Consider the following 60,468-nt stretch of genomic DNA (forward strand, 5'->3'; position numbering starts at 1 on the left):
GTATGAAAACCCTTGCATAAATGTCTGGATATCACCAGTTGTAGTGTAAAGTAGTGTATCATTGTAGTATTTGTATGAAAACCTTGTATGAATGCCTGGGCACCCACAGCTGTAGTGTAGAGTAGTCTATCATAGAGTATTGTAATTTTATTAAATAAAATAAAATCACTAAAGTAGTGTTAATACCATAAACATATGTGTTAATTATATTGTTGTGAGTTTCATATAACCATGCTTGATATGGCCCAGTGACCTCTACGACGTTCTTCAGGCGTCTGAAAGTTATGACATTTGTGACCCCAGGCAGCCAGCCTAGCTGTTGCAAGCAGCTCAGCTGCGGGATTGTCAGTCCCATATAGATCTATACACAAATCTCACACTCTCCCTCCATGAGACTTTGGTTATACAATATAGGATTTAGTTATGTATCTTGGTGGATACTAGTGAAGTAGTGCTTTACAACCACGTGTTAACTATTTTACGTGCAATATAGTGTAGTAATGTTTTCTTGTATTTGAACATGTATGAATATCCTTATAGTAATATACTTGTAATGAAAAATAATTATATATTAAATAATTATTTAGTAGTGTATACTTGTATTAATATAGTGGAGTAGTACAACCCAAACTAGAACTACTATGGTTTGAATAATCGTTCTTGTTTCGTGTATTGTATATAGCAAAATAGTGTAGTGAATTCCCAAACTATATCAATTATACTTTAATTGTAATGTTCTGTTGTGTACTGAAAACGTTTGCAATTTAATAGTATGAAAGTATAACGTCCTTATGCTCGACATGTTACAAAAGGGTTCAGATATATAAATAAATTTATAAAGTGTAGTGAAATTTCTGTTTGAAGCAATTGTAAAGGTTTTGAAGCTGTTTGAAATTGTTTGTATAAAAACATAATCCTTGTTTTTTACTTGTATCCTGTAACAGCCCGGAATTTCAGGTATTGCTTTAAAACTATTTTTGGGGGCATTTTAGGAAGGGACTCGGCGAGTTGGAGCCAGACTCGCCGAGTAGGACCGCAGACTTGGTCGCGGGTTCGCGACTGGACTCGACGAGTCCAGATATGGACTCGGCGAGTCGACGCTGTTCAGCAGAAACCCTATCCGTTTGGTTTTGGATCGTATATAACGCCTCTTAGGCCGTCATTGTCCGTCTTTTGGCCGATTGAGAAGAACCCTAATCGTTGTGGACGTCTAGAGCAGGAGAGAAAGCTATTGGAACTTGGAGGAGCTTGTTAGGCAAGAAGAAGAAGAGTTTGGCCAAAGGAATATCAAGGAGGATCGAGTCCTGAGGTTTGGGGACACAGAGAGTGCGTTTTCAGGTAATAGTCGGACCATTTGTGTTATTTTGATGTGTATACGAATCTAGGGTTTATGAAACCCATTTAGTGATTAGATGGGTTATTATGTTATTACCCAGACGTTTATACCCCAGTAATAAGATGTTTAGAAGTCCAGAAAGTCCCATGATTGTATATCTCGGGACCACACGTATTTCAGGAAGCAGTTGCTCGTCTGCATGGCATGGACTCGCCGAGTTGTTCTTCAGACTCGGCGAGTAGCTTGAAGATTTACTGGGACTCGCCGAGTTGTTCTTCAGACTCGACGAGTAGCTTGAAGATTCACTGGGACTCGCCGAGTTGTTCTTCAGACTCGGCGAGTGGAGTCGGGGTGGCCCCGCGATTCTTCCACGAGGATCTCGTCGAGTCAAGGGGGATACTCGACGAGTAGATAGGGAATCCCAGAGAGTTGGAGGACGTCTAGACTCGCCGAGTCGCCATGGTACTCGCCGAGTCCGGTCGAGCTGACCGTTGACCGTTGACCAGAGTTGACCTAAGTCTGACTTCTTAGGGATAGTCACACTTAGAAGATATATGTGTTAATGAGATATGTGATGTTATAGGAAGGTTGTAGCTCGTCGGATTGTGCACGAGTGATTTCAGGAATTGCTAGCTTTCAGCATTCACGAGGTGAGTCTTCTCACTATACTGTACCCGGAAGGGTTTGACTGTGTGACCGGAAGGTCAGATACGATATGTGATATGTATGCTATATGTGGTAAGATATTTGTTATATGTGCTATGTATGTTATGTGGGCCGGAAGGCAATATGTTATGGGCCGGAAGGCGAATATGTTATGGGCCGGAAGGCGTGGTGTTGATGACCGGAAGGTCAGGGCCTGGAAAGGCGTATGTGCGTAAGTTGTATATTGGGGAACTCACTAAGCATTTATGCTTACAGTTGTTATGTATGTGTTTCAGGTACTAGCGAGGACCGTGGGAAGGCGCCGGCGTGATCGATACACACTGAAGAATGCTTTTATGATCTTGGGATTTTGAATATTTGTGTTTGACAGAATACTTAAACTATTTATGCCTTGTTTTGAATGGAAATAATTATATTTTAAAAATGAAAATTTTGTTTGAAAATTTGCGTTGTAACAATTGGTATCAGAGCCTTGGTTTGAGGGATTCGGGTGCACCTTCGGGGGTAACTGAACTCAAACCGAGGATTTGAGGAAACTTTTTAAATAAAGGCATAAACTTTTGTAAATGATTTTGTGGTAAGCAAGAAAGAAGCAGTGTGTACGATCAGTCAGCGCCCGAACGGTAAAGATCCCCAAAATACCTTACAATATTATATGATATGAATTGTTATGCATGCTAGAAGACTAGGTATTCATGATAGGACTAGAGTGGCCTGATTTGTGATGCCTTAGTCTATGGAAGTTTGCCGATATGAGATGCTTTGTTAGTGTGCGAGTAGATAGTGCATAACAGAAGTAGAGTACTCACTATCCGGGGTTTGGGGAGGAAGATTTGGGATGACTGCTGATGCGGTGTGGTCGGTAGTATTGGGCCCGTACTACCGAAGACACCGGGTCAGTGGGAGGCCCAAGTAAGAATCCCTGGATATCGGAGACTGAGTAGGGTTGCGTTATCGAGTACGATTATACTCGATGGAGTCTCTGATAGATTTATGTTGTATTTCAGAGACATCATGGTTAGACCACGCCATGGAGCGAGTTCGAACGGTGTGAGTGACGAGGAGATTCGTCAGATGATTCACGAGGAGGTAGCGGCGGCGATCCGGGCTGAGATCCCGGAGATGTTTGGGTCTATTAAGACCACCCTGATGGAGACGTTCGATGAGCGGTACGCCGCATTGACTGAGGCTGCAACCGCTGCAGCTACCGCAACTGTGGCCGCTGCTAGGCCACAGGGGGGTGACTCGTTGCTGCTCCGAGAGTTCAGCAACACGATGCCACCAGAGTTCGATGGGACGCAGGATCTGATTGCTGCGATGAGGTGGATCGCAGATATAGAAGGGTGCTTCTACACTTGTTCATGCCCGGAGCACCTGAGGGTACGGTTCGCTTTGAACCAGCTCCGTCTGGGAGCGAAGGACTGGTGGAAGTTCGTGACGGCGAACTTCACTTTGGCAGAAACTACGGCAGTGACATGGGAGGGGTTCACTACCATGTTCAGGGATGAGTACGTTCCCCCGGTGGAGCGGGAACGACTGGTTCAGGAGTTCTTAACCCTCAAGCAGGGTACTGACTCGGTGGCGGCGATCACGCGGAAGTTTCATGAGAGGGCGATGTTTTGCCCCGAGCTGGTGGCCACAGAGCAGGCTCGGATGAGCCGGTATTTGGGTGTTCTGAGGAGGGAGATCCGGGAGTTTGTGTCAAACTCCACTTACCATACTTTTACTGAGCTTCAGGCGAATGCCAGGAAGCGTGAGATCGAGTTAGAGACTCAGGCCAGGGAGGAGGCCGAGTCTCAGCAGACAGACCGGCGGCCGGCTCAGTCTCAGTCGGCAGCCAAGCGGATCAAGTCCGCCGATTCGAGGACGGGAGGTTCGAAGAGCCGCACTTGCGGAAAGTGCGGCAAGGGTCACGATGGGGCGTGTCGAGCCGGTGCTTGTTACAAGTGCGGCAAGGAGGGGCACATTGCTAGGGAGTGCCCCAAGGGGTTTATGGTTTGCTTTCATTGCAACCAGACCGGCCATCGGAAGGCCGAGTGCCCTCAGCTTCGTCAGGGATCTGCATCTACTGCCAGGACTACTGAGACTCGACCGGTGAAGGTCGAGGCCCCGAGGGCTCGTGGGAGAGCCTTTCAGCTGACTGCGGAGGAGGTCCGCGCTGCGCCCGATGTTGTGGCAGGTATGTTGTAATTCATGTATTTATTTTTGATGTCGAGATGTTATGCTTATGTTATTATATGCGTAGGTACTTTTCTTGTGAACTCTATGCCTGCTCTAGTGTTATTTGATTCGGGTGCGAGTAGATCCTTTGTATCTTTAGCTTTTAGTCAGCATATCAGCATTAGTCGTGAGCCGTTAAGTCGGCCTCTGAGCGTTTCTATAGCGGCCGAGAGGGTGGTTTGTGCCACGGAGGTTCTTCGGGGATGCGTACTAGAGATTTTCGGGGTTGCGTTTCCGATTGACCTAATTCCTATTGCGATGGGGGATGTCTGTGTCATCGTGGGTATGGACTGGTTGAGCCGATTCAGCGCTGTCATCGACTGTGAGCGCCAGCTGGTGACTATACGAGACCCTAGTGGGGGAGTTCTTACGGTATACGGCGAGGGTACCCGTTCAGGATCAGCTTTTTGTTCGGCCGCTAGGGCGAGGCAATGCCTACAGCAGGGATGTAAAGGTTTTGTGGCGTATGTGATGGATACGCGGGAGGCTTCCGAGAGACCGAGGACAGTGGAGGAGGTTCCAGTGGTGCGTGAGTTTCCAGATGTTTTTCCCAAGGAATTGCCGGGAGTACCTCCTGCGAGGCAAGTGGAGTTTGGTATCGATCTGATTCCGGGGGCTACGCCTATTGCAAAGGTGCCTTATCGTCTTGCACCTCCAGAGATGCAAGAGTTGTCCTCGCAGCTCCAGGAATTGCTGGGGAAGGGATTCATTCGGCCGAGCAGCTCGCCGTGGGGAGCACCTATTCTGTTCGTCAAGAAGAAGGATGGTTCACACCGGATGTGTATTGATTACCGGGAGTTGAACAAGTTGACGGTCAAGAACCGTTACCCGTTACCGAGGATCGATGATTTATTCGATCAGTTGCAGGGAGCGTCTTGGTTTTCCAAGATCGATCTGAGGTCAGGGTACCATCAGGTGAGAGTGCGGGACGAGGATGTCCAGAAGACAGCGTTTAGGACGCGATATGGGCATTATGAGTTTGTGGTGATGCCTTTCGGGCTCACCAATGCCCCGGCTGTGTTTATGGATCTCATGAATAGGGTATGCAGACCGATGTTGGATCGGTCAGTGATTGTATTTATCGACGACATTCTGGTGTATTCTAGATCTAGAGAGCAGCATGAGGAGCATTTGAGGGAGGTCCTCGAGGTACTGAGGTCGGAGAAGCTTTATGCAAAGTTCTCCAAATGTGACTTCTGGCTGCGGGAGGTCCAATTTCTAGGACATGTTGTTAATCAGAAAGGGATATTGGTCGATCCGTCCAAGGTTGAGGCGGTGATGAGTTGGGAGGTGCCGAAGTCACCTTCTGAGATCAGGAGCTTCCTTGGGTTGGCAGGGTATTATCGTAGGTTCATTAAGGATTTCTCCAAGATTGCAGTGCCGCTCACCAGGTTGACCCGGAAGGGTGTTGCATTCTCATGGGGGCCCGAGCAGCAGACCTCCTTTGAGACACTTCGCCAAAGGTTGTGCGAAGCCCCGGTATTAGCTCTCCCGGAAGGGATGGAAGATTTTGTAGTATATTGCGACGCATCGATTTCGGGACTGGGTACAGTGTTGATGCAGAGGGGCCATGTGATAGCATATGCGTCGAGGCAGCTGAAGCCTCATGAGGCGAGATATCCCACGCATGATTTAGAGTTGGGGGCAGTAGTGTTCGCTTTTAAGATTTGGCGTCACTACTTGTATGGGGTTCGATGTACGATATACACGGACCATAAGAGTTTGAAGTATTTGATGGATCAGCCCAACCTAAATATGCGTCAGAGGAGGTGGTTGGATGTGGTCAAGGATTATGATTGTGAGATACTGTACCACCCAGGCAAGGCTAATGTGGTAGCCGATGCATTGAGCCATAGGGCGGAGAGCACTCCATTGCGAGATGTATGTTTGAGACTGACTGTGATGACTCCAGTATTGGATTCTATTCGTGGGGCACAGTCCGAGGCTGTGCTACCAGAGATGCAGAAGAAAGAGCGGGTTGTGGGGCTAATTTCAGAGTTCGTTAAGGATGGACGAGGGCTTATGACGTTTCAGGGTCGGATTTGGGTACCGTTCGTGGGCGGTACGCGTATTACTTTGATGGAAGAGGCTCATAGATCGAAATTCTCGATCCATCCCGGTGCTACGAAGATGTATTTGGATTTGAGGAAGGAGTATTGGTGGCCCTGTATGAAGAGGGACGTCGCATGGTTCGTTGAGAGGTGCTTGACCTGTCGTAGGGTTAAGGCCGAGCACCAGAGACCGCATGGCAAGTTACAGCCATTGGAGATTCCCGAGTGGAAGTGGGAACAAATCACCATACATTTCATCACCAAATTGCCAAGGACTGCCAGGGGAGTTGATGCAATTTGGGTGATTGTGGATAGGTTGACGAAGAGTGCACACTTCCTTGCCATCAGTGAGAGTTCTTCAGCGGAGAAGTTGGCAGAGATATATGTGAGAGAGGTGGTATCTCGGCATGGGGTACCGGTCTCGATTGTTTCAGACCGTGATGTGCGTTTCACTTCCAGGTTCTGGAAGAAATTTCATGAGGAGCTGGGTACCAAATTGCATTTTAGTACCGCATACCATCCCCAGACAGACGGTCAGAGCGAGCGGACGATTCAGACACTGGAGGACATGCTTCGAGCGTGTGTGTTAGACTTCGGGGGTAGCTGGGATGCATATTTACCCTTAGCAGAGTTTTCCTACAACAACAGCCATCATTTGAGCATTGGTATGCCACCTTTTGAGTTGTTGTATGGTAGGAGGTGTCGGACTCCCATTTGCTGGGGAGAGGTGGGACAGAGAGTGATGGGCAGTACAGAGATCGTACTCCAAACGACAGAGCAGATTCAGCAGGTTAGGCAGAGGTTATTGACCGCCCATAGCCGACAGAAGAGTTATGCGGACAGACGCCGGTCCGAGCTTGAATTCCAGGTTGGCGACTTCGTTCTCCTGAAGGTTTCTCCTTGGAAAGGAGTGATCCGGTTCATAAAGAGGGGCAAGTTGGGACCCCGGTTCATAGGTCCATTTCGGGTAATTACAAGAGTAGGTCGGGTAGCTTATCGGCTAGAGTTGCCAGCAGAGTTGGGACAGATTCACAATACCTTTCACGTATCACAGTTGAGGAAGTGTATAGCCGATGAATCGGCAGTGATTCCGTTAGAGGATATTCAGGTGGATGCGAGTCTGAATTACGCCGAGAGACCAGTAGCTATCAGGGATCGGAAGATCAAGGTTCTGCGAAACAAGGAGGTACCTCTGGTGTTGGTTTAGTAGCAACACCGGAAGGGATCGGAGATGACTTGGGAGCCGGAACGTGAGATGCGGGAGCAACATCCGGAGTTATTCGCAGAGTAAGACTTCGAGGGCGAAGTCTAGTTCTAGTGGGGGAGAGTTGTAACAGCCCGAAATTTCAGGTATTGCTTTAAAACTATTTTTGGGGGCATTTTAGGAAGGGACTCGGCGAGTTGGAGCCAGACTCGCCGAGTAGGACCGCAGACTTGGTCGCGGGTTCGCGACTGGACTCGACGAGTCCAGATATGGACTCGGCGAGTCGACGCTGTTCAGCAGAAACCCTATCCGTTTGGTTTTGGATCGTATATAACGCCTCTTAGGCCGTCATTGTCCGTCTTTTGGCCGATTGAGAAGAACCCTAATCGTTGTGGACGTCTAGAGCAGGAGAGAAAGCTATTGGAACTTGGAGGAGCTTGTTAGGCAAGAAGAAGAAGAGTTTGGCCAAAGGAATATCAAGGAGGATCGAGTCCTGAGGTTTGGGGACACAGAGAGTGCGTTTTCAGGTAATAGTCGGACCATTTGTGTTATTTTGATGTGTATACGAATCTAGGGTTTATGAAACCCATTTAGTGATTAGATGGGTTATTATGTTATTACCCAGACGTTTATACCCCAGTAATAAGATGTTTAGAAGTCCAGAAAGTCCCATGATTGTATATCTCGGGACCACACGTATTTCAGGAAGCAGTTGCTCGTCTGCATGGCATGGACTCGCCGAGTTGTTCTTCAGACTCGGCGAGTAGCTTGAAGATTTACTGGGACTCGCCGAGTTGTTCTTCAGACTCGACGAGTAGCTTGAAGATTCACTGGGACTCGCCGAGTTGTTCTTCAGACTCGGCGAGTGGAGTCGGGGTGGCCCCGCGATTCTTCCACGAGGATCTCGTCGAGTCAAGGGGGATACTCGACGAGTAGATAGGGAATCCCAGAGAGTTGGAGGACGTCTAGACTCGCCGAGTCGCCATGGTACTCGCCGAGTCCGGTCGAGCTGACCGTTGACCGTTGACCAGAGTTGACCTAAGTCTGACTTCTTAGGGATAGTCACACTTAGAAGATATATGTGTTAATGAGATATGTGATGTTATAGGAAGGTTGTAGCTCGTCGGATTGTGCACGAGTGATTTCAGGAATTGCTAGCTTTCAGCATTCACGAGGTGAGTCTTCTCACTATACTGTACCCGGAAGGGTTTGACTGTGTGACCGGAAGGTTAGATACGATATGTGATATGTATGCTATATGTGGTAAGATATTTGTTATATGTGCTATGTATGTTATGTGGGCCGGAAGGCAATATGTTATGGGCCGGAAGGCGTGGTGTTGATGACCGGAAGGTCAGGGCCTGGAAAGGCGTATGTGCGTAAGTTGTATATTGGGGAACTCACTAAGCATTTATGCTTACAGTTGTTATGTATGTGTTTCAGGTACTAGCGAGGACCGTGGGAAGGCGCCGGCGTGATCGACACACACTGAAGAATGCTTTTATGATCTTGGGATTTTGAATATTTGTGTTTGACAGAATACTTAAACTATTTATGCCTTGTTTTGAATGGAAATAATTATATTTTAAAAATGAAAATTTTGTTTGAAAATTTGCGTTGTAACATATCCCCCCCCCCCTTAAAACAATAAAAACGTTGAAAATATAGGGGTATGAACTCACAATTAGTGTGTACTTACGGTTGGATAGCGGACTGAAAAGATGACTCTCGAGCTGACGTACGTTGAATTAATGGTATCCTAATAATATTTAAACACATAATTGTATCTAAATTAGTAAAAACCATTAATTGAAGTGTTAGAAACACTTCTTTTTTCTGTTAGGATATGCTACCACAAATTGCACAAGTGTTGAAGGGTTTTCGGTTCCAAGGAGTTTTCGGCCGAAAAAGGTTCTTGGCCATAAACGGTTTGCGGTTTTGAGCTATTTTCAGTCACTTGAAGATATGAACGTTGTTCTTGGTGGAAAATATGAAGATTCAAAGGATTGTTCTTGAAGATATGAGTGTCCTTGGATGATACTTGAGAGAGAATTGAGAGTGATTTCGAGTGTAAAAGGTGAGAAATGACTAAGTTTTCAGATGAAACATACATATCCAGTTGTGTTTGTGGTCGGAAGGAGAGTTTTCGGCAGCAAACAGTTTGTTGTTGCGAGGTTTGCGGTTTCGAGGGTAAATCTTGGTTTTTCGAGTGTTTTTGAATCTGAAAACTTATATAAACTTTATCTATATAATTTAAATTATTTTCTAATCTTTATGAACTTAACGAAATAAATAAAAATTCGAATTTTATTTATCGTATTTGACTTTTGTTGACTCGAAAGTATAGGGTTGCCACAAGGGTTTAGTCTGGATTTGACTTCTGGAACATGCATCAATTATCATCACATCCGTATGCTTACTAGAATACTTCAAAAGAGATTTCCCTTACCAATGTACTGTTCTCAAATTAAGCAACATATAAGTTGAAGAATAAAAAAGTAATGAAATTCAATGTAAACCTAGTTTGATGCTAAAATACAAACAATTTAGTGAGACCTCGATTGTTTGGTTTTGTAAATTGTCCATTTCAAAAAACTCTAATGTACAACTACTTATTTTGAAACCTTTTTTTTATAAAGGCAGTTTATTTTTTCTAATTGAAAAAATGATACATTCATATAAAATATATGTTTCACTGACTTGTCTGATAACTGCAAGGGTGTTGTATCTTATTGTGGATAAATTAATTTTTTTTGTAAAGTATGATTGTCGCAACACAATCTCATTGGCCAATATCAAAACCTCTTTTATTTAATTGCTTCTAGAATTGCTTATATTCCACCTTCTCCATGACACAATCTTCTTCAATCAAAGGTGCATGATGCAGTTCCGAAAGGGGCTGCTAGGTATCATCGCCAATGGCGAGCCCTCCCGAACCCTTTATATATATAATAAATAAAAATCTTTTGGGACAATTGTTATTTTTCTAGAATAGTACTTTAAATTCTTACATTAATTCTTATGCTGACATGTGGCATCTGAAAGGTGTTATGTGGTGAACAAATTAAATCATGTTTAATCAATGATAAATTAAATTGTCTCCTACTATTTCTTCCTACAAACATTCCTACCTAATTAAACTAGGCGTAACCTCGCGCGTTGCACAAGAATACATTTAAGTGGTTAAAATATTTATGGGAAAAGTATAATATGTTGAAATTTACGTTTTTGGTTATGTTTTGGGCATTAACCGAATTATCAAAAAACATAAAAATCCATCAACATATATTTTGATACTATCTAATAGTTCATACCTTATAAACATTACTTTTACATTTATAATATCCAATATATTGTAAATTTTTGTATAACATTACTTTTCTTATGTCCGATAATATTTTTTTTGGATAAAATACGAAATAAGTTGTTTTGAATGAGCTATTAATAAACAATGTTAAACTAATAAACTTTGTATTACACTATTTATATTACACCAAAACATCCATGGTTTCATATATGAACTTTCAAATATTAAACATTGAAATTAAGAATGAAGTCATACAAAATATATTATTATACATAAATGTCATCAAAAGTTTTAAAATAAGTCTATTAGTAAATATGATATTTAATTTTAATTACATATTTCGCAAGCCGTACATTTGACATTATGTTGATGCGATGAGAATCCTCTTCCTTAATTTGTACCTAAAAAATTAAGGTGATTAGGAATATAAAATAGATATCAGTAAGCATTAATATAAATAATTAAAAAGGATATGTAGATCTCCTACCACCGGTTAAAGACAACATAATTTTCCAGTGGTATCGATTCCTATGTGAAATTGAAGTAGTCATTCTATGTACACATTGTTTTCTAATTACACAAACAAATATGAGTAACCAAACATAAAAATGTTATCTTTATGTAGGAAAAATATTTTAGTTAACTAACAAATTAAATAATATAAGTTTAAGATCTAGGAGTTTCAAAACATTAATATTTTTATTAATCAATCAATTAAGTAACACATGTTAAATTTTTTACAATCATTATTAAAAAGCATTTGAAATATTAGATTTTAAATGAATTTTGGTTGAATTTTTTGACCTCTATTATAATATATATATATATATATATATATATATATATATATATATATATATATAGAGAGAGAGAGAGAGAGAGAGAATAACATATGTATGCGTTTTAATAAATTATATTTTTGAAACGGTACAATTACAAAAAAAAACATATTTAAAATATTTAATTAAATATTTCCGACATCACCCTATATAACGTATGATCAATATATTAACGATTAAACCATAATTTACAACGACTGTATTACAATAATCCAAAAACGAAGAAAATATAAAAACAAATTAGTATAACAAACATACAAATTAAAAGCTCTAATATAATAGCATATCTCCAAAAGTGGTCATAAGACCTTAACCCAACACAAAAACCTTTAAGTTTGTTTTCTTTGTGAAATTTGTATATGATTTGTATGCATGTCTTCCCAAAAGATTGGTCTTTTTATAATAAGTTTTTCACTAAATGCTAATTAAACATAATATAAGTTATAAAACTTTTGAGTGTTAAATCATAATTAAGAAAACTTTTAAGTTGCATTAGTTAAAAAAGGGGGTTTCAAATGAATGTGGTTTGAGGAAATTAAAAAAGGGGGTTTCAAATGCATGAGATTCAAGAAAAAATGTTAGCTTTATAAGTATGTATGATATGATTTGATTATGACACTTGTCATCTGTATATCATTCCATCTAATTTTCTTTTATATCCCTAAAATACCCTTAAGTAATTGAAAAAAAAAAACAAAAAGAAAAAAAACCTCACATAATTGCTACTTTAATCGAAATTAGGGGTGTGCTCGGCACATAACGTTTGGAAGCGTTTGACAAAACGTTCAGTTTTAAACCGAAAGCCTTGTTTGACATTAAAAGCTTCCAGCGTTTAGTTTAAACAAAATGCTCCAAATCCAAATGTTACTTCATGTTGCGTTTAACAAAATGCTACAAGCTACAAACTCAATAAAAAGATGATAAAGAGATCTACTAAGTAAGTTTGAGAATTGTTTACCAGAAAATGATGAGGAAGAAACGAAGTTGTTGGATCTAGTATCTCCTTTTTGAATCCTTAAGCTTCCCCTTTCTTCACAAGCTTCAAAACACACAAGGTTTCCCTAAAAAATGGCTCACAAGTTCACAATGGTTTTAAGGTTTCTGAGTCTAGGGTTTGGGAATTGGAGGCTGGAAATGAGGCCACCAAGTGGGGATTACGATGTTTAAATAGGGTGAAAAACCCAAAAATTAGGGTTTCATCATGGCAGCCCTACTCGTCGAGTCGTGGCTCTCAACTCGTCGAGTAGGTGAATAAAACCTTGCGTCAAATCTGGTTTCTACTCGACGAGTTTGGGACTACCAAATCGTCGAGTCGCTCGAAAAAAGTTAATAATTTATAATTAAATGCGTATCAGGAATCAGGCATTACACACGACTTGAATTTGCTTGATCTTGTTGTATGTTCTCCTTTCTTTCATGTACTTAAACAAATTTAGTTATTATAAACTGTATTAAACAAATAAAAATAAAAGAAAAGATCTAAATAGAAAACATATTACATTGTTCTTTCTTTTCTTCTTCATAACATGTTCTACTCTAGATTCCCTTCTTTTGGATGGTGGACGACCTTTACTATGTACTTGCATGGGTGGTAACAACTTTGTAGTCGAGTCTAAAACACGAAAATCTTCAATTATCAAAATTTTGTTACTGCTAGAACCCCTTGAATCATCATTTAACTTTTATTTTGCCATATTTATACAACTTAGCAAGTATTTATACTTTTTGCGAGAATTAGCAATATGTGCAATCTCGTAAAAATTGGAACACAAGTGGTCATATTGCTTAGCGATTTCACTACTCATCAAATCGTCATAACAATTTATCACTAAGTAGTGTCTATGCTTCACATCTTTCCTCCACCGAGACAAAATATATCATGGATGAATTTTTTAACATCCTTCTCAATCAATATCTTCACCACATGCCTAGAAATAATTCCTCGAAACTCAAAAAAATGACAAGAACATTGTATATCACATGCAGTCTCATCATAACTAACATTATAAACAACTCGTTTTTTAAAATCTCCATGTTTCCCTTCCACAATATATGTGACATGAAATACACATCGTGCACCATCCACTTTAACCAATGAAGAACTGCAATACAACATACCTCATAACCCATCTCAAACCAATTTAAAAATTGCATTTGTGTACGCCTCGTGAAACTATCTCACAAAATAAAACCCAATTACTAATTTATATGAAGAATTAAGAGACTCAAAATCATCCTTAGTTTCTTTCTCATATTGCTCAACAAATTGTTGTAATGGGGTTTCAGAATTAACATAAACATCATAAAAGGCATTCATGCTTTCACTTCTTTATGTAGTTGACATTCCTGCCTAAAAGTTTGCTTTTACATATATCGGCACCCAACACCTTCGATCGTTAAATAAAGAACATAACCACTCATTTTTTTCAAGTCCGTATTTTTCAACCATCTTGCACCACCCATCTTCTAACTCTTGAGTGTCTATAAACTAATACACAAAGGTCTTTAGAGTGTTTTTTTATTACTTTATATTGAATCAACCTACTTAATTTTTCAGGAATCTTTTTCATAATATTCCAAAGACAAAGGCGATGATAAGATTCGAGGAATACATGTGTCACAGCTCCTTGCATTGATCGACATTGATATGCTATTATTGCTTTTAGTGCCCGTCCATTCATGCATTCTAACCATGACTTGAATAACCATACATATGTTTTTGTATCCTCTCGTGAAATCAAAACACATCCAAATAATAAAGATTGTTCATGGTGAATTACTCCAACAAAATGTGCAAATGACATATTATATTTGTTTGTCAAAGATGTGCTATCAAATGAAATAACATCTCCGAATGACTCGTAAGCTGCCCTAGACCTTTGCATCTACCCAAAATACATTTTGCATACGACCTTCATCATCCATGTCAATCACGTAGAAGAATTTGAGAACTCCTTTTTTTCATACGGAGAAAATAATTATGAAGTGCCTCAGCATCCCTAACCCCAAGCTTTAGTAGTATAAGAGTTGAGTCGAGTGATGATTAGGACTAACTAAAAGTTGAATAGCGTATGGGTGATGACATGAAGTAAAGTTAAATGAAAGAGTTGAATGATCATTAATTGATTCAATAGAAGACATAAAGTGGCGATTAGGATTGAATAAGAGTTTTAATGGGTTGTGGATGTTGTTGCATAGGTGTTTAATGGATGATGTGGCAATCCATAGAAATCTATAGAGTTCAATGGATTGTGGATGCCTTGACTACCAAAAGTAGATTTAAATCAAACCCCAAAGCACTATATTTACTCTCTTTCTTCTCCCTGTTCAAATACATCTCCACATCCAACCTTAAACTACCCTAACTCCCCAAGACCAATGCCGAACCATTTCTCTATCTTTTTTTGTCTGCCATCCTTAGCCATTTGTGCTGGATGAATCAACCCATATAGTCGCTGGTCGAAACCAGTCACTCGCACTAATCTAATTTGCATCTCTCAGTGAAACAAGAGCAACATCCACCACGTCCCTTTTGGATCGGTGGAGCCGAAGGTGGGTGGTGATTTCAGATTAAGGTGGTCCTCTATGAATGGTAGTTGTGGTTTCCGGTTGTGAGGTGGTTGGATGATTGTGGTATGTTGTGTGACGCTGGTGGTTAGGTTATCTAGATAATGATGATGTAGCCATCGGTGTTTGAAGATATTTAGCATGTGTGTATGAAAGCATGAAATCAACACATTCCCAACATCATCATTTCATTCACTATGAAACAAATGGTTTTACATCAACAAAATATGCCAGAAATCTCACTACATATCACACTCACACTCAGATTACACATGAACAAGAAATTTGTACATAAAACAAAGAATATGAACAAACCCTAACTGTGAAACCCTAATCTACAGGTGAGAGAGACGAGAGAGTTTTTTGTGAATACAAAAGCAAGGAATGAACTGAATAGCCAAAAACTGCAGCAATAACCACTTAAATACTTCGGGTAAAGATGATCCATGGTTTAACCTAAAGTCCGCGTGTAAACCCGTAAACCTGCATTATATTTACCAAACATACCCCCAGTAATATATACACTTACATAACCCGTCCTAATAATCTATAAATTAATGTTTAAGTTGGAAACCTTTTAAATATAACGTTTTTACAAGGTGAGGCTATGTGATAAATGGGTCATGGTACACACACACTTTTAATATGTACAAACTGATATGGGTTATATTGAAGAGATGAAAACAAATATGGGTTTTAATAAAACATATATGTGTTTCATCAATGAATAGGAAACCATGACGACAAATCTTGCATTTTCATTTGTGTATGTCGTATATATGTGTATGTGTGATTTCGATCTATGTTTTGTACCTATATTGTTTCTGTAACATCTTTAATTCCCTTGCCCTCAATGTTGACTTTCTTCCATGTTTTTCATAAACAGGTGGTGATGTATTTGATTCACCCAAGTCGATTTTATCCTACATTTTATCTCAATGACTATGCTTTTGTTCCCCTTCTCCTAATCACAATCTCGAGCCCTCTTCTCAAGAATCAAGAACCAACGTCATCAACCCTTCACGAACTATTTGAATCTTTAAAAGTAACTTGATTTTATTAGATATTTAAGGTAACAAGCTATTGAATAAAACAATTCATTAAATTTTAGCCACTTGACCTTTAATCTCTTTGATTGAGATATTGAAGTTATTGTTTAGTGTTTTTGTTTTTCTAATTTCATTTTTAAAATTTGGTTTCTATTCAAATTTGTACTATTTTCCTACAGTATTTTAAAATTCTCATTTATTAAAGTATAATATCCTCATACATTGATAATTATATTTCAATACATTTTAGGATTTATTTATTTATTTATTTATTTTTATTTTTTCAATCGACTTTCATGTCTATCTCATAAACGCGTGGTTTCTCTGGGTCTCTAACATAGTGTGTGTGTGTGGTTTCTATGGGTCTTTATCTTATAAACCACTTGAAATAAAATCTTGAGAGAGGAATTTGAAACACTTAACCTTCAAGTTCCATCCAACAACCACCCTCTTAAACAATGAACTTTTAAAATCCCACCATAAATAGCATCCTACTATAGCTCAAATTTTAAAGTCTTTAATTGTTCGAACCTCCCCTTTTAGCATAAAGCTCCGAGGATCGATAACTAACAATATCTGACACCTATTATATATAACTCACTGAGATCACAATGAGAACTAAAAATACACAAATTAGTTGAAGTTGTTTAAGGCACCAGAACAAATGCAAGATTCACCCAAATGGTGAAAAATCAGAGGCATACATATGGTATTTTGTTTGTAATTAGGAATTGATATGGAAAATAGTTCAAATCACCCAACATGCAATAGGTACGTGAGAGCCAAATTGTTTTAAAAATAAGTTGTAACATAAAAATCTACCACAGGTGATTCCTAACCTCTTGAGTATATGTTCTAAACATGAAAATTATGTAATCCATAAAAACAGAGAATAAGAATGCTAACATGTCAACGCTCATCTATTAGATCAACACTAAAACAATCATGGGAGAAGTACCACATCCTTGCATAAAAAAACATGTCTGGTCGAGTTTTATCAGGGTCAAGGTAGCGTTCATCAAGGAAGTAATCACGGATCTTGGATTGTGTCCGTGGATCAGCCCAAGCCCACGACTCTTTTTTAATAGCAGCAGAATAGTTGAAATTGCTAAGAAAAAATGCATATTCTTCTATTGTTTTTTCTAATGACACCCATTTCATTTCACCAAAATCTAGTTCCAGAACCTTATTCGCATTTGGATCTCCAAACAAATTTGAGCGATTCATAATATAAAGCTTTTCACCCGAAGTTACAAACTCCGGACGTTTCAAGTCTGGTTTTTGAAAATTCTTGGTTTCGAGTAATTTCAACTTGGGTTTTGGATTGAGTCTCATTTCACATAAACAACAATCAGCATGTATCGTATATATCTTCCCTTTAAAAGCATGTAAATCAAGAATGGGGAGAGTCGAGGAGACATGATTCCATCCGCGTTTACCCTTTATAAAATAAGATATCTTAGTGGTGAATCTATATGATATAACAAACGCCCACCTAGATATTGAAGGTAAAAAGACGAGGATACCCTTGACTGTTGATGGATGAGCAAGTGCATAAAAAGGGGAAGGAGGGAAATGAAGTTCATGTCTTGTGATAGGATTTACAAGCCAGAAATCATGGCCCTCATTTCCAAACATAATCAAGTAGCCACAAGTTAATCCGTAACAAGTCATGTGAGCCGAATTGGAAAGGATGGTTTTAAACTTTTTTTGTTCAAAGTCGCGCATAGTGCAATAGTTTTTGTTACTAGCATCACGAGAGATAGATATGAACATTGGTGGTCTAGATGACATAAAGTTGTTTCTGTTAGAGAGTGCGAATGACCTCCATGACTTGCAGACTCTGCTAAATGAAAGAAAATCAACAACTCCCAGTTGCATCATAACTAACAAAAGCACATCATTGTTAAGGATTTACCAAGGTGCCATGTCAGTGTTGTCATGGGTCTTGAACCTCTTCCTGCTAGAATCATGAATCTGGTTTCTAGTCATACTCCTTGTCTTGGCCATTCCTATGCTTGAAAATGAAAAGTAAATACCACATGAGTTACAAGAGTTGTAAACAGGAAACAAACATACATATACAAAATGCTGAAACATTGATCAAAAGAAAGAAATTTATAATACCACCTTGAGAATGTAAAGGTATGATTTTATTTTGTTTCATTAATTAGTTCCTAAACTTTTGTTTGTAATTAGAAACTTGTAGTCTAAATCATTGGCTTACATGACCCTTTACAACATTGATAAGTGGAAAGTGTAACGCATAGCACGGTTTTCATATGAGGATCCAAAGTGTTAAATGCGTCAACTAAAAATAGAGATCAGACAGCTTATTTTGCAAACCAAATTTGCAACTTTAATAACCATAAAATGCAATTAGGAGTGTTAATTAACAAAATTAACCTGATTAGAGCACATGGAATCAACTAAGGGCAAAAACTCAAGGGGAAATCAGGTCCGATTAGATTAAGTCAGACCATATTAAGAAGAAATAATCAGATCAGGGCAAAAAAAAAAATCAAATTTGTAGACTGAATCTGTGACAACTTACTTCAGATTTTGCATTAAATTTGGAAGCATGAACTACACAGAAAATTAGAGGAAATGGTTTTAATCAGGAGAAGAGTCAGAGACTGAGTAAAAAAGGTGATGATCAAACAGAGAAAGAACTCAACAAGCAAAGACAACCACTCAGATAGAAAAAAGCCAAAAAGGAGGAAAAGATACCAACACACGGCGTTGCGTTCTTGAGCTTAATTAGAATCGTGGGGGCGTCTGTAGTGGAGACAATTGTGAGTATTAGCTGTTCGGGATATAAACAAGTAAACCATATGTATAAAATTTTCAATGTATTAAATTATTAAATATTAGAAAACTTCAACATAATTTTTTTTAACTATTGTCTAGGAAAATGATTTTATAAGATAATATCATTTTTATATATATGTAATCATTGTACATAATTTACTATTAAATTCATTTGAAGAAATATTATATTTTTTTATACATGATTTACCATTAAACGATTTTGTATATGATTTATTATTAAACTATTTCTATTCATCTTCTCCAACCAACAACATTCATAAAACTAGGTAGTCATTGTACATAATTTACTTCTAAACTCATTTAAAGAAATATCATTTATATATATTTTTTTATTCATGATTTACCATTAAACCATTTTATATATGATTTACTATGAAACTATGTTTATTCGTGTCCAGGAAAATGACTTTATAAGGCAATATCATTTTTATATACATGTGGTCACTATACATAATTTAATAACTATTAAACTCATTTGAAGAAATATATTTTTTATATATTTTTTATACATAATTTTTTTGAACTATCGTCTTCTCCAACTAACAACATCCACTCCAGCCAACACCTAGTTTGAAGGGGGATTTGCTAACACAAGGGAAAAAAGGAAATACATACAAGTAAAAGCATGGATAACGAAAGAAGGAAAAAACATGAAAATTTATCGATTAATTACAGGATTATTTGGGATTGATAGTGAAGATGGTTTGAACGACTGTAAAATACTATTGTGTTTCTATTTTTTTGTGTTATGATGCAAAAATAACAATTTAGTTTCTGGAGAGAAACTTTGTTTTGTTATATTTAAATATCCATTACTTGATAATTGTTTTATGATAAAACTTCATAAATGGTCCATGTAGTATACCGAAATCTGAAGTTAATCTCTCATTTCAAAAAACCTTACAGATGATCAAATAATCAGTCATATAACCTCATTTCATTAAAAAATGATGAGCATCAAATAGTTGTCTCCTATAATCATACAAGATACATTGTTTTGTGAATATATTACATGATAAATCCTCATGGCAAAGCATAAAAGTGTACATGATTACTACTGTTTAAATTGTCATACACGATTATGACACATTTCGTTTGATGTTATTTTTGTTTTAAGGAAGTTTGATGTTATTTATGTTTTGGCATTCTCAGAGTAGGCGATCAGAACCATGAAATGTTGTGTCCAACAAGTAACAGGCTCGGTCGTCCTTCAGCTTGTCCGTCCGAATCTTGGTGATAATCTCGTCTCTTGGTTCTCCAAGCAACATCAAGTCATGTCTCGCTCTACTGTTGAAGCAACAACAAGTCATGTCTTGCTCTAGTGTTGAAGCTGAGTACCAAAGGGTGGTTAATGTGTTGCTAAAACTGCATGGATAAGGAACCTCCTTGACTTGTATTGCCTCTATCTCATGCTATCGTGGTCTTCTCTGATAATGCTGATGCAATGTATTTAACATCCAATCCGGTATAGCACCAAAGAACCAAACATGTGGATATAGACTTACCTTTTCTTTGGGAGCATGTTACGGTTAGTCATGTACGTGTATTACATGTTTCATCCACTTACCGGTATGCAAATATATTTATTAAGGCGTTACCTACACAACTGTTTTTAGACTTTAGAAATACTTTGAGCATTCAAGACTCTTATTTTCCAAATATAAGGGTGTGTTAGATATTTTATACTTGTTTAATTATTTATACTCTTCTCTATAGTATATGAGCCCTTCTATAACATCTACACTTATATATGTATTGATATTATACATACAACCCTAACAAATGGGAATTCCACATAATCTATCAAAGATATTTTTATTTCTACATTATTTGTTATTTATTTTTAGTGTCTCGTCGAAAATAACCTTCTTTTAATTTCAAAAAAAAAAAAGATTAGTTGAACATGATGTTGGACAAAAAATTAAAATAATAAAACAACAGATGTTAATAAACAGTCTTGTCATTTTCTAAGAGTTATATGTTTACCAATAAAAACTCTCAATTATTTTTCAATAAAAAACCCTCATAAATTTTTTTGTTTGTATCAACTTTTTTTATTTGTAACAACTTTTTCGTTTGGCCAAATGATACTCTTGTTGTCTTGTTATTGTTGTTTATGATGTTACTGATGATTTTCAACATTAAAATCTGAAGGAGACATTTTTTTTAACAAAGAGAAATGTTGTTTTAAATTCTTGTTAGAAAATAGATATCAAAATATATTTGCAGGATATTCATATATATATATATATATATATATATATATATATATATATATATATATATATATATATATATATATATATATATATATATATATATATATATATATATATATATATATATATATATATATATACCAAAAGCTATGATACCAATCTGATATTAAAAACACAGCTACAACGGTAAACACAAATGTAGAACGGTTATTCATTTTAGTAAACTTTTCTGAATGAACTTGTAATGATGCAAACAAATTGGGTATTCTAAATGCAAGCAAAATAACTCAATCATGGGTGGGTTTATATGTGATGAAGGTGGTCACTTGATCCACTTAAATTTTTTCTTCATATAAGAGGTTATATAAAAATATATATTGCGACATACCTTAAATATTTGAAGTAAACTACTTTAAACAACTTTAAAGTTTTTGGCAAAAAAAAGTTATAAATCAAGATTACTAAAAACAATATGGTATGTTTTAATAGACCAAATACCCAATGTATTTAAGGTATAATCCAATAAAAATTAGCCCAATACAAGTTAAAGATAAATAAAGGAAAAAATTTAAAAAAGAAAAAGAAAAAATAAGACGGATTTTACGTTCTACACCCGCACTAGCTCCGATAAAACTTATGCACAATTATAACCAACCCAAAACATTACGTAAGCAACGATAAAGCTATACATAATTATAGCGTGGAAACTTCTCAAAAACATGAGTAAAACCACATTACTACTAGAGCCGCTTCATATCCACTACCACCAGTATTTGAAATATTGGTGGTAGTAGATATGAAGCGACCCTAGTAGTCTTGTGGTTTTACTCACGATTTTGAGAGATTTCCATGCTATTATCACTAAAAAAATAGACCCACGACATCACTGCCTTCACCTTATCTAATTTGTTATAATTGGCCATTGATTTATACTCTCAGTTATATCAAATATCAATTGTCAATAACTATTGTATTATAATCCCCACTTGTTCATAAATAGTGTTTGTTTTGATGATTCATCAAGAAAATCCGTAGCTATTTTTATTCGAAGAGATTAATTGGCGATTAAAAAAAAATCCTTTCCGGCTACACTCTACATCAACACCATTTTAATTCTCTGGTAAATTTTAATTCTTTTTCATATTTTATTCATTGTTATTTGTAATTAATAATTTAATTATGGCTTGATAATTTATTTAATTAGTGTGTTATAATCATAGTGTAATTATGAGCAAGAAAGAACCGTTGATTCATTTTTCAAATGAATAGAAGTTTTGTGTGACCTAAAATTGCATCTGGTTAGTGATAATACTAAAGAAGATGTTCGTAATACATAGCCAAAACCTAAAAATAATAGTAACATCCAAGAGTCAAATAACATCAAACATGAAAAAATGATATGTTAGAATTAAGAGAAGGTAATCTTAGATTCTTTTATTCATGATACTAGAGAACAACCCGCAATCTTAAGCTATCCAAGTAACTAATGTGATGAGTGGCCTTTGAAAAAATGATATGTCACCCCCTTATTCTTAAATCCTAGCTCCGCCCTGAATATTTGAGCAATACAAAGTCTTCTCTAGATGTACTATAGTCATACAATAAGTATCAAACATTTGGAACAAATCACCCATTTGTTTGGAATCAAACAACAAAGAGAGAGGAGGAATATCACCAAACAACTATTGCTGTCCAACATTAAACATAAGCAATGACCAACCTGTCAAAACATTGGGATGGATGTTATGAACCTGTTGACCAAAATTAAGACAAACGGACATAGGCGGATCCAATTAAGGACCATGGTATCACAGGAGGCCCCAAAATTTGTTTATAATAGCATAAATTGTTTCTAAAAATTACTGTTTATATTGTAGGAAAAGCCTAAAATATATTTTGGGCTACCGTAACTTTTTTTTAATGTTTTTGTAGATTTTTAATCCAATAAATAAGTCGCCCAAAGTTAAAAGCCCAAGTTCATAATACCACAAAACTAATTGACGCCAATTCCTACTTTCCCCGCATCTAATTTAATTAGTCTAATTATCGTGACTTCCAAATTCAATTCCCTTCTTGCCCTGCAACTCGTCGTTGCTCTTCTGTCCTCCTTCTTCTGCTACTGATTGGTGGCCGGTGGTGAGTGTTTTCCGGCTAAATCCCCCGGTGGCTGGTAGTGGGTGATTATTGATCAAAGTGGTGCACAATGAAGCAAGTAAGTAGAAATTTTGTGATTATTTTTTGATTAATTGAAATTCAATTTTTTGGCATTGTGTTGAAAAAATAGAAATTGCCAATTAGGATTTTTAAATTAGAGACTTAGGGTCAATAATTAGTGATTATTTGTTACTGAAACTTGAAATCAAGTTTATAGTTCATATATTTTGATAATTTTGATTGTCGGTTGTTATTTGTTGTTGAAACTTGAAATCAAGTTATTAAATTAGAGTTGAATGTTGATATATAATATATTTTGATTATAGGTTGATGTTAACAAATATTTCGAAAGACAATTAGATGTTGGAGACAACAATGGTGAAGGGTCTTAAAAAAAATAAATAGGACTAATAAAAATACACAAGTTCCACAACCTAATCAACATACACCAAAACCACAAGAATCACAATCTAATGAACCTATTCCAAAACCACAAGAACCACAATCTAATGAGCATACTCAAAAACCAAAAGTACCGCAATCTTTTGATTTGAATGATCTTCCTTTTTTGGACCCAAGGGAGAGGCCAAAGATTACATCTTATAATTCTAATCAAAGGGATGAAATAAAGATGACATATTTGATTAAAGGACCTTGTCAACCAAAGGGGCATAATTTTGAATTTACCTTATTTAGTGAGAAGCAAAGACGTTTTGTAGTAGAATGGTTTACAAAATTTCCATGGTTAGAGTATAGCATTAAAAAAAGAAGGCATATTGTTTTTATTGCTATTTGTTTAGAGACATGGTAGGGGGTCAAGGTGGAAAAGATGCATTTATAACCGAAGGCTTTGACAATTGGAGTAAAAAAAAATCATTTCGAAAACATATGGGTGAGATTCAAAGTTCTCACCATAAGGCCGAATAAAAGTTTCATTTATTATTGAGAAAAAAACCAATCTATTGGTGAAGTTTTGCATAAACAAACGAAACTAGAGCAAAGTAATTATGAAATTCGATTACGTGCTACAATCCGTAGTTGTAGATTTTTATTGAAAAATGCATTACCATTTTGTAGACACGATGAAACAGAAAATTTTAATAGTAAAGGACTTTTCATTGAAGTCTTATCTTTGATTAGAGAAGATAATGAGAAGATTTTTAAAGTTACTTTAGAAAATGCTCCCAAAAATGAAAAGTTGACTTCTTCGACAATTCAAAAAGATATTGTCAATTGCTTTTCAAAAGAGATAATCGAGTCTATTTGTGATGAAATTGGTAAAGATGTGTTCGGTATATTAATTGATGAGTGTAGTGATGTTTCCAAAAAAGAACAAATGGCTATAGTTTTGAGATATGTTGACAGACTTGGGATTGTAAAGGAAAGATTTATCGGAGTTCTTCACGTGTTGGATACATCCTCTTTGACTCTTAAAGCCGCCATCGATACTGTTTTCTCCAACAACAACTTGACTATCGATCTGATGAGAAATCATAAAATATTTATTCTTTAACATGATATTAATTTTATTTTTATGTGTTATATTTCTTTCATTAAAATTTTCAAATATATAGGTGAGGGGCAAGGTTATGATGGATCAAGTAATAAATGAAAACAGTTTCACACATTATATACATTGTTTTGCACACCAACTTCAATTAGTGGTTGTGGCAGTTGCAAAGAAACATGATGATGTTGAAGAAATCTTTGAACAACTAGGTTTGGTGGTTACTTTCGTATGTGGATCTTGTAAGAGAAAAGATATGATACGACAGATGTAAAAAGAAATAGTGGAAACCGAAATCGGTATTGGTGGAACCGAAACAGGAAGAGAGTTGAATCAAGAGATTTCTCTTTTTCAAGTTGGAGATACTAGATGGGGTTCACATTTTAGAACTATTGTAAGTTTGTTGAAGTTGTTTGCAGAAGTGGTTACGGTCGTTAAATATGTCAAAGAGGAGTGGTCTACTTTATCTAACCGTAATCAAGCAAAGGGTATTTTGTCATATTTCAAAACACTTGATTTTGTGTTTCTTTTACAATTAATGTTGGAAATTCTTTGTCTCATGGATACTTTGTCAAATCATCTTAAAAAAAGATCAAGATATTTTGGAAGCGACTTCGTTAGAAAAGATGGATTTCCACAAATTTGGAAGAAGGTATGTGCTTTTTGTGAAAAATATAGTATTGGAATTGTACACATGTTAGAATATTATGTTACCCCATGAAAGCGTAGGACCAATAAGACTAATCAACATCATTCTGAAGTTGTTATTTTTAACATGATTTTGGATATGCAAATTCAAGAATTTGGGGAAAGATTTAGTGAAGTTGGCACAGAGTTGATGGAGAACATGGTAGATTTGAGTCCCTGTGACTCATTTTCTGGTTTTGATAAAGTAAAGTTGTTAAAGTTAAGCGAGATATACAAAAACGATTTTGACGATTCAAAAAGGGCGCAACTTAATGGTCAACTTGATACCTATTATCACTCTTTGCTCCATGATGAGAGTTTTTCAACTTGAATGGAATTGTAGACCTCTCTTGTTTGTTGGTGGAAACTGGGAAGCACCTCTCTTTTCCTTTGGTTTATAGATTATTAAAACTAACTATGGTTTTGCCCGTCGCAACCGCAACCGTTGAACGATGTTTTTCTGTAATGAAGTTTTTGAAGACCGATTTGCGTAATAGAATATGTGATGATTTTATGAATGGTACTTTGATTTGTAGTGTAGAAAAGGAAGCACTACAGAATGTTAAGACTGAAAATGTAAATTAATCGTTTTCATAAAATGAAAGAGCGGAGAGATGAACTTTAAAACGTAACTTTGTTGTAGAAGTTGAAGTTTATATCTAATAAAATTGCGGTTTTTATGCTTATTTTATATTACAAGATTTTTTTCTCGGGATACCCCATTATTTTGATCCGGGCTCCGCCACTATAAACAAACCAATAGATTTTCATGAAATAACCACACACCGTAGGTGCGTCTTCAAAACTGGGAAATAAAGAAACCTCTGTTTTCTCTATGTTATCACCCATAATTCATGAAGGCTGAAAACTGATGTATAATTGAAAGGAAGGCTGAAATTTAAATATATTCTTGGGAAATATATACATGGGTTAAAAAAACCCAACAACGATAAGCCCCCAATCTCTTGTTTCTATGCAACATTTCAAAAATTTTGATCTAACATTCTCAAACATCCTAGCAACATTACATAATTCTATTATTCAAAAAGAGATCAAAATATAAATGTTATAAACTTATAAAAGAAAAAAAGTATAAGAGATTATGATATAGGTAGACAGTGGCGGATCCAAAACAAAAACTTAACCGGGGTCCATTATACATAAAAAATGTATAAAAGTGGAAAATTCTAAAAATGTAAAGTATTTTTAAGGTTTTTTTCAGCAAATAAAAAATATCAATGAGGGTATTTCTGTATACTTGGGTGTTAATGGGTTTAGACATTTGGAGTGTTTTGGCTGTCCAACCAGTATGTCGGGCGTACTCTTGAGTACGTTGCATGTACTGCTCAGTACCCCGATTACGGATCAACAACGGATGTCGGGCGTACGAGCCAGGTACGTTGTGCGTACATCCGTCTATGGGCCTTTGGAGTTTTGGGCTTGGGATTAGTTGGGCTTTTTTCCTTGATTGAGTTTGGGCCTTAGGCCTATTTGTGGTATCAGGTCATTTGTGGGCTTTAGGGCATCATGGAGATCTTGGGCCTATGTTGGGCCTTAGGGTTCTTTTTAGTTGGACTTTGAATGTCATTTAGGCTAGTTTGGATTTGGGCCTTGGTGGGGTAGGCCCAATAAGGCAAGGATTAAGCAGCCTTTTGCCCTTAAAGTCAAGATTTAGGCTTTGGACTCTCGGGTTGGATCATTGACCTAATTTCTAATTAGGGTTTTATACTTGTGATTTAGTGAAAGGATTTCACAAGTCAACAGCTTGAGTGTGATTTGATACCTATAGTCTAAGGTGAGTTTCCTTCACTGTATCCATGGATCGAAGACACCAATATCGATCCACTAGATTATGTGTGTAGTATGATGATTATCTTCGTGACAATCACTTGTTATGCCTGTATTTGCTTGATGTCTCTGTGACTTATTGTTATGATTATATGTGTTATTGGTACAAGGTTGAAATAGATCCGTTACCGGTTGAAAGATACCTAAGGGGGCGAAGTAGACCCAATACCGGTTGAAAGATACCGAAGGGGGTGAAATAGACCTAGTACTGGTTGAAAGATACCGAAGGGGGTGAAATAGACCCAGTACCGGTTGAAAGATAATAAAGGGGTGAATTAGACCCAATATGTTTTTGACTGTTATATATGTATAGTATGAAGTATTTTGGGGAAAATCACTAAGCTTTGTGCTTATGGTTTTCAGTTTATGTTTAAGGTAATTTCAGCTCGAAAGGGAAGGGTCCGACCTGATTGCACTGCACCCACCAATGTTTTTCCGCATCACATGATTTTGGGATATTGTACTCTGATAGCATTTTACTATGATATACTCTAGACTGTTTTGATATGATTATCGCATGACTGGAATGAATTTAAATTGAAAATTTTATCTGAATTTTTGGGAAGTTACAAGATAGGATGTAGGCCTTGAGAGGCGGTTCAGTGAGGCTGAAAGCTCAGATACGCATGTTGTTATCTGTATGGTTGTGTGTGGTACTTTAAGGGAAATCATTAAGCTTTGACTTACAATTGATTGTTATGGTTTCAGGTACTTCATAGCACAGGGGTAAGGTGAAGGCTTGATCGTGCACATCATCCTAGATATTTTATAAGTTTATGATTTTGGGATACTCTGATTCATGTTTTGACATTTTGGAAACTATGATTTGTAGACACTTGGTTTTTGGATGGTTTTGAAAATGAAAGATTTACTTTGATTTTCGGGATATTACATAAAAAAACCCTAGAAAAAAAATTGTCAAGTAAAACACGGTCAAAACTTGGAGTGGGTTTTCTCTAACCGGTAAATCGGAGTGGAACCAAAATTGTCAAGTAAAACACGGTCAAAAAAATTGCACCGACGCCAATACAGAACAGCTACGACGGAGATGAATAGTAATGGAGGAGTAGCAACATCAGTTATTTTTTGCTTTGTTTTTTGCTTTTCCTTATCATTTTTACTAGGGATGAGCAAAAACCAAACCGAAAACCAAAAAACCAAAAGAAACCGACATAACCGAAACCGAAAAGCCGAAACCAAAGCAATAACCGACGGTTTAGGTTTGAATTTTACAAAAACCGAAAAATAACGGTTTGATTCGGTTTTGACGTATAAAACCGCCCATAAAAACCGAACCGACCCACATATACATTATTTATATTATGATTTAAACTTTTAGTTTTAGACTTTAGACTTTATCTCTTTAATACTTTATGTTTATTTTCAACAAACTGTTAATGGTGTTAAACTTTGATCTTTTAAACACTTTTATACTTTTATAATACTAGAATTCGTACTTTTTATTTTAGTATATTTAAAGTAGATACAATACTATTTATCGCAACGTATTTTCACTAGGTTTGAACCCAAAAACTAGAAAAACACAAGAGCTCATAAACCCACGGTTTAAAACCGAAAACCCATAAACCCAACCCGGAAAACCGAAAAACCGACCCATGCAAAAACCGAACCTATATGGTTTTAAAAACCGAAAAACCGACTTTCTACGGTTTGGTTTGGTTTTAGCCAAAAACCGACCCAAACCGACCCATGCTCATCCCTAATTTTTACAGATATCGTCTTCTACATTGCTAATTACTATGCCAAAAAACACGGGGGGAGGGGGAGGGCATGGCCTCCCCTGACCCCTTAAGGGCTCCGCTACTGATGTATTAACAAAGTTAGTCATAAAACCATTTGCATGCAAGGTTTTCTTCAAAGGGACCATCCACGTAAAAAACGTTTCATATATAAGGACTATATTAGGGGAAAAATGCAAAACAAAAGGATCATTTGTGAAATTTTGTCTATATTAAACTTATACATGTTGAATATGGAAACTTGATTACATAAAGGAAATACATACAAGTAAAGTTCTGTACAATGAAAGATGAAAAAAACAATAAAAATCTAATGGTTACTTAGTTACACAGGTCCAATTTGTGGCCTTGATAGTAAAGATGGTCTGAACCACCGTAAGAACAAACAAGACGAATGCAGCAAACAGAGCAATAATACTCCATGGATTATTGAAATAAGTACGTTTCAACCCTGCAACAGTATTGGGTCAGTAACTATTGTAGTAGGCATCCATTTCTTCCCACTGTCTATCGTAGAAGAATTCTGGGAACATAATGTCTTTGGTTAACTTGTTTATCATATTTGCAGCATCCTCATTTGAACCAAAATAACTTGTAAGGACTTTTGATTTTACCAACATAGCAACATCCTGTGGAGTATCGATTAACATATCCATGGCACATATGTATAATGTAACATAGGTCTTAACATTGGAAATCTGCTCATATATCATAAAGTTCCTTAAAATCAATTCAGTGGAATCACCATACTCACTTTTGGCATCTTCAGGGTAGGCCATGGGAGCCAGAATAAGTGAGGAATCACCATTGGGAACCATGAAAACAAAGGTAAGGGTAATTCAAGTTTCATGGCCAGTGCCCACTTTTCATCTACATAAGGCTTGAACTTCATCCCTGCCGTATGCAGTTCCATGGTTGAGTGGCCTCTTGGAATTGATGTAAACACAGATTGCCTAGGTGGTACTGCAGGCTGGTTATATTCGTGTTCAAAGCCAAGAATATGATCATGGGTGGAAGCATGGGGTACTACTAATTTTCCTTAAATGAAGTAGTAATAGTTTAGAAGTACTTCAATATGTGTGGTAAGTGAGGCCCCCTCTACCATCGTCCAGATGCTAAAATAGTACACTCATAGATGTTTTCAAGAACAAAAAACAGGATTTGGTTTTCTATTAGCAGTAGGTCATAGATTATGTTTCGAGTGATCAACAAGTTACTCTCAGATGATAAGTCTGAAAGACTCGTAATGTTTGGTCTGACACACAACGATAACGAGTCAGCAGATTATGTAAATAAGTCGCCTTTTGAAGTTCAAATCTTTAATTTCCATCTTGTCTGTGAAGAGGTCCGATAGAGACCACCTTAGGGTTAAAAGAACTTGGGCTGAGATCTCGTATCACACTAGGAACCATGTAAATTAATGGTGGCAATCCTTTGCCTTGAACCTCTCCATTTTCGTTACATTCAAGTAGAAATTTGAAAGTATTCTCAATGATATCTAATGTTCAAATCTCCATATTTATAACTTCCTTTCAAATTAATGTTAGCTTAGTTTCCTATATATAACTAATCACTTGACGCAAGACATTGATTTAACTTATGCATGATTTCATATATTTTTTAGTTGTAAACACAAGTATATATATGATGCTACTTTGACATTTTATTTTGAGTAGTTAAGACATCTCTATCATCATCGGCGGATCCACTCTTTAATAATAAGGGGGTCCATGGACTGTCATAATATAAAAAAAAACCCTATAAATTAATGGCGAGGAAAATATTTCACTATAAAATATCGAAGTCAACTTTATCAAAGGTTTTTTTAGCTTGAAAATGAGTATACTCTTAATTTTAAAAGACCATATAGTAGGATCCTTTAGCCATTTTGTAATGACTAGAAAACCGTTACTTCCTATTTGAGAAATTAAGGAAAATAGTATGTTTGGATGGAGGAGTGAAGAGTTAGAGTGTACAATATCGTTTGAAGAAAGGCAACAAAAGTCAACAAGCAGTAAAAGGTGGCGCGTGGACCGAATAAAACGCAGCAAGTAGGCAAGGGACGAGCCTTGGGACACGTGTCGTATCGGTAGAACACGTGGCAAAAAGCACATGAGGAAATGCAACAAATTGTGGACACGACACGTGGACAAACGCGACGTGCCCATCTAAAGGATGTGATGCGTGAGCGCGTACCACTGTCATTTTAAGTAGTTTAATATTGTTTTCAGTATATGTTTTGTCGAGCAAAACTCTAAATTTCTCGAGCGACGGCTCGTACCTAAAGGATTTATGTGATGTCATTGATTCCGAGGATGTGTTTACAGGACAAGATAAATTAGTTTCTCATGTCGTTATTACGTATTTATACTTGTAATGTAATCATGAAAGGGGTTGTGGAGCCCGAAGCAGTTAATGGAGGTTTTAGTAAAAGAATTATCAATGAGGGTATTTTCTGTATAAGTGGGTGCCAAAGAGAGGGTTTTAGTAAAAAAAATAAAAACTTTTTAAGACATTTTTAGTACAAAATAAGGTGGGACCCACTATCAAGTTGGGCCATACACCCACTTGAAAGGTCTGTCTCCGCCACTATGCTGGGTAGATAGATATCAAAGGAACATATTACAAGTTGATCGGTCATCAATATTGTCATTGAATTAAAATTACAGGCATATACATGATGAATGTATGAGACTTGATTACAGAGGGTAAACTAAAGGAAATTCATACAAGTAAAATCATGTACAACGAAAGTAGGAAAAACAGTAAAAATCTAATCGCTACCAGCTACACTGATCCCCTATCCGGCCTTGATGGTAAAGATGGTCTGAACCACAGTAAGAGCAAACAGAACAAATGCAGCAAACAGAGCAATGATACTCCATGGATTATTGAAATATGTAAGCTTCCACCCTGCAACAGTATGGGGCCAGTAGCTAGTGTAGTAGGCATCCATTTCTTCCCACTGTCGATTGTAAAGGAATACAAATTCAAGGTTTTTGCATAAATTGTTTATCATATCAGCAGCTTCCTCGTTGGAACCAAAATAACTTACAAGGACTTTAGATTTTTCCAACATGGCAACATCCTCCGGAGTATTGATTAGCATATCCATGGCAATTAAATATGAAGTAAAATATCTCTCCTCACGAAACTGAGCCTGCTCATAGACAACCAGGTTCCTCAAAATCAATTCACTTCCATCGCCTATATGCATTTGTTGCATCCTCAGAGTAGGTGGTCGGAACCATGAAAATTGGGGAATCGCAATGAATTTATGGAACCATGGAAACAAAGGTAAGGGTAACTCCAGTTTCATAGCCAGTGCCCAATTTTCATCTTCATAAGGCTTGAACTTCATCCCTGCCCTATGGAGTTCCATGGCTGTGTGGCGTTTTATACTCGACTCAGGCATTGATGGCATCGGTTCTGCAGGCCGGAAATATTTGTGGAAAAGGCCAAGAATATGATCAGGAGTGGAAGCATCTGATGCTACTACATTTCCTTGAAAGAAATAGTTTCTACGTAGAAGTTTTTTGAAATACCTGGTAACTGAGGCCCCCTCTCTCATTCGTCCAGATGCTAAAGCAGTACACTCGAAGATGTTTTCAAGAACAAAAAACGGGATTTGGTTTTCTATCAGCAGCATGTCACTCCATATTGATCCGGTAATCAGTGTGTGTGTCCCAACAGATAACGCCACTAAAACACTGTGAATGAACTCAAGTATGAAACAAGCATCTATCACCATCATCTTAGCAAGCTCAAAATCATCGTAGGTCGTCAACCCTGCATAGCATGCTTTGATTCTTTCTATTGAACCAATCACCTTCTCCAAACATTCTCTCAATGTTTGCTCTGGCGCCATACCTAAACCATCCAACCAATTATGTAAATAAGTTGTTTTTTGAGCTTCAAATCCTTTCAAATGTTCATCTTGTCTGTGAAGAGGTCCAATAGCGACCACGCTAGGGGTAAAAGAACTTGGGCTCAGATCTCGTACCACACTAGGAACCATGTAAATTGATGGTGGCGCCAGATTGCTTAGCACCTCTCCATTTTCTTTACATTCAAGTAGAGACTTCAAAGTACTCCCAAAGAGTTCTACTGATCCAGACTCCACTTCCATTGAGAATGTTAGCTTGATTTCCTCTGTAACGAATCAGTTAGATGAAAAAAGAGTAAATCTGGTTGAATAAAACAACATTTAAAAGATTCAACACCTAGAAATAATGGGGTTACCTAGATCGTGAATTGCTTCTCTATTGTAAACACTAGTGCGCGTTTTAAGCTTTAAACGTACTCAGTCGCTTATATATATATAAAAAAAAGGGCAAATCATTTATTTATGAAACGACGTTTGAATTTTTCGCAAGAAGGTTTATTTTTATATATAATATGCAACTTGGTTTGGAAATATGACCAAATAATACAATTAACTAATATAATATTATTAAATATATCATTTATTATCTTTAAAGCTAGATCACGTGGCAAGCCAAGATGTAAATGAGTTTCCACCACATCTCTCTACATAAAAACATTTACTGTAATAATCTCCTCAAGTCCTTCTCTTCATCTTCTATGTCCTATCAAGAAAGCAATCTTGTATTTGTTATTTGGTATGTATTTAGATTTTAGAAACGCCTTCATCATAGGAGTATAGTTTGTAAATCTATTATTAACATAAATATAAATATACATCACCCACCGTATTGGGTGTGGTTTTTTTTATTAAACTTCTATATGGTGTCAGCCTAAATCATCGACTTTTTCTTCCTCCTTCTACGTTCATTTTTAAACCCTATTTGGTCATTTTCTCCCTGAGTTCTCAGATGGCGACCTCACAAGATGGAACCTTCTCAATGAACAGTCTTTCTTCACATGATACCCATCAAGCTAAGTTCCACAAATTATCTTCTCTGGCATAATCAAATGATCACTGTTCTCTGTTATAGAAACTAATGGATCATGTTGATGGCTCTTAAGCCGTTCCTTCAGCCACCATTACTGCTGATGGCAAACAAGTTCCGAATCCAGCCTACTCTACCTGGATCAATCTTGATTAGAAAGCCATTATCCTTCTCAACTCGTCTCTCACCGATGAAGCGGCTGCTGAGATTCTAGGTCTCCCTTCATCTCGAGAAATATGGGTTGCCCTTGAAGCAGCTTACAACAACTCTTCAGTGGAACACATTGACTCTCTCAGGGATTCTCTGCGACATATGTCTAAAGGTATCTCATATGTTTCGGATTTTGGTCGCAACTTTAAGACTGTAAGCGATCAGCTATCTGCCATAGGTTAACCTGTGGACAATATGGACAAACTACATTGGTTCCTATGCGGGTTAAGGCGTCCTTTTAAACGTTCTCCACTGCTGTCCGTGTGCCACTACACCAGCCCCCTCCTTTCATGACTTACTTTCAACAGCTGAAAATCATGAAATTAATTTTTATTAAGTCGATGAATGGGACCTCTAATCCTACTGCTGCCTTTGTTTCACAACAATCGCGACAACTTTCCTCTCATGGAGGCCGACAGTCATCTTCTTGAGGAGGCCATTCTCGTGGCAACTTCATTGGTGGCAGGGGCGAAGCCAAAAAAAAAAAAAAATAGGATGGTCCTTATAAATTAATTAGATTAAGAACCTAAGAACCAACTAATTAAGGGAAATTTTTGTCAAAACTGAACATCACCTTCCACCTACTGCAGCCAATATTGCCGACGACCTTACCACCACCACCGTCACATCCTTACCGGCGTCATGGCCTCTTTCTTCCTCGACAAATTTGATCAACTGTTGTTTCTTCTTATCCTCTCGTCAAAACCATCAGAATCTACTTAGATTTGTAGATCTGAAACTGTAGATCTGAAATGTCTTAGATCTGGAATAACCGTTGTCGCTGCCGGGAGAACACTACTGCTGGAAGATTGTTGTCGCGTCCTTGCATTGTCTTTCTTCCACCACCTCCGCCACTCTCGATGTCCAGCTCTGTAATTTTTCTGTATCCTCTATATCTATAATTATCCGACAACCTCCAGTTCAATGTTTTTCTGATTGTCGCGACACTAGATCTTTCAGATCTGCAATTTTCTGAACGTCGTTGCACCAGATCTTCTATATCTGTGATTTTCCAATGACCGCGACTTCTTTTCACTCCTCTCGCTTCTGCTCCACCATAAACACCACCACTAGCATCTCCACATATCAGATATGTTCCACCACCGACACCTCCTCCTCCTTCTGCTTATCTCCACCACATCCTTCGTTTTTTCCTCCAAACACCGTCTTCATGTTGCTTCAGATCTGCTTCGATAATGATCTATACGGTAATAAGATCAGATCTTGAATATCAGAAGACTCTAAGGAATATGACAATCTTAGATCTGTAAATCACATCAGATCTGGAAATAATGTGCACACAAGGTGTTTGATGAAATGACTCAACGAGATCTGTAAGTTTTTAAGTTCTGAATAAGTGTTTAAAATTTTGTTTTAAGTTTTGAATTAGTGTCTGAAGCGTGTATTATGTTATAAATTTTGTTTTTGTTTTTCCTTTTTTTTTTTTTTTTTTTTGTTTTTTAAGTTTTTTAGTTTTTTTAGTTTTTTTTAGTTTTTGTTTTTTTTGTTTTTTTTGTTTTTTTTGTTTTTTTTTTTGCAATAAGTTGTGCATTTTAGTGTTTGAAATATGGAATTAAGCTATGAATTAGTGTCTGAAATGTTTCATCAAACTGTAAATTCTGATTTTTTTTATCCAATTCTAAATTTTATGTGTAAATGAGTTGTGAAATTAGTGTATTAATCTGTGAATTTTATTCAAAACTTAATATAATAAATTCATATTTTAATATACACAAATGCCTCCAGATACGAATGTATAAATATAAGTTTTAAGTTGAGAATATTGTTGTAAATATATAAGTTTTGTGTATTAAATTGTATTACACTGTGAATTTATTGTATTAAACTACTAGTTTTATGTATTAAGCTGTGAATTGATTGTATTAAACTATGAATTGATTGTATTAAGTTTTATTTTAAAGAGACAATTGACTGTATTAAGTTACTAATTACCTGTATTAAGTTATGAATTTTCTGTATTAAACTGTGAATTTGTTATATTAAATGGTGAATTTTGTATATTAAATTGTGAATTCACAATATTAAACTGTGAATTAACTATATTAAACTATGATTTTTTTTTTTAAAAAAAATTGTGTTTAAAAAAAAAAGAATCATTATACACATATATGATTTTCTCTAAATTTAAATAAATTGTATAAAATATAAACTATATTAAACTTTAAAAGAAACACTAGCCTTCATATTTAAAGGTATACATATAAGTTTTAAGTTAAAATATAACATTTATGTATATTAAACTGTAAATTTATTGTATTAATCTATGAATTTTGTGTATTAAACTGTGAACTGACTGTATTAAACTGTGAATTGACTGTATTAAGTTGTGAACGTTTTATTTATTTTTTTCGTTAAAATATAAATTATTTATTTAAGAATGGTTGTATTATTTTTCTTGTATAAATATGTAAGAATGTAACAGTTTTTATAATTGTTTTGCATTAAACTCTAAATTAGTGAATTAATAAGTTTATTAAACTGTGAATATACTATTTAAGTTGTTAATACATGATTTTGTATACAAATCGGATTTGGAAGAAAATGATGGTTACAACGGTGACACAAGTGTTTGGTGACAATGTGTTGTAGTGGTTGGTGATAGTAGAATTTGTGTTTGACTTCTTTGAAATTTTGAATTATTGTAAAATTAATTATATTAAGTTGTGAATTTTGTATATTAGATTGTAAATGGACTATATGAAATTATGTAATATATATATTTTGTGTTACAATGCGAATGAAAATATTAAACTGTAAAATTATGAATTTGTCATTTTCTTATTAAAAAGGACAATAAAAGATGATTTTTAAATGTTTAATAAGCATTCATATGTTTAATAACTATAAAATGGAGGTTCTTAGAGTTCTTAATCTTTTTTGGTTCTTATTTGAACCTCTCCCTATATATATATATATATATATATATATATATATATATATATATATATATATATATATATATATATATATATATATATATATATATATATATATATATATATATATATAGATTTTGAGATTTTGAGAGGGGATATTAAATATAAATTTACGTTATGCGGTATTATTTTTATGTAGTAGTAAAAAACCATAATACATTTCATTCTCTAAGAATTAAGTTTTATTTTTACCGCTTATGAAATTTGATTTTTTATGCCAATCGTATGTTTAACAATCGCAATCTTTTAAGAATTCTTAATTGATATAAAAACAATCAATTTTATAAAAAAAAAGCTTCTTTTTTATATATATATATATATATATATATATATATATATATATATATATAATTAGGTTTAAATGTTTCTACTATCTATTGTGTGCATGTATGATTGAATCTCGACTAATCATTTTGATTATTTTAAGAAAGTAATTAATGTATATTAAATGTTGAAGATTTAATTAATACTCATTATATCTTCAACATGTAATATGCATTAATTACTTTATTTAAATAACTAAAATGATTGGTCCAGAATTAATCCTACATGCACACAATAGATAGTTAGAACAAAATAACCTAACAATATATATATATATATATATATATATATATATATATATATATATATATATATATATATATATATATATATATATAGTAGTTGCGGAAGTGTGTATTGGATGAAGAGGCGGTTGTATCATTCGATAATATTTAGGTCGACGAGCGCCTGAACTACATAGAGAGACCGGTGGTTGTTTTGGAAAGGAAGGTGAAGATTCTACATAACAAGGAGATACCTTTCGTAAAGGTATAGTGGCAACATCAGAGGGGATCCGAGTGGATTTGGGAGCGGGAGGTAGAGATGGAGGATCAATATCCAAAGTTTTTCACTGCAGTAGGCTTCGAGGACGAAGCCTAGTTCAAGTGGGGGAGAGTTGTAACATCCCAATCTCCAGGTATGAATTTAAAATCATATATATGTGTTTTCAGGGCAACTCGATGAGTTAGAAGGCTCCGACTCGTCGTGTAGAGTTTATTGACTGCGCATTTTTCAGGGTCTACTCGACGAGTTGAGTCGGGTTTTCCCGCTTTTTGGATTCTGAATAAACTCGGCGAGTTGATGAGATAACTCGACGAGTTAGATAGGGTTTTTCCCGGTTTTCTTTGTTTTGAAGGAACTCGACGAGTTACGAGCTGCACTTGACGAGTTGGGTCAACATGGTATGTTGACCATGATTGTTGACTTTGACTCTGACAAGGGTTGCCCAAGTTTGACTTCTAAGGGTATTTTTGTAATTTGGGTGTTAATGGAATTAGTCCTATGGTGGTTGTAGGTGTTTGAGTTTGGAGCCGTGATTCGAGAGCCCCATCTTTTCAGTTCAGTTCGACATTGTGAGGTGAGTTTCCCTCACTATACTTAGGGTCGAACGCACCTATGAAATTGTCTGATTATCTGGTAGTTGTTGATATGATGAGTGTGAGTTAGATATGCATACTAGTTTGATATGCTAGTTTGGTAGATCTATAAGACTACCTATGAAATTGTCTGATTATCTGTATATATATATATATATATATATATATATATATATATATATATATATATATGTATATATATATGTCATGAAAATGGTTAAGAATTGATTTTTTTTAAGTTAAAGCTTCATACGTGATAATAAGAATGATATTCTCACCTGACATTCTTGTAGAATAAGACATTAATGAGTTAAACATAAAAAATATTCTTGAAGAATATTTGAACATTCTTAAAGAATAGTTTAAAACTCTCGAAGAATAATGCTTAACTGAAAGTGCATAACTAACATTCTTGAAGAATAATTCAATATTCTTGAAATAATAAAAGAACATTCTTGAATAATAATTCAGAAAAATAAAAGAAGAGTCTAAAATTTAGATATAAAAATTTGTAATTTCATAAGGATTTAGATAGTTTACAATTGAAAATATATCATTCTCGTGAGAATGAAAATAATGTACAGTTGCTTAAACTTTATGGATCAATGAGGAGCTGACAACAACAATGAATTTGCTATAGGTATCTCTTGCTTCTCAAAAGGTGGATAAGTAACTAGAGGGTGTGGACCTCTTCATTGTTTACTAAGAGGAGTAGGAAGAGAAGATAATCTAGTGCCCTTTCTTGAAAACCCATCATCCAGCCTTCAGGTTGTTGATCGTCATGCCCCCTTTCATGCGTCATTTATCTTTGTTGCATTCATGTCACTGATCATAACATTCTGTGAGAATAAATGTCATGAAATTGAATTATGTGAGAATGAGTGGTATGCAAATAACAAGCTTTATCCCATGTTTATGACCTTAAAAAACAAGTCAAAAGAATGAAAAAGAATGGTTGAGAATGATAACGAGTAAAAATGTATAAGAAAGAACAATAATTCTTGTCAAAGGCTTCCACATTCTAGAAACCCATTCCTTGATCGTATCTTCATTCATATTCAACCCAGAAGCCTTGAAAACATCCCAACCATGAAAGTAACAAGCTCATGTATGTATTTTTTCTACTTTTTAATTCAAATACACACACCATTCCAATTTCTAATAACAAAACCAAAATGGAGTGGAATGGAAAACGTACTTGTTTTCCAGCCCACCAACCATATTTGGATTAAAAAACAAGGATATTTTGTTAAACTAAAAACTACACGAACTAATAAGATATAAAAAAAATGGATTTCATAGGATATTTACTCAAGACCACACCATATGATCCTAGTCTGAATATTTAACAGTCAAAATTTTGATCATTAACATCCTTGTCAATGGAGACACCATTTGCCTAATACTTTAAATGAGAAGGTGACCACTTACACACAAACAACTTAACATATAACATCAAATAGTTATTTTTTTGGATTTCTTAATTGAGTACATCCCTTACTTATTAATTCTAAATTAATAGATACGTGGTTTTGAGATAATTTCATGTCGTTAATTCAACAAGTTGAATTGGTACTAATGTTTTTTTTTTGGATGAATTCAAGAAAAAATATAGAAAACATGAAAGAGTTTAAATTAAATAAGAAAGTCAAGCCAGTTAACAGTTCATGAATGGGTTGGACATGGATCATGCTTCATGCTTCAAGAATAGAAGTAGTAAATTGATTCTAAAATATAAAACCAAAAAATCAAAAACTGGAATCATTATCATTAACTACATAATGAACGTTTTTGGACCTTTATAAATACATAATATCTATAAATATGTTTTTCTATGTATATGTTTCTTTATAAATAAGATTTTCTGTTCATAAGTACATTTTTTATACATATAAAACAAGTTTATAAAGTATAAAAACATCTTTTGAAATGTTTAAAAACGTCTTTATAAATGTAGAAATATGTAATAAATTGTTTCTAAACATATATATATATATATATATATATATATATATATATATATATATATATATATATATATATATATATATATATATATATATATATATATACATTTGAAAACATATGTATACAATCAAACACAAATTTTTTACATTCAAAAATGAATTCTAAACATGTATAAAAACATAAATGATTTTATGCAATGTAGACCATATTAACGTATATTTTAAATACCTTAGAAGTTATTTATACCATTAAAAAACTATTTTTTTAGCTTTAAAAGTATATTTATACATTGGAAAGTGTATATATACATATATAAAAAGATATAATACAAATAAATAATAATAATCAAAATAATTGTTAAGTATTAATATTACTAATAATCAAGATGTTAGATTACATACAAATGATTGGACATATAATCACAAGACGAGTCGCAGCCTACCGGAAATTTGTTTGTGCTTAATGTGGTATGAGGCATAGGCGGTAGTGTCTTTAACCAATCACAATTTTTTAATTAAGGGTGCACAATCAGGGTCCAAATCAGCCAAAATTGCACAGTCAGCGTTGATGCGGCGCGTTACCTATTCATGTTACCATAACCTCGGAAACTGGGTAAAATGGCGAAAGTGTAAAATTTAAACAAAACCTCCGGCTTTATTGAACCTAAAAGACAGCAAAAGGTAAAAACTACAATTTTTTGAAAACTTTTATAAAATTTTCAATGTATTAAATTATTAAATACTAGAAAACTTCAACATAATTTTTTTAACTATTGTCTAGAAAAATGACTTTATAAGGCAATATCATTTTTATATACATGTAGTCATTGTACATAATTTACTATTCATTTGAAGAAATATAATTTTTATATATTTTTTACACATGATTTACCATTAAACAATTTTGTATATGATTGACTATTATTTGGGATTGATAGTGAAGATGGTTTGAACGACTGTAAGAGCAAATAGGAAGAAAGCAGCAAATAGAGCAATGATACTCCACGGACTATTAAAATATGTCCACTTCAACCCTACAAGAGTATTAGGCCAGTTACTATTGTAGTAGGTATCCAATTCTTTCCACTGTTGATAGTAAAAGAAATCTGGGACCATAACTTCTTTACAAATGTTGTTTATCATATTTGCAGCATTTTCGTTCGAACCCAAATAATTAATAAGGACTTTAGATTTTATCAACAGGGCAACATCCTGTGGTGTATCAATTAGCCTATCCATGGCATAGACATATGATGTAACATATTTCTTAACATCAGAAGACTGCTCATATATAATGAGGTTCCTTATAATCAATTAAGTGAAATCATTTATACACACAATTGGCATCCTCAGAGTAGGCCATCCGAACCATGAAAACGAAGGTAAAGCTAATCCAAGTTTCATGGCCAATTCCCAATTTTGATCTTCATTAGGCTTGAAGTTCATCCCTTCCCTATCCAATTCCATGGCTGAGTGGCCTTTTGGAATTGATGAAAACACTGATGGCATAGGTTCTACAGGCTGATAATGTTTATGTACAAAGCCAAGAATATGATCATGAGTGGAATCTAGGCTGACATTGGGTATTACTAAATTTCCTTCAAAGACTTTGTAGAAATTTAGACGTACTTGGATAGTGTCAGTAAGTAAGTGCCTTATCATACGTGTAGATGCTAAAATAGTGCACTCAAAGATGTTTTCAAGAACAAAAAACGGGATTTACTTTTCTATTAGCAACATGTTACTCTCGGATGATATGTCCAATATACTCTCAATAAACTCGAGTATGAAACAACCATCTATTACCATCATCTTTGGAAGTTCCAAATCGTTGTATGTGGTTGACCCTGCGTAACATGCCTTGATTCTTTCTATTGAACCAATCACCTTCGATGCACATTTTTGCAACGTTTTCTCTGGCTCAGAACCTACACGATGCAACAGATTATGTAAATAAGTTGGTTTATGAACTTCAAATCCTTGCAAGTCTTCATCTTGTCTGTGAAGAGGTCCAATAGAGACCACCTTAGGGTTAAAGGAACTTGGGTTGAGATCTCGGAACACACTGGGAACCATGTAAATTGATGGTGGAACTTGATTGCGTAGAACCCTTCCATCAGCTTCACAATCAAGTAGAAATTTGACCGTAACCCCAATGATATTTGCCATTCAGAATGTTAATGATTCAGTTGGATAGAACTTTGATGATGCTAATTTAGCTTAGTTGTAAATTACTTAAATCATACCTATAGTTTGGTCAAAATTGCATGTTTGGTCTCTAACTTTCTTTTACACTCGGAGGGTCCTTGTGGTTTGTTTTTATTGTGATTTTTGTCCCTATGGTTTGCTAAAAGTTACATGTTTGGTCCCTAACTTTATGTAATCAAACCACAGGGACAATCCGAGTGCAAGAAAAGAAAGTTAGGGACCAAACGTGAAATTTTGACCAAACCATAGGGATGATTTTAGTAATTTACTATATAAACAATTATAATATAATGGTTATGAAAATATTTCACTATAAAATCAGTCATGGTTGCTTGGAGTCAACTTTATCATAGTTTATTTTTTTACCAGAAAATGATTGTACTCGTAATTTTAAAAGACCATATAGGTAATAATGTAATACAATTGTCGACAATTAAGTTGATCAACGTTATAACTTTTGATGTCTGGTATGGTGTTGCAGTGCATTGAAATGGTAAACTAATCGTATTTTTCTTTGTCTATTTTTGTGACCAGATGGAAAAAGAAAAGAAAATTTGGTCCGTTTTCATGCTAAATAGTAACATACTTTTTTGTTTCTATTTTTTTTTTTTGTGTTATGATGCAAAAATAACAACTTAGTTTCTAGAGAGAAAGTTTGTTTTGTTATATTTAAATATCCGTTAATTGATAATTGTTTTATGAAAAAAACTTCATTAATGGTCACTATGGTCTTACGAAATTTAAAGTTTAGTCCCTAAATTCAAAAACCTCACATATGGTCCATGTGCTTTCAAAACATTTGATGTTTTGTCATTATGCATCACTTCGTCAACTTTCTACCGTTAAGTGAACGGCATTTTTGTCATTTCACTACCCTAGGGTTTATGAGGTTTTCTTGATTGTGTGTGTGTGTATATATATATATATATATATATATATATATATATATATATATATATATATAATAGAAAATGGTCACACACATAAATTCTCTCTCTCTCTCTCTCTCTCTCTCTACATAATTGTTTGTTCTTATTCTTGAAAAATACACAACCGACTTCTTCAACACATACACACACATAAAATTTGGAAAACGATTCACAAGGGTTCATATTTTTGAGTAGGATCTATTTTTCTTTTTTTGGAAACCCATTCACATGCTCAGACGGAAACCTAGATGAAGATGAAGATGTACACATGTTCTTTATATTTCGGTTGGTTATTTAACACATACATACACATAAAATTCGAATCACACACTCATTTTTCTAGGTTTGCACTTTAACATACACATACACACACAAACAATCTATTTTCTAGGTTTTCTCTTCAAGAACAACAGAAGAAATCGATTAAGAAGTCGAAGACATATTAGAGGACGAAATCAATTTCGAATATGTCAAGATTCAACTGCCGTCGATCTCTCAAGATTCAAACCCAATAACCTAAATGCAATATGAAATCAATTTTGAATATGAAATCGATTTTACAGTGAGTTATTTCACCCATCTTCGTCATCCTTGACCCTTTTTCTCATTTAATAAGCCAATTAGGTGTTGACTGCCTCGCAAAAGAAACACTGGAGGAGGTAGAGACACAAGGGTGAGCATCAAATAGTTTTCTCCTCTAATCAAATAAGATACATTGTTTTTTTTTGATTTTCTTACATGATAAATCCCCATAGAAAAGTATAAAAGCGTACATGATTCGTACCGGTTAAGTTTGTATTCTCTTATACTAATTAAATAGTAAATGTTTATGTGTGTGTGTGTGTATATATATATATATATATATATATATATATATATATATATATATATATATATATATATAGAGAGAGAGAGAGAGAGAGAACATTTTGTCATCTGAGCATTCAGGAATTTTATATGATTGTTTGCGTGAGGAGTTTAGAAGCCAAAGAACAAGGGTCATATAACTTCCTTCTATAATAAATGATGAGCATCAAATAGTTGTCTCCTCTAATCAAACAAGATACATTGTTTTTGCGAATATATTACATGATAAATATTCATGCCAACGCATAAAAGGGTACATGATTCCTACGGGTTAAATTGGTATTCTGTTATTCTAATTAAATAGTCAATGTCGATATATATATATATATATATATATATATATATATATATATATATATATATATGAGTAGGATCAAATGAGAACACCTAAAAGGTTGAGAACGCGAGAACACATCTGGGCCATTTAAATAATTAAATCTAAGGCTGTTATCAAACGAGCAATTTATGTAAAATTCTAAAAGTTATAGGTATTAAAATGTAACTTTAAATGGTGATAAGGGTATTATAGTAATTAGACCTATACCACCGTTAGTTAATTCCTATAATTCCTTAACCACTCAACTATTTCCTTCCATTTACCGTCTCTCTCTTCATCTCTCTGTAAACCTAGGTACGCCTCCACCATCTCCATCTGTTCATCATCATCATCTCATCCCTACGCCACCAATTTTGCGCAGCCCTACATCATTGATCCACCACCATCACTAGCATCAGGTTTAACCATTAACCTCCATCATCATCTTCGATTCAAGATGAGAAACCCATCAATGTTCAAGATATATTCATCTGTTAGCCTACCTCCATCGTACCTTCGATTTTCGTAGCCCTAATCAGACCTGCAAGTAGATTTCCAATCGGCCTCCTGTAATTCGATCTCAATCGGACCTCCAATCGATTCATGGAAAACTGAGAGGGAGTTGAGTACCTGGTTCAAATCGCAATCGGATATCCATCTTGAAACACACAAGAAGATGAAATCATTCCGCCTTTCTCTTTCGAACTAGCTATTGTTTCCAGATTTGGGACTCAGATTCATCATTGCTGAAGACAGGTGAAATCCTTCCTTCTTTTGTTCGCTTATTTCATTTCAATTGTAGCATCAATTGTTGGTCGTTTGGTTTAGTTTGATGGTTGGAGTGGTTTAACCAATTAAACTTGCCTTTGGATGATTCATGGATGAATTTGGACATCCTGTACTTCTGAAAGACAATTAAATAAATGTTGTATTAACCTTTTGTTCACTTATTTTATTGTCAAATAATCTAAAGTTCTTAAGTTATAATCTCACACCCACATTATTGTTTCAAGAACTTAGATTCATCATTTCCGAAAATGAAATCATTCCACCTTTCTCTTAAGATTGCAATCGGACATCCATCTTAAACGACACAGGAAAATGAAATTGTTCTTCCTTCAATCAGAATACATTTCAAGCTGCTCTGAGACTAGGCTTCCTTTAATTTCAAAAGATGGTGAGGTTTATAAGGAAGAAAGAGAGAAATGTTTTTCTGAAGATGTGAAGGGATTGTTTGATAAAAGGTTTCAAATTCAGATTTATGAAGGTTTTTGCATGTTCTGTTAAATAAGGGTATTCTACTTGTTTATGATAGAATGTATATTTATTTATGAATAACAGTGTATTTATTTATGAATAACAATGTATTCATGTGTGAATGGTTGTACGTATTTATGAATTTTAATGTATTCATGTGAATGAGTGTATTTATTTATGATTAGAGGTATGCATTTTATGATAGAATGTGTATTCATTTATGAATAATAGTATATTCATTTGTGAATAGAAGTGTATTAATGTATAAATGATTGTATTTATTTATCAATAGTAGTGTATTCATTTCAATTGATGAAAAAGGCATTGAATTATTTGTAATTTGATGTGTATTCATTTGCGATTGGAGCAGTATTTGGTTTTTTGAAGAAACATTTCGTTTCTGAATACAAGTGTATTGATTTGAAATTGGATTTCTATTCATTTTTTTGAAAAACAAAAACGTGAAATAGGAAAATAAAATGATTTTTTTAAGATTTTTTTAAAAATATTTTAAATAAATTTGACTCAAAAGGTTTTTTATATTACATTAATAAAAAAATAAAGAATTGAATATTTCTTTGTTTTTTGGTAAGCGATCCTAAATTTAAGGGAATTTGATTGAATTTGATTTAATTTTAATTTAATTAAAATATACAGTTATTAATATGCCCTTATATATTGATTGGTTCAAAACTGTTCTCACGTTATCAACCTTTTAGATGTTCTCATTTGATCATCTCCATATATATATATATATATATATATATATATATATATATATATATATATATATATATATATATATATATATATATATATATATATATATATGTTCAGGTTCATTTGAGACCATTTTAATTTTGTGAGACCGTGAGACCATATCTAAAAATAATTTTAAAATGCAAAATAATTGGAAAAATCCAAAAATTCTTTTTAAATATTATTTTCGGAACTTGAATTAACTAAAAAAAATATAAAAAAAAAATAAAAAAGAATCCCTTTTTTTTTTAAAATACGTGAAATACACTATACATATTCTAAAAAATAATTTTAAAATGCAAAATAAATGGAAAAAATCTAAAAATTCTTTTTTTAAATATTATTTTCAGAACTTAAATTAACTAAATAAAAATAAAAAGCAAATCCCGTTTTTTTTTGATAAATACGTTAAATATTCTAATAGAATATTACACTGTACATATTCAAAAAATAATTTTAAAATGCAAAATAAATGGAAAAATCCAAAAATTCTTTTTTTAAATATTATTTTCGGAACTTGAATTAATAAAAAAAAAATAAAAAAAATAAAAAAATGCGTCTCACGGTCTCACAATATTAGGCCGTCTCACATGAACCTAACCTTATATATATATATATATATATATATATATATATATATATATATATATATATATATATATATATATATATATATATATATATATATATATATATATATATATATATATATATATATATATATGGTATTTCACATTCTTTAAAGAATGACTAATATTGTAAAAATGAGGTTTGTTCTCATGAAAATAAATTTACTTCATTCTATAAGAATATTCAACAAACAATTGTTGTAGTCCAGCATCAAACAGAAGCAGTGACCAACGAACCTTCGTATGGATGTTAGGAAACTGCTGTCAAAAATTTAAAGCAAATTGACCAGTGAATCTTCAGGAAATGACCGAACACGGCAGGTGAGTTTTTAAAACCAGGAAATGAATAAACTCCGGAATTCTCTATGTTATCACCCATGAAGGCTGAAAACCGATACATAATTGAAAGGAAGGCTGAAATTTAAATATATACATGGGATAAATGAAGATGGGCCAATAGGAATGTGGGTTTTCTACTCATCGGCTAAAAACCCAACAACCATAAGCCCCCAATTTCTTCTATAAAACATTTCAAAAGCTTTGATTGAACATTTTCAAACATCGTAGCAGCATTACCTAATTCTATTATTCAAAACAAGATCAAAATAGAAATATTATAAAAGAAAAAAGCACAAGAGATTATGATATAGGTAGATATCCAAGGAACTTATTGCAACAATTTGATTAGTCATCATTCCTGTCATTCAATTAAAGGCATCGTCAGGAAACTCATTGTTGGTACGTAGTAGCTAGCATATAGCAAAGGAAAATGTTTAAAGCGGACATATTAAACTTATACATGATGAATGTGGGAGACTTGATTACACAGAGGAAAAAGAAAGAAAATGCATAAAAGTAAAAGCGATTACAACTAAAGTAGGAAAAAAAAAAACAGTATAAATCTAGTGGTTACTAGCTACACTGGTCCCATTTGTGGCCTTGATGGTAAAGATGGTCTGAACCACAGTAAGAGCAAACAGGACAAATGCAGCAAACAGAGCAATGATATTCCATGGATTATTGAAATATGTACGCTTCAACCCTGCAAGAGTATTAGGCCAGTAACTATTGTAGTAGACATCCATTTCTTCCCACTGTTGTTTGTAATACAATTTGAACGGAATGTTTTTGCATAACTTGTTTATCATATCTGCAGCTTCCTCATACGAACCAAATAAACTTACAAGGACTTTTGATTTTACCAACAGGGCAACATCCTCTGGAGTATTGATTAACATATCCATGGCACACACATATGATGTAACATATCTCTCATGATATAACTTAACATGCTCATAGACAAGGAGGTTCCTAAAAATCAATTCGCTGGAATCATGTATACGCGCTTTTGGCATCCTCAGAGTAGGTGGTCGGAACCATGAAAATTGGGGAATGGCAATGAAATCATGGAACCATGGAAACAAAGGTAAGGGTAATTCCAGTTCCATAGCCAGTGCCCAATTTTCATCTTCATAAGGCTTGAACTTCATCCCTGCCCTATGCAGTTCCATTGCTGAGTGGCGTTTTATACTTGGCCAGGGATTTAATGGCATCCGTTCCGCAGGCTGGAAATATTTGTGTAAAAAGCCAAGAATATGTTCAGGAGCGGAAGCATCCGGGACTACTACATTTCCTTCAGGGAAGTAGTAAGGACGTAGAAATACACTCATATACATGGTAAGTGAGGTCATTTGTCCAGATGCTAAAACAGTACACTCGAAGATGTCTTCTAGAATAAAATACGGGATTTGGTTTTCTATCAGTAGCATGTCCTTACGTATTGATCCGATAATCAATGTGTTTGTCCCAACTGATAACCCCACTAAAACACTCTGAATGAACTCAAGTATGAAACAAGCATCTATCACCATCATCTTAGCAAGCTCCAAATCGTCGTAGGTGGTCGACACTGCATAACATGCTTTGATCTCATCTATTGAACCAATCACCTTCTCGACACATTTTCTCAATGTTTGCTCTGGCACCATACAGAAACGATGCAACAGATTATTTAAATAAGTTATTTTTTGAACTTCAAATCCTTGCAAATGTTCATCATGTCTGTGAAGAGGTCCAATAGCGACCACCCTAGGGGTAAAAGAACTTGGGCTCAGATCTTGGACCACACTAGGAACCATGTAAATTGATGGTGGCGCCTGTTTGCGTAGAACCTGTCCATTTTCTTTACATTCAAGTAGAGACTTCAAATTATTCCTAATGAGATCCACTGCTCCAGACTTCACTTCCATTCAATGTTTGGTTGATTTCCTCTGTAACCAATCAGTTAGATCAAAATAGAGTAAATCTGATTGAAGAAAACATGATTTAATACATTCAACACCTAGATTTAAACGTAGACATGTATGTAGTGTACTGAACAAAAATCCATTTTTTATTTATTTATTTATTTTTTTAATTTTAAATGTTTTTTATGAAAAAAGACTAGATAAATTAAAATTCATAATTTTTTGTCTCATTTGTGTGTGTGCAATTTGCTGTGTATTATTCTTGGACAACAGATTTTAGATCTGTTCTAATTCCTGACATAATGTTAGACGCAAATTTAGATAATAATAGCTAGAGTTTAAAAAAGATACAACACCTAATAAGTAATAATAATGGGGTTACCTAAGCCTTCTTCGTGAATTGCTTCTTTATTGCTTGGTTGGTTTTGTAATGTGTCTCTTAAGCTTTATAAATCATTTCCATTTCAAAAAACTTTAAAGTACAAACCGATAACACATGTACAAAATCTTCCCCTACAAGTTTACCCGCTAACTGTCAAAATTAAAATCTCTAGCTTTTATTTAAAGCACGATGTGTGTAATACAATCTTCCACCTTCAACCTTCTCCATGACCCAATCCCCTCTTATATATGTCGGTCAATTTAATTATTTGAATATATGTTATGTAATTAAGAATTGAGTTTCCTTTGACAAAAGCATTGGTATCATCAAGGAACATCAAGATGATTCTGTTCATGCGACTTGTCTCTTTAATTCTTTTTCACTTTATATTTCTTTACATCTTATTATCTTATTAAATAAAAGAGTCTATTGTCTAGAAAAAAAATGAACATTATTCCAAATGGCGTGAAGGAAAACTAAAACTTGTTTTAAATCCCATGTTTACTATTTCCAACGTTCACTTCAATTCTTAGACAAGGTGTCTAAGAAAATTATCTTATAGAAAAAAATTATATTAATAAAACTATAGCACCCCATCTTTTATACAATTGAAATCTAGTAATTTAAAAAACAATCGTATGACATAAAGTTAAACCTTATTAAATTTGATTCCAACAAAAACATTTTTTAAATGATAAACAATTCGGGAGTTACAAACTCATATCCCACAACCATAGTAAACTAGCAATGTCAACAAATATTCAAATATTTCTACCGAAATTTCAGCATATCCTTTGGGAAAACTAAATTAATTAATATTGACACAACCATCAAAATCACACCAAAAAAGAACTTGGGACATGCTAAAAACATACAATACTAATACAAGAGTGTTACTACACCCAAATCAAACTCTCTCTCAATAGATCATGTAACTATACCGTCAAGGAAGACCATTCCAATCATCAATTGTATATACTTTTGACAGAGTAGCCCTCTTCACGATTGATGATTTTGAATGCAACCACAACTCCATAAGTAAGAATTGCATACAAAACAATAAACATGATTTGAGAAAGAAGAAAGCATGTATGCCGATATAGTTGGACTTAGTTATCCTGATGTTCATACATTAATCTACTTGTAAGATCGCAATAATTTAAACAAATTTGAGTTATAATTTCGAGTTTGGTAGGACAATGTGTGTTATGCAAGTAAACACAAATAATACAAAAACCAACAAGGACAACACATAAACCAACCGAATAACATTGTTTATCCGCAAGAATTAGGACATTAAGCTATAAGATCTAAAGAAAAATAGATGAGATAAGCTAAATGGTAATCAACAAAGAATTGAAAGAATGGATTTCCAAATTCTCATGAAGAGAATATAGTTTGGAGAAAAAAGAGATTAGTAAAACTTGTAAATTAGGTAATGGAATGGCAAGGTTGAGACTATATGAGTATAGTGAGCATGCAATGTTATGGCGCGAGTATCACTACAGACACATGGTACTCATTGTGGCTCGATGGAACCATGAAACTAACTGAGGATCAACTTGGATCAGGATGATAGTTTAAATCCTGATATGTTGGAATATGGAGAATATTTGGATTTAGAATTTGGGTGTGATGAATAGTGCGACAATAGTTTATAAAATGTTCGGTGTATGAACAGTATGTGATTACTGAGTAAGGAGTCGTAGTTGGATGCAAAAGGTCTCAATTGAATATGAGGTGATCATGTTTGAGACTTCACAAAAGGAATTAAAAAGAGATCTTGAAAATGGTGATATGGACACCTATGGAATTTGAGTAGCATAGTTAAAGCGCATTGGGTCTATAACCTACCATAAAATGATTGTAAGTTGTTCCTATGTTTGATGGGGACAAATTTGGTGATTATCATATACTATTTTAAGCATAAAATTCTTGATGAAGTATAGAGAAAGTAAATAAGTAATCCTAGAATGGATGAAAAGATTATACTAAGATCGAGTTCTCTATAGAAAAGTAAGTTGTGACCAAGGAAACCAAGGTGAGTTGATTTCCTCGAAAATGTTAACATTATATATCAAGAAGAATTGTATTTCTTGATGAAAAACTGCAGGACTAAGGTTCAACCTTTTGTAGGGTGAATCAAATGTAATAATTGTTTCCATTAAGTGTTAACATATTTGTGGTAGGTGTCACACCCCGAAAACCGAAAGCGGAAACATTTCCGGGGTTGACTCCACGTTGAGTACCAAATCCAATGTACATAGTAAGTAAAGTGAACAAACATTACATTACATATAGAAAAGTTTTACATTGTTTCAAAAGTAAAGTTATACAGTTGTGATACATAGTATATAATAACAAGAAGAGCGAATCTTCTGAGTACTCCATCCTGAACAAAAACGATCTTTGGGCACCTGTTCTAACGTTGACCTGAGAACACAAGCGGTTTGAAAATCAGCATAACGCTGGTGAGTTCATAAGCGGTTTTTGTTTTGTGAAAATGTTCATGTTTCCTTTCTGTTTCTGAAAATGTAACACACGCCAAGAAAATATCACATTTTCTTAAAAAGGTTGGTTGTTATTTCACATAACGTAAAGTAAAGTTGTACATTGAAAACATATTTACTATTGTGAAAAATGTACATTTAGGTTATCTGTTTTGTTATACTGTTCTGGTTATGTACCAAAGGATTTCCAGGAAAGTCCCATACTTTCCTGATTGTATATTACCTTATGTAAAAGATGTAGTCTTGTTAGACCTGGTTATGTACAAGGTTTCCCAGGAAAGTCCCATACTTTCCTGTATGTTGGTTTACGTATGTAAAAGATGTAAAAGATGTATTCCTGTTAACGTGGTTATGTTCAATGTTTTCCCCAGGAAAGTCCCATACTTTCCTGAATGTTGGTTATCAATGTAAAAGATGTATTCCGAAACCTGGTTATCTTGTGAAGTGTATAAAATTGTTCATTATTACTATAAGTAAATCTCTGTTATCCTAATTGCGAGTTCCATAACCATACGATAGACTAAACCTGTGGCAATAAGTAGTCCACATTTTTATGACTTTCGTCACCCTTGAACCATTTTGGTTCGGCTGTAGCTAGCAGCCAGGTGTGGGGTAGTCAGCCCCGTATAGATCTATACACTCAAGTCATGCTCTCTAATCCCAGAGATTCTGGTTACGGGTATAGTCCTCCACTCGCGTATCTCTGTGGAGTGTTCGCCGAGGACGTGTCTCTAATCATACAGGAATAACAAATTTACTAGTAATAATATGATAATCCTCCACTCGCGTATCTCTGTGGAGTGTTACCGAGGACAAAACAGTGTACAAGTTTTATGTTCATATGTTCTAATGTCATGCTTTTAACTGATAAAATGTGGAAAACCATTTGTGAAATATATAAAACATAACAGTTTATAAACCCATTTCACAAATAATATGTTTACGTAATCTGCATGTTCAAACAGTGATCAGTTGTATCAATCAGTGTTAAAAGCATATAAATTGTGAAATACACACACGAAAACAAGTTTTTGATTACAAGAAAACCCTTGTACTTTGCTTGTGTTCCCCCCTGAAAACAGTGAAAAAGGGTAGGGGTATGAACTCACCAGACTCGGAAATGCAACGGTTTCGAACACTAGACGTTGGTTCGGGGCTTGATTATTCGCGATGTCCCTATTTAAAATGAAATAATGTCCATATATATTTAATTAGATTTACATTCACTAATTATATGGAACATTGCACTCCAACGAGGTTAAACACCTCAAAACGAGCGTTTGGAGTGACCCGGGTGACATCTACGGGCGTGTAATGGTTCTAGGGACTTGGGATTTGAGTTTACTCCCCAAGAGTAAACATTTAAATGAGTTTACTGCCATATATCACACACACACATGAGTTCATGGCCATGAACTCATGTTTGGGTAGTTCTGGGTGTTTTATGGCTTGAATGGACATGGGGATTACTAGAATGGACTTATCAATTGCCTTGGATTAATTTGTTTGGACTTATACACCATTTATGGGAGTTCACGGCTGTAAACATGGAGTTTACGGCCGTAAACTCCCCCAAGCTTAAACCAAAATTAATTTGAGGTGCTTAGGACAATCACATGTGATTCTAGTAATTTTTCCAAGCCTTGGGATGGTTTAAGGGCATCATTTGGCACACTTTTATGAGTTTACGGCCTAAGAGTATATGTTATGGCCGTAAACTCCTAAATGTAGTGTTTTGTTATGTTTAAGGCTCCCAAACTATTTTTTGATGGTTCTAGGATTTACCACAAGGCTTTTGGTTGAGTTTCAAGGCAAATAACATGTAAAAATGTGTTTAATCCCCATGTTTGAGGAGTTTACAACCCAAGCACATGCCTTGGCCGTAAACTCTCTTTTTTCCCTCAAAATTCATGCTTAAGGTGTTCCAAGTCCAAGTTTGAAAGCCTCAAAGTCGTATCTAAGTCCCAAAAATGATTTGGAAGGGTTAATTGGCTCAAAAACCCCATTTTTAAGTGTTTACGGCCCAAGCTTGATCCTTGGCCATAAACACATGTTCCAGGTCCTAAATCCTTGTTTAAACATCAATTTGAAGGCTAAAGAGGTTAGATAACAAGTTAGGGATGTTACCTCTTTGATTTGGAGCCTTAAATCTTTGTTTTTGGACCTTTGATTATGGATGAGGAGAGAGGTTGGAGAGTGATTAAGGAAAGATGGCCAAAAGCTTCAAATGGAAGCTTTGAATCATTTATATAGTGTTCGGGAATTGGACACGGTGGAATTCTACCCGATACCGACGTTAGGCGGGGCTTTTGGTCGCACCGACCAAATTGCCGTAACCCGATATGGTTGATTCTATAATTATTCCGATAACTATTATGTGGTGTTAGAATGATTTCAAATGGCATTAAGACACCCATTAAGTCATTTTAGATTAATACAAGATAATGACTTAATTAAACGGCGAAATCGGAAACGGATTTGGAAACGGCGTTTGGTTGATCGAATTGGATTACAATTTGAGTTACAAGAAGTGATATGAAATTTTGGGTTGTTACAGTAGGGACCTAAAACAGGGGATTCAAGCCTTGCTGTAACGGAGAATGCAAAATGACCTAAAAAAAGGGATTCAAGACTTTAAATATGAAAGAAACCCTAATTTAATGGGCTTGGGATGCACAACTCACCACTTTGTGGTAAACTCCTCACCAGGCCATGGTGATGGGGTTTTCCCGAAACTCATTACAACTTCAAATAGTCATAACTTCTTTGTTTCAACTATGTTTTTAGTCATCTTTATATGCATGTGAAAGTATTGACAAGCCCTACAATTCTATCTAATTACTTTTGAATTAAAACATACCAAACTAAATTCATTAATTCATGCAATAAGTCTGAAATATAAGTTTTCCAATTTTACCCTTTGGCTCTAAAGTGCAATTCAAGGGCTTAACTCACTTAACCAACATTATCAACATCTAATAGGGTCTAAACTTTATTCCCTTGATGCCTAAAACCTTTATTTGATCAAATTACGGTTTGGTACCTAGAAATTAGAAGCATCCTGAAAACTATATTACATATAATTATTTATTAAATTATTAATTTATTTATACAAATAGGTTAAACAACTTTCAACTAATAAAAACATTAATATGCATTTTCTTTCAAAAAAAATTTTATCTATAAAATATTAAACTATAACATATGCTCTTAGTAGTTGTTTATAAATTTTAAATCACAAATAATTAGTTTTCTTTTGCTTCTTATGTAAATTGGGTAATATTATAATTATATGTCATTTTAAAACCATTTAGTTTTTGAAAACCGAATTATACAAACTAATCCATCGAAATCGTAATTGGATAAGATGTAACATCCTAATTTCCAGGAATGAGATTTTAAGGATTTTATGCAATTAAAGAAGCATACATGACGAGTTGGAGGCCCCAACTCGTAGTGTAGAGATTAGTCAGCCCACATGATTTATGAGGTCTACTGGACGAGTCGGAGGACCCCAACTTGACGAGTAGGAGCTGGAAGATGAAACCCTAATTTCTAGGGTTCTACACCTTATTTTAAGGGCCATTAGCCTCCATCTGCCTCCCTTACCATCCCCTTTGAGCTTATAAAACCTTAATCATGTCTACTCTCCATTTTGTGTGTTAAGAAGCTTGGAAGGTGAATTTTGTGAATAGAGCTTGAAGTTTAATGAGCTTGGAGCAAAGAGAAGCTTGTAGATCTGAATTCTACTTCCTCTCGGCATCATCTTGAAGGTAACAAGTCGTTACCTTGACTTCTCTCTAGCTAGATCTCTTCATGCAAAGGTTTAGGGTAATTTCTAGTTGGTTGTGGGTTATTTCGGGTATTGGGCATGATCTGAAGTTGTAGCTTCAGATTTGGACTGCTCTAAATCCTTATTGAAGGGTTTTGAGCATTCTAACACTCCTATGGTGTACATGCAACCCTAGAAACCTTGGATCTATGTTTTACTAAGATACATGTAAATTTAGTTTTTCCAAGGTTCTTATCCTAACTAGCATGGCATGGGGAACTTAAAACATAAAAGCTAGTAGAAGAACATACATTTCTTGTTGCTTGGATTCCTTATGAACTTTATGAGCCTAGCACCCCAAATGTGATGCCTCAAATGTTTCACACAACACCACAACTCTTGGAATAACTTTGAGAGAAGCACACTATCAATCAAAATCGGCTAGCCCTCATTTTTCTTCACTTAGTGTCGATTTTGGTAGCCTATGGGGTCTTTATATAGTGTGTCACAAGTAGGGTTACACCATGTAAACCCTAATTGACATGGATTTTCATTTCGTCCATGATCCATGGGTTTTAACCTCCATGGAGCACCCTATGGGTTTTAGCCCAATCCAATAAACCATGGATCATTAGCCCACTATATAAGAATGGATGATTTACACAATCAACCCAATATATTTAATTAGTCTCTTTTTTATCACAAAATTAATTCTTGATCAACACTAATTAAATAATATGATTTCATATTAATATATTAACAAATCATAAGTGTCCTTCTTCTCATTTTGTCTATCCAATTATCATGATGCCATTCAACCCAAATGGACCATGCCAACCGGGTCAAGTACAAACTAGAAATAGTTATGGACTTAGACACCTTATCCAACACTTATATTCATAAAGTTCTAGTCCTTAGCAAGCTTTGGCCCTTCTCCATGCCTTAAACCCCATCTTAGTCTTGGCTTTGGTGTTTTAAGCCTCTTAAGACTTTACATGCATGTAAAGTTGGCAACTTTACGTGGTAACTCCACTCTAGGAAGCTAGATCTGGAATTTTAAGCTTTAGACTCGAGTGGAATGGGCTGAATACAATTTGGTTGAAGAACTCGACAAGTTGGATGGCCAACTCCTTGAGTTCAGACGGTTTTCCCGTTTCTGGATTCTGCATGGACTCGTCGAGTTGGTTGGCAACTCGGCGAGTTGACTCGAGTTTTCACGGTTTCTGAGTTCCACAGGAACTCGACGAGTCAATAAGCTGCACTCGACGAGTTGGGTCAACCTGGACTGTTGACCTTGACCGTTGACTTTTACTTTGACCATGGGTTGACCAAGTTTGACTTTTGAGGGTATTTTAGTAATTTAGGAATTTATGAAAGTGGATCATTGGTGGATGTAGGTGATAGAGTTTGGAGTTGTATTTGGGAAGTTTGACATTTATCACCCCGAGCAACTTGTGAGGTGAGTTTTCGTTACTATACTAACAGGGTCGAAGGCACCAATATCGTCCCTTTGGTTGATATCCTGATGTTGTTGATATGCCGAGTACGGAATAGATATGCATGAGTATGCTAGTTATTGATATGCTAGTCTGGTAGATCTGCAGGACTGCCTGTGATATTGTCTGATTATCGTTACAAGATGTTATCTGTTATATGTTTCGCATATTGTGTGGGTTGGGTTGAGTTTGTACTGCTTTGTGTTGTAACCAACAAACCCTGGAGTATTCCAGATATGAGCTGAGGGTCAGGGAGAGCATGCTAGACTCATAGTGAGGACTCATTTGATGGGTTTTGGTCATAAGACATCCTATGTGCTCATACAAACCCTAAAGCTTGGATCTAGGTTTCTCTATTGTACATACTTTGAATCCAAGACTATAAACCCTAATTCTAGCATATGGAAATCAGAATTCACATGTAATTAGGTTTAAGAACATACCTTGATTGTTATATAGCAATAACAATCCAATTCCTCCTTGAATTGACCTTGGAAAGCTGAGAGTCACAAGTGTCACTCCTCTAATGGCTTACAAACACCAAGAGCAAATGGAGAAGGTATAAAGAGAGAGGAGGGAGGTTAGAATTCGTCCTTAGGACCTATTGGGAAGGGTTGGCCGAATTCATAAGCCTTAGAGGGTTTATATAGGTGTAAAGATTAGGGTTTTAGTCCTTATCCTTATCTAGTTGCTTGTCCACCAAGCAACCATAAGATAAGTCTTAGAAACCTTATCCTAGTCGAATTCTAAGGCATTATCACCTTAAATTCGTTCACCCTATATATATATATAAGATAATCCTTACCTTATTTTGTAACTATCACATAATTACAATTCAGCCCCTCTAGTTTAATTAATTACACTTGATCACAAAATTAATTCTTAATTAATTATTGACCAATATTAATTAAACAAATATGATTTTTCCTTTAATATATTATTCTTATAACATATTAATAAATCATAATAACCTCTCTCTCTCTATTTATTTCTCCAATCAAGTTGCTTTGGTGAAGGCAACCCAAAAGGACCATGCACCATCGGGTCAAGTACATACCAAAATAGTTATGGACTTAGAAACTAATCCAACAGTCTCCCACTTGGATAAGTCTAATAACTATTCTGCGTATGACTTCGGATCCCGATCTGCAATTGTAGCTTTCCAAAGCCGCTGTTAACTCTGATCATATCAAATACGCGTGTCCTTAGATAAGGGATCATATATTCCTCCATTCTAGATATCATATGAGATATGATTTCAAATCATTCTCTTTGTACTATATCTCGATTTCCGATTTATGACGACTGACTAACTGAACAAATCAAATTAGCCCTAGCCCGGCCGAGCATTTACGTTTGTCATCACTAAACCATCGAGGGGCCCAAAGATATCGCTTTTATCCTACTTTGGATAAAAGGAACGGATAAACTTTGATACAATGCTTGCTTGTACTCACACACCGAATCACACACAACAATATGTTTTATAACACCAAGTTACTAGTGCGTTTACATATTATCAATGTGCAACCGATTCGCAAGAAACAACTCACACATCTCGGTTTCAAGAATATAAGATGTTATCGTCTCACCAATCACTCGTGATACAATCCATGGAGTGATCCAAGTGAGCGTGGGTTTAATCCAATGCTCAAATCATATTCGTAAGCACTCATGAACGTTGCAGCAAACGTTTGCTTATGTCTAATACTTTTCTAGACAATCCACACACCAATTCACGACAGTCTTCATTCATATCTACTTCCAACATATGAACGACTGTGGCCCGTTTGAATAATTCAATTATTCTTAATAAACTCAATTATTCTGGAAGTCAAAACATGCAAATGTGAAACACAAGAATAATACTAATCCCATATGGCCTCAACCCTTTGAGCATAAATAAAACACCTTTTATTTATCACCATATTGATTACTCATTATTTTTAGTTCCGGGTAATCAACTTCTTACTTGAATTACAACACTTGTCCCATGCTCCTAGCATGCACACAATGTTTACCTATGGTTCTTACTTTGTGAAATAGATCATATTGAACACATTTCCAATCATTCTCATTTCTCAACTCCAAATCCTTTTTCCATAAGTTAAAGAATATCAAATTCTTGCTACTTATAGAATATGCTAGATTCTAACATTCTATGCAACTTATCCTTTCGTAATGTCACTGCACCAAAGTCACAAAGATTATTGTCAATGATATTACAAAGTCCTCTATCGAAGATTGTTACAAGACAATTCCATAGACGTGATGTCTCTCACTCAAAGTACATTCTTTGAACATCCTTTTGCATAGAAGTTTCTAATCTAATCATAGATTTCTCAATATTCAATTCCCAATATGGACACACTTCCATATGTTC

At 34.9% G+C, this 60,468-nt stretch overlaps 4 protein-coding genes and 2 pseudogenes across 13 annotated transcripts; 1 reads left to right on the forward strand and 5 right to left on the reverse strand.

Moving 5' to 3' along the window:
- Positions 1-17,015: 17,015 nt before the first annotated feature.
- On the reverse strand, positions 17,016-19,046 carry LOC111880746 (uncharacterized). Of its 8 annotated transcripts, none has more exons than XM_023877162.3 (3): positions 18,970-19,046; positions 18,158-18,256; positions 17,016-18,082 (listed from the first exon to the last, which is right to left on the reverse strand). In XM_023877162.3, exon 3 carries the CDS (start codon positions 18,031-18,033, stop codon positions 17,149-17,151), a length of 885 nt encoding a protein of 294 aa, XP_023732930.1. In that variant the 5' UTR covers positions 18,034-18,082; positions 18,158-18,256; positions 18,970-19,046; the 3' UTR covers positions 17,016-17,148. The 8 variants fall into 8 exon arrangements, with proteins under 8 accessions (XP_023732930.1, XP_042752311.1, XP_042752309.1 ...); XM_042896377.2 differs by having other exon boundaries at positions 18,158-18,251; positions 18,970-19,025; XM_042896375.2 differs by lacking the exon at positions 18,970-19,046 and adding an exon at positions 18,794-18,963 and having other exon boundaries at positions 18,158-18,251.
- Positions 19,047-23,493: 4,447 nt separating this feature from the next.
- LOC111880756 (uncharacterized) lies at positions 23,494-25,969 on the forward strand. Its single transcript, XM_023877172.1, has 6 exons — positions 23,494-23,502; positions 23,771-23,829; positions 24,522-24,894; positions 25,019-25,193; positions 25,236-25,603; positions 25,676-25,969. Exons 1-6 carry the CDS (start codon positions 23,494-23,496, stop codon positions 25,967-25,969), a joined length of 1,278 nt encoding a protein of 425 aa, XP_023732940.1.
- Positions 25,970-29,269: 3,300 nt separating this feature from the next.
- Positions 29,270-30,851, reverse strand: LOC122195164 (UPF0481 protein At3g47200-like; annotated as a pseudogene).
- Positions 30,852-31,875: 1,024 nt separating this feature from the next.
- LOC111880827 (putative UPF0481 protein At3g02645) lies at positions 31,876-33,624 on the reverse strand. Of its 3 annotated transcripts, none has more exons than XM_023877244.3 (2): positions 33,489-33,624; positions 31,876-33,398 (listed from the first exon to the last, which is right to left on the reverse strand). In XM_023877244.3, exon 2 carries the CDS (start codon positions 33,373-33,375, stop codon positions 32,047-32,049), a length of 1,329 nt encoding a protein of 442 aa, XP_023733012.1. In that variant the 5' UTR covers positions 33,376-33,398; positions 33,489-33,624; the 3' UTR covers positions 31,876-32,046. The 3 variants fall into 3 exon arrangements, with proteins under 3 accessions (XP_023733012.1, XP_042752520.1, XP_023733015.1); XM_042896586.2 differs by having other exon boundaries at positions 31,876-32,211; positions 32,302-33,536; XM_023877247.3 differs by lacking the exon at positions 33,489-33,624 and having other exon boundaries at positions 31,876-33,116; positions 33,250-33,386.
- Positions 33,625-41,635: 8,011 nt separating this feature from the next.
- Positions 41,636-42,851, reverse strand: LOC111880757 (putative UPF0481 protein At3g02645; annotated as a pseudogene).
- A 5,555-nt stretch (positions 42,852-48,406) lies between these two features.
- Positions 48,407-50,336, reverse strand: LOC111880725 (putative UPF0481 protein At3g02645). Its single transcript, XM_023877143.3, has 2 exons — positions 50,308-50,336; positions 48,407-49,949 (listed from the first exon to the last, which is right to left on the reverse strand). Exon 2 carries the CDS (start codon positions 49,926-49,928, stop codon positions 48,582-48,584), a length of 1,347 nt encoding a protein of 448 aa, XP_023732911.1. The 5' UTR covers positions 49,929-49,949; positions 50,308-50,336; the 3' UTR covers positions 48,407-48,581.
- Between the last annotated feature and the right edge of the window lie 10,132 nt (positions 50,337-60,468).

The sequence above is a fragment of the Lactuca sativa genome, chromosome 7, assembly GCF_002870075.4.
Source record: "Lactuca sativa cultivar Salinas chromosome 7, Lsat_Salinas_v11, whole genome shotgun sequence".
Lineage (NCBI taxonomy): Eukaryota > Viridiplantae > Streptophyta > Magnoliopsida > Asterales > Asteraceae > Lactuca > Lactuca sativa.

Bases quoted from the DNA above. Each gene is read 5' to 3' on its own strand.
- LOC111880746 (XM_023877160.3), bottom strand. From the start codon at position 18,123: ATGATGCAACTGGGAGTTGTTGATTTTCTTTCATTTAGCAGAGTCTGC.
- LOC111880756 (XM_023877172.1), top strand. The intron at 24,895-25,018 runs GTTTTCTCCAAC...TCAAATATATAG, and splicing joins TTAAAGCCGCCATCGATACT to GTGAGGGGCAAGGTTATGAT. The intron at 25,604-25,675 runs GTATGTGCTTTT...ACCCCATGAAAG, and splicing joins TTCCACAAATTTGGAAGAAG to CGTAGGACCAATAAGACTAA.
- LOC111880827 (XM_023877244.3), bottom strand. From the start codon at position 33,375: ATGGAAGTGGAGTCTGGATCAGTAGAACTCTTTGGGAGTACTTTGAAG.
- LOC111880725 (XM_023877143.3), bottom strand. From the start codon at position 49,928: ATGGAAGTGAAGTCTGGAGCAGTGGATCTCATTAGGAATAATTTGAAG.